Genomic DNA, 72,089 nt, shown 5'->3' on the forward strand with positions numbered 1-72,089 from the left:
ACCATATCCTTATTCTGTCAAACGGTGTCGTTTTGAAGGTAAAAAAATGGGAGGAATTGAATGATGTTGATGTGCAAGGAAGGTGCTTATCACGTTTGATGAAATTGAAAAGGCAAAATATTTTTGTATAGGCTAAATTCATATCGAAAACTCTATACTTTATTGTTTTTAGGCCAAATCTATACTATATACAAAAGCACGGATGGAGGGGGGGACATGCAAATTTACGGAATAATCCTTTTCAGTTTACTATTAAATAAAGGTTTTATAGTTATTAACTAATTAATTATTTAATTAATCACTATTGTAATTAAAGTCCTAATTAGAATAGGTAGCTAAATTATCTCCAATTTAACTTTAATATATAAAAAATAACTAAATTATCTCCAAATTAGTAGGAATACCTATCTTTTAGTTTGATTGAACTACAAAATTAAAATATTGTATTTGATCAATATATTATTATTTAAATTTCTATTTTATTATTTCTAAAGATATTATTAATAAAATTAAGTTAATTATTTAATTATGGTTATTATAAAATTAAAAGAAGAATTTTCAGTATGAAAAAAAAATTAATAGCCGAATATATTATAAGTACTTTTATAAAAATTCTTAACTAATTTAATATTAATTATAAATAAAAATTGATATAATTATAATAAAATTATTAATATGTTCATTGACGAGTTACGTTACGAGCCACGTGCATAGCACGTAATGCGAAACTAGTATCTTTAAAAGGCCAAATCTTTCATAAAAGTTTCACAAAAGTCCTGACATTTCAATTTTGTCGATTTTGGCCAAAAACAAATTATTTGATTTCAATTGTGGCCAACTCTCAATTTAATTTCAATTTGTCTATGTGGAGCCTATGTGACGCCTATGTGGCATGCCAAATATTGAAAGGTAAGGACTTTTGTGAAACCAAATAATCAATTTTTGGCCAAAATCGACAAAATTGAAAGGTCAGGACTTTTGTGAAACCAAATAATCAGTTTTTGGCCAAAATCGACAAAATTAAACGGTCAGGACTTTTGTGAAAGGTTTGGCTTTTTTACAACATTTGGCCTTGTTTTTATTTAGAAAGTCTCTATTCAGAAAAATTTATCTTTTAAATTTTTATATTCGCCAAATTGTGAAACACTCTTGTTGGAGGTAAGTGGACATAGGTGAAAATTCACACCGTACTACTCTAAACGCTTTCCCGGTCTTTCTAAACTCTTTCACATAGCTTACTAATGTTCTTAATCTGTAAATTTGAATTAATAACTATTCTACTCCTTCTAATTGTACCTTGTTTCATACCATTGAGTGGAGTAGACGGGTCGCCAAATTTCACATTTAGAAAGGATTGATTATCGAGTTGTACATTTAAATACCACTTTCAACGCAATTAAAATATATAAATAAAAATTTATTAAGAAATTCAATTCAATTTATTTTATTTTTCTTCCACTTAAAGTTTTCAATTTTGTTTTAGTTTTTTTAACTTTGTTATTTCATTTACTTTTTAAAACTAAATTTAAAAAACAAATTTAAAAGTAAACGCTAATAAATATTTAAATTGAAGTAATTGAGTCATTAAATTTCATAAAAATATAATTTTTGCTTGTACATATTAAAAATATTAGTTTAAAGACTAAATTAAACTTTAATTTTCTTAGTTAGGGCCTTTAACTCAATTGACTAACACCAAAGTTAAATAAAAAGTTTAATATGTTAGCGGAAAAAAACCAGGAGATTATATCGTTTAGTTTTCAAAAAAAGTTGGACGGAAATATAAATTATGACATATGTTCGGTACCTTAAAATAATTAGTTCCTTTTTGAATGCATGTTTTTACTTAATTTTTGATCAAATAATACCTTTTTTCATAATGAATTTATTATTATTATTATTTTAAAAAAATATTGTATAAACTGATAATGAAATTCTCTTTAATTAAAGGGAAAAAAATCAAACAATTTTTTAAATTTTAACCAGGAATGTTAGTAAATTTTATTGCTTTGAGATTGGTGTATGCATTTAATGGAACAAACAAAATATCATTAGTATTAGGATTAATCACTCAAAAACCTCCACTTTTAAACTATTTTTGAATTGCATTCTGACGTTGGAAAACTCTCTCAAAACCCTCCCACCTTTAAATTCCATTCCAATGGCACCCTGACGTAGGAAAATCCTCTTAAAATCCCCCCATTTTTTTTTTCAATTGCACCCTAAATTGGAAATTTTTATGGTTTTGATTTTAAAAAGTTATTGGATATAATTTTAAGAAGAATAATTTTTTACATTATTAATAATATTAGTGTTTAATTAGAATATAGATTAAAAATGAAAGATTATTTTCAAAAAAATTCATGTGAAAAGAGATCAATTTAATACTTTGATATACAATTGAAAAAGAATCTAAAGGTGGGGGGTTTCTGAGAGAATTTTTTTACGTCAGGGTGTAATTGAAAAAAAGTTAAAAAGTGGGAGATTTTTGAGTAATTAAGCCTTAGTATTATTATCACCTATTAGGCTATTAACCAGCAAAAGAATTATACATCAAACTCAAATATTGCACATCATGAAGAACAAACATGAATCAATTACAAACAAATCTATAAAATACAATTGCTCTCCCCTCCCCTCTCTCTATCAGACCATATCTCCTATATGGTCCATTTTCCATTTTTTCTTTTTCATGAGGTAAGATGGCTTGCACAATCCCCGGCAAACCCTCAGCATTACAAACAATCAATATACATTGTTATATACAAACAATATATATATCATACATACATATTAAAAACATATAAATAAAGACGGAGATAAATATAACGCGAGGTAGCATTCGAACTCCTGATCTCCGAATGTATCGCGAGTGCCATGTCCACTAGACTACACTCTAATGAATGTCTAGTGACTAGCAGTAGCAGCAGATTGGTGAAATTAATCTTTTCCTCAAAATTTACCACTTAAATTTTTATTTTCTCAAAAGAAAATAGTCTTCCCAAGCAACCATAGAACAAGAGCCAACTCAACACCAAAAAGTGAGTGTAATGTAGTCCTATCCAGTGTGAATCCATACACTGTAATCCCAGCTTTATTGTTCTCAAAATATGTCACTGCACATTTCAATTTCAATTTCAATTCATTCATATAAAATCAAACAACTCTTATAACAGTTTCACTTTAAATTCTCGGGATTTTTTTTATTATTACTCGTCTATTTAAAACAAATTTAGCGTTATTAAAAAAGTATGTACGAACATGTGTGACGTACCTAGAGCTTGCCTCCTCTGAAATGAAATAGTATTAGATGCAAATGAAGGAATCAATTTAGAGTTATCCAATTCATCTTCTTCGTCGCCCGCATCATCACCTTCATCGTCGTCATCGTTAGTCGTAACAATAGTATGAGCCCTCGGGGTCTCACCTTCCGTTGAGTCAAATGTGTCTAGTGTTGCACAAATATGCCACTTAGCAGCCAGGCTAGTAACAGCTTGAGCCTTGTGTGTTATTTTTGTAGCACTCCGTAATATTATCAGCAGCCCTGTTACGAGTGTTATAGAGCATAGCTGCAATTGAACAAATTAAAATATTTAATTTGGCATCTCAATACGATACCTTCCAAAATCTATATATTGGAAACAAAAATGTTTAAAGAGAAACATGGAAATAAAATAGTTAAACAGAAATTAAATTATGAATTTAATATGTTTTATAATTAAAACAAAAACTTTAAATCTTGATAATATCATACATAAACTATCAATTTTTTGCAATTCAGAAGACTAAGCTATTTCTTGATGAAAAAAATACTCACGTTTTCAGCAGCCACTCAATTACTTTTTATCAAAAAATTGTTGAGTGTTCTGAAATTGATAGTTTGTATTTGAAATTATTAAATTTTAAAATTCATGCTATAATTGCAAAATACGCTAAATTACAGCAATACTGCAATTCTTTTTTAGGAAAACTGGTAATAACATAAAATTTCATTAGTGAAACTGTACTATTAAAAAAGTAGTCAAACTATAAAAAATATTTATGACGAAAACAATCTGTCACAAAATTGTAAAGTATAGGATTCAAAAAGTTTCTATGCAAGCTATCGGAAAATGCATACCGCGAGTTCTCCAGTTTTGAAAATATCAACGACAGCACCGGGCTTTGTAGTACTAAGCAGCGAAGAAAACTGACTTCCAGTGATCAAGACCACTGCCCATGAGACAAAGACCCGATATCGATGGCTAATGATCCTTAAATGGCGTTTGATCCTCAGATGTTCGGACAAGACAGACTGGACATCGGAGTCGCCTTGGAAAACTTGAGCAAAGTCGTGGAGACGGAGGATTTGAAGGTGGCAGATGAGGTGGAAAAGGACACAAACTAGGAAGATTATAGTTGTACGGTAAAGCCATGAACATAGTTCCATGATGCAAGCTACCGTGTCGCTTAAGATAACATTGCCTAGGAAGGGAATTTGAGAGGCGCCTGATGCATACCACCATATTTTGTATGCAGATTCCGCTACGAAGCATGGTAGGACGAAGGTCGATACGAGCTTCAGTGATCTCTGCAACAATTCAATACAATTAGTTCTAAAACATCAATGCTTATATTAGAGCAATTATAAAGAAGTTGCCTTCTCTTTTTCAATTAAGTACCAAACTGAATAATACGACAAAAATTTAGTACCAACTCGGACTTTTAACCGTGTAATTTTAAATCTACATCTGAACAGTTGCATCTCATGTTGTTTATATACTTTATGTTCTTTTTCTTTTTTTCCTAATTTATGCAAAAAGCATAGACTTCACAGGAAGTATGTTGCCTCCATAATTACAAATTTACAATCTTCTAGTAGTGAAGATTGAAGAACATACTTTTAGTAAAGTGGTCACATATTTAATTACAGTACTCATCATTTTGTTTTGGAATGACTCACTCAAAATTGTTGAGGTGTAATTCAATCTTATACTTTTTACAAGTTATTATATATGAAATTTAGTCTTTGATAAAAAATATATTTATAAAATAATTATTATATACCATGTCACTTTATAATTCAAAATATTGTCACTCTTTGACTTTTAAAAGTCAACGATTTTTCTCCAACATTAGATCGATATTATTATTTTTTCCTTTTGTCAATTATGTTTGTTAATTGATTTTGTTAAAAAGTTTGATTATCAAAAATTGAAATAAAATTAAACCCTAAACTTATTTTTTTTTGTAAAATCATTAAAATCTCAAATAATTATAAAAATGCATTACGATTAATTATTAAACTATAAAATGTTTAAAAACTTTATATTTCTATAATAAGTTTAAAAATACATTTTTTTCAAAATAAAATAAAACATATTAAAAAAAATAATATATTTAATACATTTTGATTCATTAAAAGATTATATTTCAATATGTTCCTATTTGGTTTTAAAGATTGATTTTTTTTCTAATTAAAAATCAAATCCGACAACATTCATATTAAATTTTTGAATTTAAAATTGAACCAAAATAAAATATATAAATATAATTTTTGTTATTTGACTAATATTGAAAATTTTAATATAATTCAAGAGAAAAATTATATATTTAGAAATACATTATTATCTAATAAATAATTCTAATTTTAAAAATTATTTAAATTTTCATTCATATTATAGACTTTTATAAAAGAGTGTACAAATTAGATTAAACTTAATTTTTGAAATTCTCAAGCTCATTTTCTTATAAAATTCTATAAAATCAATGAAAATTCGGGATATTAAACTCCCTGGGTCACTCAAGTCTCAGAAAATTTCAAAAAGGTCACTAAAGTCAATTTTCTTACAAAGTGGTCACTGAACTATAACTTTTATTACAAAAATATTTCTATTGTTACGAAAAGAACACTAAACATTTTGTGAACTATCAAAAAATCATTGGGTTATTTCTTTTATTACAAAAAGGTCACTGAACTATGTTCCTTTTTGTAATTATTGCTTGCCACGTAAGCAAAAATTTTAGGTTTTTACGTCGTTTTATATGGGTGAACTCTTTTGTAATAAAAGGTATAGTTCAGTGACCATTTTATAAGAAAATTGACTTTAGTGACCTTTTTGAATTTTCCTGAGACTTGAGTGACCCAGGGAGTTTAATATCCGAAAATTCGTTAATTTTATAGACTTTTATAAGAAAATGAGTTTACGAATTTAATTAAACTTAATTTTTAGAAAATTCATAAAAAAAAACTTAATTTTTTGAAATTGGGTCAGTATAAAGTAACATTTCATGAAAAAAAAATATAGTTAACTAGCAAAAGAATAAGTAATAAATTTCATCAAACGTTGAGAAAAAAACAATTGATCTATTATAAGTTATGGGAAGTGGGAACAGTATTATTCGACTAGTTTAGTAATTATACATAAAAATAAGGCCAAATGTTGTAAAAAGGCCAAACCTTTCACAAAAGTTTCACAAAAGTCCCGACCTTTTAATTTTGTCGATTTTGGCCAAAAACTGATTATTTGGTTTCACAAAAGTCCTGACCTTTCAATTTTGTCGATTTTGGCCAAAAATGGATTATTTGGTTTCACAAAATTCCTGACCTTTCAATATTTGGCATGCCACATAGGCGCCACATAGGCGTCACATAGGCAAATTGAAATCAAATTGAGAGTTGGCCACAATTGAAACCAAATAATTTGTTTTTAGCCAAAATCGACAAAATTGAAAGGTCAGGACTTTTGTGAAACTTTTATAAAAGGTTTGGCCTTTTTACAACATTTGGCCTAAAAATAAGTAAAATAAGTGTCCTATTCCTATATTCTAAAGGTTCAGAAGAACAATGTAGAACCTCTTTCTTCCCCTAAACTACAATTTTTTATGTTCCATTTTAGTACAAGTGTTGGGATTCTAGAGTTTCAACAACCATTTCCACATATTAAAGCAAAGTATAAATGCCCCTTAAAATTTCCATTTCTTTATTTATTTGTGATGGAGAACTAATACAATAATATTGCATATTTTAATATATTTCCATCAAATGTATGTTAGTCAGCTAAAAAAACACAACATAAACAGAAAAAAAGTCTAGATTTGCTCTTCCTAAAGTCAAATATAACCAGAAAAAACACCAAATTCGATACAATTTTTGAAAATTCAGAATCAAAACACAATCAGAATCAAGAACACAAGCAAAATAAAATCAAAAATGAATCAGAAAACTTACATTAAGTTGATGAGTGTATCCTTGTCTGACGGTCTCACTCTCATCACAAAGCTTATCAAAGAACAGAAACCTTCGCAAACCATAAACCCTAATAAACTTCGACAAACAAAAGAACGACAAGCTCGCAACGCCGCTCAACGACAATTGAACGACGGAATCATACGGTCGTTTATGGTTCCCGTCGCAGGTAGAACAGGCCAACACAAAATGAGAAATCAACGGAACAACGATCGTGAAAACAAAGAACACAAACCATGAAAGAACAAGAACCCAATTATTGGATTGATCGACGCACATCCACCGTAGATATGATCTGAAGCTTTGTAATTCATCGTACGCGTGTGAGACACTTCTCGTAAACTTGTTACTGCCTTTTCTTGGTAATAATAATGGCTCTGTAGTGATGATTATGTTGGGTTGTTCTTCCATGGTTTTTGAGGTTTGGTTTCTTTGAGGAGAGAATTGAGGAACTGTGTAATAATATTTATAGAATTTGGAGGTGCTGATGATTTTGAGTTTGGTTTTGTGTTTTTAGATTCACGCGTTGGTTTATGTCCGTGGGGAGTACTGTCTAATTGACGGGTGATAATTGGCAATTATTGATTGATTTGCTTGCTACCAAAATTACCAAATTTCACCTGACTGATAACAGCACACACACAGTTCTTTCATTTTAACAAAATTATTTGAAAATTCAGTTCAACGTATTATTTTTCTTTGAAATCGGTTTTTCTTTTGAAAAAAAGATCAATTCGGTCTATAAATTTATTACTCCGAAATATATTTATTACTTTCAACTATTTTGATCAATTAAGAATAATAATTAAAATAATATTCTTAAGTTTTATGTCAATTAAGAATAAAATTGGACATTCTGGAGTCTAAATTTGTTTATATTGTGTAGTTTTGTTCTTAATTAACTTACAAATAGAGAGTATTGATTTTAATTAATTAAAATGGATAGAACTGAGTTATTTGATCTAAAATTTTAAATTTAGGGACTGCATCTACCCTTTACTAAAAAAACCACCTTCCATTATATATACCAGCCTGTTGTGTATTGTTTTTTTGACTTGTTCAGTTGTGTATGGTATGTTGTTGTTATTAACTGACTTTTTTTATTTATATTAGGGCCTTTTTTGGTTCGTTTTATGGTAATTTTTGAAAAATAATTTTCCGAAAAGTGTAGTTTCTGAGAAGTTAATTTTCCAGAAAGTTTGATAAATATTACTTGTTTCAATTTTTACTTTCTAGGAAGTACAAAATTAATTTTAATATAATATACTATATTTTTAACTAAAAGACATAAATGTCCTTTGATAATTTTTATATTGTTAAACAAATAATTTTAATTTAAAAATCGAGCAATAAATAATTTAATTTTTGCTTATTATCTCTTATTTTACGATTCAAGTACTATTTAGGAGAGTTTTTAAATATTAAAAATTAAAAATTATATTTTTTTATCTGAATTTTACATAATATAAAATATTTAATAAAAATATTTACTTATTATAAATAACAATTATAAAATAATATAAGTATATTTTTTGAAATAAATAAAAATATTTTTATATGAATTTTAAAAGAAAAAAAAAGAAAAGAATTAAGGTTAAATTAAGAAAAACCAACAAAAGTACTAGGGAAGTTCTACTTCTTTGGGTTTTGTTAGGGAAGTTACTTCCCTAATTAAAGGGAAGTCAAACATCCAATTTTCCGAGAAGTAAAATATAAAAGTTGAACCAAGTAAAAAAAGTTGCTACTTTCCGGAAAGTACAATTTTCCTATTCTATTTACCTCTCCAAGCAAGGCCTAAGCGTGTATCTATTATTATTTGATAATTTATGTAAATTAAAATATTTTTTCATTAAATTTATAAAAATTTAATATATGTATTTATTTATTCAATTTATCATCCTTAAAATTTAATTTGCATTCATTATTTAAATCAATTTAATGGTCATGATAATCAGATAAAAAATTTCCGAATATAATAAGCGGTCACAACAAAATTTTGACTTATTATTTCATTATCATTCAATTTTACTAAGACTTCTTTTTAAAGTGAAATCACATATTAGCATATCCATATAATTTTCTTATAATAATTATTGAATTGAAAAATGAACTAATTCATGAGTGGATGGACTAATTTACACTCCTATACATTAATCGAAATTGCAGAAAATATTTATCAATGAAATATAGCTGAAATAATATAAACGTTAGACAGTATTCTGCTTAGTCGTACGTTTAATTTTTTTCACAAACTTTAATTTGTTTAATATAATGTTTATTTATTAAACAAATTAAAGGAGAATTTGCACCCACAGCCTAATAGTTTAATGTCCAGCGCTTATACTATTTGAAATATAAGTCATTGATTACATTCAATAAGCTTTTTCTTTTACATAATTTACATTCAATAAGTTAAATTCATATATATGCATAATTATTGTAATTGGAAATTATTTAATTTTCATAATAAATCATTTACAGTTCAATTAAGACCAAATATTCGCAAGTTTTGTTTGTTATAATTAAATCTTTCAAAATCGGCTAGTTTAGCCAATTTTGAGATATTTGAAATTTTTTCTAGCCATTCGTTAGCTAAATTGAAATATTTGTCATTTATTAATGGGATAGAATAACCGATTTTAATTGATTTGACTAGAAAAGATTTCAAATATCTCAAATCATTCAAATTCGGTTAGTTTAATCCATTCGCGAATGACAAATTTTTGGTTTGATTCACGAATGGCTAGAAAATATTTCAAATATTTTAAAATGGGTTAAACTAGTTGATTTTGAAAGGTTTGGTTACAAACTGACAAAACTCGTAAATATTTGGTATTGTATTGTGATTAACCCTTCAATTAAACAATATAAACTAACAATTATTGTTAGTAGGGGTATTGACAACACAAATCCTAACGTTTCACATTTTTAGCGATTTAACCTTATTAAAATTGTAAGGTCAGAAATCCTAATCTTTCCAATTTTGCATTTTGCAGTCTAATTTTAAATTCCGGTCATTTTGTCACCTTTTTAGTCTACATAATGCAAAAATATAAAAAAATGGGATTTTATGTGTAAGTTTTAAAATGTTGGGTATGCTAATAATAATATAGCTGCCACATATGCGAATAATTGCCGGAAAACGGTTTGGGATATAAAATACAAAAATTGGAAAGGTTAATATTTATTTCGTAACGTTTAAATATTAGGTTTAAATTGTTTAAAAAATAAAACGTTAAAATTTATTTTACTAATACCTCTTTAAATTATATCTTCCATGAGACACTACTATATTATTAAGATTAATTAGTCGTGCATTAGAAAGATTGATAGTGAACAATCAAATGATATATTAAATATATTTGGTTAAAGATAAATTATATTAGAATAAATATCATAAATTAATTCATATAAAATATTAAAAAAACTCCTTAAAATGAACAATTGATTTAGTAGAAAAAAATGAAACAAACAAAAGAAGTTTTAAAATAAAATTTCAATAGTGATGGTAAATATAAAAAATTCAAATGTTAAGGAATTTTTTTGATTTCATTTACGCCTTCAAAATTTCCATCTTTAGTATATGATTCATTTTAAATATACTTCAAAAATTTAGTTAGAATATTGACTTGTCAAAAATTTAAATTTAATTAGAATATTTACTTCATAAAAAAACACACATAAATTTCTACAACGAAGCAATTTATTAAAAATAAAATTGATAAAAAACTAACGAGGCTAAACATTACTGCTCGCGCCGAAAATTTGAAGAAATTGAAGGTTTTTCTCTACTGGCAACTCGGGCAGTTGTAAGATGCCAAACTTTAAGTATAAATTTTTTATGAATAAACAAATACTCTTTCTCTCTCAAATTGATAGGCAATTTAGAACAAATACGGGTATATTAAAAATTTATGATCTCTAAATAAAATGAGGTGGTTTTTGGCATTTTTGTCTGAGCCCCCGTCCCCCCCCCCCCCCCCCTCCAACACACACACCTCGTTCACTCTTTACATATACATATATACATAATTTTAGTTAGTTTTTTTTAAAATAAAAATTCTAAAGATGAAAGTTCTTTTTTTATTTGGTCTGGTTTTTTGATTTACATGTAAATGATTTTTGGTCCTATTAAATAATTTTGAAGCCTTAGTTTATTATTTTTATTTAATTAAACTCCTATAATTTCAGGAAAGTTGAACAAAATAAATAAATAATTTTGATGGTTGTTTTAATATTTGATTTTGATGGTTGTTTTGAATTTAGGTCTATTTTTCGGATTCCGATTGAAGATGATAATCAAAAAATATAAAATTTTAATGGATATATCAGTTTAACGGTCTAATTGAAGGGGATTAAAATTAAAACTTTTATGCCAACAGAATTATATATTCATCCTTGTGAGTCAATATGACATTTTTAGCGAGATTTTTGGCTCTATTCTTCTCAGTTCGATTAAGTTTTGCTTGGATTTTTTGTGGTTTGTAATTATTTATTATAGTAGAATTTAAAAGATCATATATTTAATTTTTGTTATATAACTTTCATGGTTGTACTTTAATTGTTTTGTGAATTCTATTTTTGATAAAAAGTAAGGGTATTGGCAAATAAATATTAACGTTTCAATTGTATATTGATTTAGTTTCAATGTTTTAACTATTACAAATAAATTTCACTCTTTCCTTTTCTTTTGCAATTTATAGTCCATTTTTGATTTTTGACGATTAGTAACAGTACACGTAGCCGTAGGCCGCCGGAGAGCTACCTGGCAGCCAGAATTTTCCTACCTCACATATTGAGTGTCACATCACTCTAAAAAAGATTTGATTTACTCCTTCAACTTTGTACATAATTTTAAAAATAAAAAAATTATCATTTTCTTTTCATTTTAATCCTCTCTACCACCACAAAATAGTAATACATATGAGGTGTGCAAAATAGAAAAAAAGAACTACTATGAGGAGTAATATGTTGTGTAACGATCTTAATCAATTGTTCATTTTAATACTTTTGAGTCTTTTTCTATACTTATTGATTAAATTACATTTCTAATTTTTATTACCGAGATCTAATATTTACTAATATATAAAAGGAATAAAGTTGAAAATATAGCTGGAGGCTCAGATAGTCAGATGGGTGATACAATACATACAATTAAAGCGTCATATACGGAAATGGCCAACATGACAATGCCACATGGGGTACACTAGTCTTTGATTTTTTCTTTGTTTGTTCTACTTACCATATCTCATAATCAAACTATATATTATACACTTATTTTGAATATAAAAACTATATATTATACACTTGTCATAAACCTATACATTATCATCCAGAAAAACTCCTAATTTAATTAGGTTTGGATGGTCAAATTGAGACGGTGTAAGATGGGCCTATTCTGGGCGTCTCTGATTGGTAGCCATAGGCATCAAAATATTTACTTACATTTTTTTTATTTTTATTATATTGCTTATTATGAGCCTGATTTTGATCGACAATCTGTCACACTTTCTTAAAGTTTTGTTCTCTTCCTGTTGAGAAAGTTTTCAGTTTTCATTTTGTATAGAAATTGGAAAAATATAATAGATAATTGAAGATATTAATGATGTAGCAGACAAATAATTAAACATTAATAAATTTATTAGATGTTGATTTTGAAAAGAATATTAGATGATGATGTCTAATAATTTACTAATTTTAAGAATAACTAATTTATTAAGTGTCTCATAATTTATTAATAATTTTAAAATTAAAAAAAATCACTATGTATTTTAATTAAAAAAAATGAACAAAGGATCGATGTCCTCCCTAAACTTGTAACACGGAGTTATCTAATCTAATTTATATTTTTTTTAGCAACTAACCTCAAAACTCCTTATTTTTTGGTCAAATAACTCCATAATTTATATTTTTATTTTAAAAGATAGATTTAGGATAATTATATCGCAACAATTAGAAAAAGTATCTAATTATTTTTTTGCATCCCTCACCTTTAATTTGTATTTTACGCGTTGTAAAAATACAATTATGGAGTTATTTGACCAAAAAATGAAGAGTTTTGGGGTTAGTTGATCAAATTAATCTCATTCGATTATGACGTGAAACCGTTTATTTTTTAAACTTCATCCGCATTTTTAATATGAATTCAAAAGATTAGATCTAATAAAACACTAGTAAGCACCGACAAAAACTCTAAAAACAAAGTAACTATAAAATTCGAAGTTTTCTAATTTATAAGTTGGAGATCTTAAATCCGATCAAAGGACTCAACCTTAATCGGGTTAAAGGTTCTTTCCAACCGATTTAAGAGGACAAAAGACCTCCAATTACATATTTTTGAAAAAAATCATAGTTAAAACTAGAAGGTAGTTTTCAAACCTAAAAAACTACCTCTTCTAAGAATTAGTTTCTTCAAAACTGTAACATGGGAGAGACGTTCAAATATGAAATCTTATTATATATATTAAAAAAGTGAAATGCTCCCTACGTTTCAAATTGATAGGCAGTTTAGAACAAATAAAAATATTAAAAAATTTAATAAATCTATGCAAAATGAGTAATTATATAAAAACATACCACACTTGTCTTTATTTAGTGTAGTGTTGATTTAATTTTTTAATAAATTTTACTCTCTTTTTAATATAATATATTATAATTAATAATAATATATATGCCATTTAAGCATTAAAGCAATAAATTACCGTTTATAATTTGGGATAAAAAAAATTCAAAATAGTGTCTATTAATTTAAAACAGAGTGAGTAAACATTGTTAAAAGTAGAGAAATAAAGAAAACCAAAAAAATGATGGAGGTGGTCTTTCTATCAAAAGATCAAAACCACCTACTCAAAATAATAATGATTTTAATTTGTATTTTTAGAGATTAGAGAGGACTTTGTATATAAATATTTTTTTCTATTGCAATTTATGTTATCACTTTAAATTCATCTAATCAAAACTCAACTCTTTCCACCAACATATATTAGTTTATCGGACAATTAATATATTTTAAATAATATGAACATTTCATACTCATAACAGTATTAATGTATAGAGGTTATATATATATACTTTCTTTATTCCGTTTAAAAAGTCTTATATTATATTTTGAGGTGTCGTATTTTAAAAGTCTCATTTATATTTGAAAAAAGAGGCAAATATTTCCCTATTATTTAGGGTATGGAGCAAGTATGCACACTTTGAATTTTGAATCTCAATTAAACGTCTAACGTTTTAAAACCAGACCATATAAGCCTCTATTTTTTACAATGTTAATGAAATGTTAAGTTTCGCCTAAATGGAACGTCCATGTCATATTCCGCGTGTCCAAAAGAGGGCAAGTATGCCCTTATGGTTTAATGCGGGAGTAAATATGCCTCTATGGTTTAAGGTGGGAGCAAATAGGCCCTTTATGAATTTTAATTTTGATTAAACCCTTGAAATTTCAAAATCAGCACATGCAAACACCTTTGTCTAGCATCGTTAAACGAAACGCTCTATACTATTGCTTCATGTCTACGTGAAATGTCTATAACATTTAATATCTCAGATAAAAAATTTCACGTGTCCAATCCATTTTTAAGTTTAAAAAATATTTTATTTTTAAATAAAAATTTAGAGATCTTTTCACACTTTTTCATGCGGAGACTTCCGACCAATGGTGTACATATATAGTTATTTTTCATAAACAACATGTCTGTTTGGACCTAGCTGGATTCAAACAGACATACATATGATGTGTTTGTTAGTTCGAAGCGACGAACATAGGTGGAACGATGTAAAATGATCTGACATGGGTAAAAAGACGTGGTAAATACGGTGGACAACCAACAAAAAAAAAATATAATATGAAAAGAGTTTGAAAAGATTCCTAAAATTTATTTAAAATATAAAATGTTTTTCAATTTAAAAATGAGTAGGATACGTGGAAAAGTTTATCTGAGATATTAAATGATATGCACATTTCATGTAGGCATGAAGTAACAACATAGAGCGTTTTGTTTGTAACGATATTAGACAACAGACTTAATCGAGATCAAAAAAAATCATAAAAGGTCTATTTGATCCCACCCTAAACCATAAGGGTATATTTGCTCCCGCTTTAAACCATAAGCGCATATTTGCGCACTTTTCGCCACGTGGAATATGACATGGACATTCCACGTAGGCGTAAACTGATGTTTCATTAACATTGTAAAACGGAGGGGCTTATATGTTCTGTTTTTAAACTATTCGGGGTTTAATTGAGATTCAAAATTCAAAAAAGGCATATTTACTTCACACCCTAAATGATAGTGGCATATTTGTCTCTTTTTCCTTTATATGTATTTTTTATATTGAACTTTTCTTTTTTACTCTTCATTTAGTCATCTCAAATAAACTCTATGAAAAATATCACTATTATTAATAGAGATAAACATAAAAAAAATCTGAAAAGATAAAAATAATAATTTTTTTTTAATTTGTGAGAATCAAATGAGACTTCTAAATTAAAACGGAGAAGTATATATATATATATATATATATATATATATATATATATATAAAGAAAATTATAACGAAATTAAATTTTAAAACAATTAAACATATTGAATATAATAAATGTCAAATGACTACAAAAAAGTCAAACTTTTCATGAAAGTTTCATAAAATTTAAAATTTTCAATTTTATTCAATTTGTCCCGAAACGCAGTATTTCGTTTCAATTATGTACAATTACGCAATTTTACTAATGTGGCGCTATGCCACATAAGCGCCACATAGGTGCCACATCAGCAAAATTGTGTAGGTGGACATTATTAAAATGAAACCTGCATTTCAGGACGATATTGATAAAATTAAAATTTTGGATTTTTATAAAACTTTCATGAAGGATTTGATGTATTTTATTGATTTAGCTTATAATAAATACAGCAAAGTTGATGTATTTTGACCATTGGTTGTTCCATCAAAGTGAACTATGAAAAATACAAAATTTGTATACTTTAAAAGTTGGACAAAATTACAACAATACGGTTCAGTCAAAATATTAAATTGACATCATGGTTGAAACTTGGAAGTGAGAAAATACAATTGCAAACTGCTCTTTTTACATTATTGTATGCATGAATTAGTAATGATGTTAATTTATTTAATAAAATAGACGAAGAAATTATTAGAGATTTATACTTAAATTATCATAACGAATATTAATTTGAGGCAAGTTATTCAAAAGAAATGATTAAAAAAGAAAAATAAATGCGGTGAACGTGGATCGAACACGTGACCTTCAGATCTTCAGTCTGACGCTCTCCCAACTGAGCTATCCCCGCAAATGAAAAGTCCTGCCTTGATTAAGGTATATAGATAGCATATAATTTCTGTAGGTCAATCAATATTTTCCAAGACATCATGAGCGGCAAACACATAATTTTATGAGGAAACTACTAAAGGGCCCTCATATATGTCGTAATTAATATTTTGATTTTTTTTTATTTAACGTTCATTCTCTTTCAATTTCGTTAACTATTGTGCTCTTTTATTGATTTAAGGTATCAAATCGCTAATGGTATTAAAAGAGATACCAAATCGCTGAAAGTGAAATATCAAATCGTTTAATAAAATTAAAAATGAGTGACCAAATCCTTAACACAATTAAAAGTGGGGTATTAAAATCGTTTAAAAACAAGTGCCGAAATTAACGGAGTGACCTAATAATTAATGGAATTAAAAGTGAAAAACAATTAAGTAGAATTTTGAAATAAGAGATATCAAACAGTTATTTATGATATGAATAGAGGATTTTAGAGTAATGTTCTCTAATTTTAAAGAAATTATTTTATCTGGTACGAATTCATATTTGTGATTAATCGTGCCCATAAATAAATAAGAACTAATAACGTATGCATATTTAGACTTGAATCAATCATTAAACTCCTCCTGAACTATTCCATGCTCGACTCAAAACAAATTTGTTTGAGTTTGTTTATTAAATTAAAGGCCTAATGGTAAAAAAAACCCAAACCTTTACGACTTGTTGCAATTATATCCAAATCTTTTAATTTTTGCAATAATATCCAAATTGCATTTTTTATAGCAATGATAGTCAAATTGATGGCTAAATTTGTTGTTTTCAATTAAGATATTAGGATATTATTATGTTTTGATGTATAATAATATAGTAAAAGTCCCCAAAAATGGCAAAAAACTCAAAAAAAATTCACATAAAAAGTGCAATTTGGATATTATTACAACAAAATAATACAATTTGGATATTATTGCAAAAATTAAAAGGTTTGGATATAATTGCAACAAGTTGTAAAGGTTTGGATTTTTTTTGCCATTAAGCCTAAATTAAAACCTCTTTTCGCAAAATCAAGCAAATTTTTTGGATAGTCATACTAGAATAGTCTAGAATACATCGATAAATCAACTTATGTATTGTAACAATAATATAAATCGAACAATTGATCCAACTAAAAGGAGAACAAAATAAAAAAAAACATAATCCAATAATAAACTTATGACGGTTAATATTCAAAGATTTTAAATGTTGAATTTTTTTTAGCACCAGTTACACCCTTATTAATTCCAGTTTTAACTTGTTCATTTCTAAATATATTGCTTCTTCTAATAGTTTTTTTTTTTATTATCAAAGATAGTAATCCGACTCTTTAGAATCTCAAATGTTAGTTACGGAGACGTAGTTCGAATCCAACACCTCTTCATACACTTAAATATGTCTTAGCCATTAAAGCTAGGCCTACATTGGCTTCGTTTTCTAATAATTCATTTAAGCAAATGTGCAGTTTTTCCTATTTATTTTCAGGTTAATTGTAAAATAAATTACAAATTTTAGTGTATTTTAAAATCCTTAAAGATAAATTAATAAGACAAAATTTTATATAGATATGAAATAACTTATCATAAAAATAATTAAAAAAACTAAATTATATCTTATTCTTACTTTTGTTAATTAAAACTCTTTATTTTTTATGAACTTTTTGAATACAATTTACTAAAAAGTTAAAAACATAGAATGACGTGACCATATGTATTTTTTTTATAAATTTTAGAGTATATATTATAAAAATTTATCAATTTTACCCGTTTTGTCATTTTAATCACGCCGTTTAAAAAATTATCATTTTCATACACACTATTATTTTTTTCAAATCGATACACCGAGTGAAAATCCGGCAAAAATCGCTAAGTTAGCAAGCGGATAGTGATATGTCAGAACCAACCAGATAATGACACATAAGCGATTTTCACCGGATTTTCACTCTGTGCATCAATTTGAAAAAAATTAATAGTTGTATGAAAATATCAATTTTTAAACGATATGATTAAAATGATATTTGAATTAAAGTACCTTATTAAAAGGTTAATGAGTAATTTTGAAAAATCTCAGAACAGCAACATTCATGAACCTGTAACTATAAGCAAATCAATTACCTAAGAAATTCAAAAAAATCCTAGTCATCTTCTTGAAGCATCTAAGAAACCCTAGAAACTTTAAAATAAAAGTGAAAGTGATGGGTCAGCTACAAATCCTCTGCAATCTTGTGACCCTAAAACCACACCATCACATTTATTTTCTAGGAAAATGCAAAAGAACAAACAAACAAGCAAAACCACCAAGTTTTCTTCTTTATGAATCACATTTATACCAAAGCTTTAAGCCCAGAATTTGTTGATCTATCCAGAGCTGAGCTACCAACAGGCTGCAGAGAACCCTAACCCTATTCACCACAACTCTTAACACAAATAGAATGACAATTATAAATAAAGTGATTCAATCTATACAATACGATTAACAACAATATCTAAATCGAAAGCGGTATTCTTTTAGTTGTTAATAAACTGAATCAGATTCGATCCATAAACAAAATCAAGTTCAATTTGTACGGACAAGTTCAAGACTACGGAAAGATATAAATAAAATCGCACCCTTCATAGACAAACTTGGAAGTTACAATCACAAACAAGATCCCTTCAAAACTATATTGCACAGAAAAGGATATGAAAGGTGTTGAATTGAAACGGAAAACAGTGAAACGGCAGTATTTGTCAAAGTAGGTTATGAGTATAATGAAACACCAAAAACATAGAATTCGACAAGTTTGAGTGCACCATATCTTCAAGATCATGCATGATCGCTAACACATTTTCCATCATACTCGACGGCTTTCTTGCACAAAATACGTTTTTAAGAAATTAGTCTCGTAGATCCTATTTCTATCTAAATCAGGTAACCAAGAGAATTCTAATCAAGCATAGCATGGAAAAGAGAACGAAAAATGCCAAAATGAAAAACAGAAAAACAACAAGTATTGCCAAATTAGGTTATAAACATAAATGAAATAATGAAACATAAGACTCGATAAGTTTATGTGCAACGTATAGTAAGGATTAGAATTTTGTTTTCATCGTACGGAAGTAACCGACTTGTAGATCCTAAATCTATCTAAATCAGGTAATCAAGTGAATTCCTAGTTGTAAATCTATAGTTGCTCTCTCAAACATTTGATTAAATCTATACAGATATAAACTTATTGCACTAAAGCAACCAAATATAAATCAAGATAGCTAATTTCAAAACTTATTGCCACAAAATGAAAGAAATCAAAAAAGTATTCCAATTATCATCCTAAATCTATACAAACACAAACCAAATGATCATGTAAAATTAAGGCACTAACACAAATTATGAGAAGTTTTTATCTTTGTCTAATCTGCTATTTTTTAATAATGATTAAGAAAAAATAGATGATGTTTAATAATTAATAATCATATCATAAAATCACAGTCATCAATTATCATCATCAGAGACGCAAAGCAGTACAACAAAGAAGATCTACATCATGATCACCACCACAACAAAAGTCAACCTGATCCAACGGTGGAAAATTCAGATCAAAAGGTAAAGCATTTTTACAAAACGACGACGAAGAACACACAACGACATCTCCATCATCAACCACCACCGATGACGACGAATCACAATCACTCCGACAATCTTCCACCGCCGCCAACGCACCACCAGATCTTTTCGATACCCTTGGCGGCGGAGGAGGTTGCGGCGGCCTTGGACCGCTAAACGACTCTACAGTACTACTCTGAGTACTGGACGCCGGCCGCTGCGGATTCACAAGAATCTCATCGTCAAACCCGGTTCGGGTATATAACCGGTCATCCATGAACGGGTCTTGACACGTAAACGGGGGTAAAAACGGGAAATTTGTTTTAGCCTTGGGACCGCGGAGGGATCGGGCAGCTGTATCGTAGGCACGGGCAGCTTCGTCGGCGGAATCGAAAGTGCCGAGCCAGACTCGGGTTTTTTTATACGGGTCGCGGATCTCAGCTGCGAATCTTCCCCATGGTCTTTTCCGAACGCCTCTGTATCTGGGTTCTGTTATTTGGTTGTTGTTATTATTATTACCTTGAGGTGTAGATCCGTTGGATTCCACCAATTTCTCTTGCGGAACGGCGGCGGGGACGGCGGCGGTGGCTCCTCTTCCTCTCCTCATGGGGTTTTAATGGGCAAATTGTAGCGGAAATGAAGAGATGGAGAGGGAAGCCGGGGATGAAATGAAATTGGGTGGATTAATCGGAGGAAATGGAGAGGAAAAGGAGTGGGTTTGGTATGGAGGAAATGGATAGGTGGGTGTGGGTCAGGAACCGGATGGCATAACACGAACAACACAGCACAACAACAATAACATCAACATCTTCTCTTCTACTATTCACGAACCAATTTTTGATTTTTGTTTTGCTTCTTTTGAGTTTGGTTTACTTACATGGGTGATGCTTTAATTATTTGGATTTATCAATTTAGTCCTTGAACTTTTATTTTTACCAAATATGTATTTTTATTTTAAACATTCTAAAAGTTTTTCAGGATATTTATAACTTTTAAAAAATGCATATTATTTATATATTAGTTAACCGCGGTTTTGGAAATTCGGAATCCTAAATCTAATTCATTGGCCATGAAAATTAAAAATTAAAACTTATATCTAAATTGTTCGACCGATTAACTAATTTTTTTTGATTTAATTGTCAGGTAATCAATTTAGTCAGCTTTTTTGTTTGTCTCTAATACTATGATGCGTCTAAAACGTTTAACCTCACATAAATATTGATAATGCGATATAATACCCTTTAACAACGAGGCTAAATTTCGAACTATACAAAATAAAATTTAATTTTGTACTATTAATATATCATTTTTGTGAGATATTTTAAAATTTTGTTTTGTATAGTGGACAATCAACTAACTCAATTTTGTACAATTGTTTCTTATGAGGTTATTGGTTAGAATCACCACATTGTTATATTAAGTTTAGTAACTTAATTTAAAAAAAATAATAGTTTAGATAGTAATATAATTATATTTTTAAAAGTTTGGTAACTTAATTTTAAAAATAAAATAGTTTAGATAGTAAATTCATAAATTCATAAAAATCAAACACTAAAATTGCAATTATTCCATTTAGTCACAGGGATACATATTTTAGAGCGGAAATGCAATTTTTTTTTTGTTACAAGGGAAAGAGGCAAAACCTAAACAAAACTAGAAACTAATGTTCCTATCATACGAGGTACCATAACGATCATGTCTAAGCCAAGGTAAAAGACTCGTAGGCGGGTTCTCATGATAAGAGCAACCGATAATATAATCATCACTCATTGAAGCCAAATGGTCAGCCGCGAAATTTGCTTCCCTATAAATGTGGTGCAATTTTATATCCCATCTCCTGTTCATCAGCTCACGAATGGCCCCTACAATGTTGGAAAAATACCCTGCCTCCGCCTTTCTTAGAATCATATCCACCGCAGCTTTACTGTCCACTTCCAGCTCAACTTTCTTCAGGTCCAGCCTCCACGCAAGCTGCAGCCCGACAAAAACACCACGCAGCTCTGCTTCCAGAACTGAACCCTCACCTATCGTAGCAGAGAAACTAGCAATCCAGCCTCCCAAATCATTTCTGATGAGCCCACCTGCCTTCGCTATACCAGTAACCGGGTTGTATGCCCCATCAGTATTGACTTTAAACCACAACGTAGGAGGATTGACCCAACCAACCTGGATGTCCCTTCGCTCTCGGACCACACCCTGATGGATATTGCAGTTAGCTTGAGCCTGACGAATATAACTAACCCTTCGATAAATATCATCCACCACCATGCAAATAGCCTCCTTCTTGTTTCCTATAACAGCGTTGTTCCTCCAATTCCATATACGCCATAGAGAAACTCCAAAGATGCACCTCCAGTCTCCATCTTTTTTGAAATTTTCCTTACCTGAAAGATTGCGAAGAATCCAGTCTTTAAAGTTTAAAGCAAAAAACTTATCCTTCAGGTGAGGATCAATAATTTTCATCCATATTTGCCTAGTGTAAATACAGTTCCGAAGAATATGCTCCAAATCCTCCTCCAACGCATAGCATCTAGAACAAGATTTATCAAAAGAGATATGTCTTCGAACCCTCTCAACATTGCTTAAAAGCTTGCCATGAAAGGTAAGCCAAAGCATATGACGAATCCGTTCAGGACCGGGCCATTTCCAGATCGCGTTCCAGCAGGTATCTTCTTCGTCCCATCTGTTGGCTTCCAAAAAATCATACGCTGAGCGAGTAGTGAACAAACCTGACGAAGAGAGACCCCAGAAGACAAAATCTTCTCCATAACCTTGCTTGGGCGGGATGAACTTAGTAATCTTAATCAGACACGAGTTTGGGAGTAAATGAGAAAACCTATCCCACTACCATGCCCCATTTCCATCGACAAAATTGTTAACAGTTAACTCTAAATCAGGAAGTGGGACTGTACCAACAGCCTCATTCAGCAGAATCACCTCATCCCCAATCCACGGATCTAACCAAAACCGAATTTTGGTACCATCACCAAGCGCCCACCGAATGCCTTTACAAATCTTCGGCCACAACTTATTAAGAGCTTTCCATATGTGAGAAGCTCCCATAACTCGATTTAGATTATTAAGATTGTTGTCATCAAAGTTGTATTTAGCCCTCATCACCTTCACCCAAAACTTTTCCGGGTTCGCTATAACTTGCCAACCAAGCTTCATAAGAAGCGCTTTGTTCATAGATGCCATGTTTTTAAACCCCAATCCACCGTGAATTTTAGGTTGACAGATTGTAGACCATTTCACCAAACTCAACTTCTTAACATCATCCGACGCTCCCCATAAAAACTTCCTACACATCATTTCAATATCACTACAGTCACCATTCGGGATATTAAGGGTTTGCATAGAGTAGAGGGGAATGGCAGCTAAAACAGACTTGGCCAGTGTAGCTCTACCCGCCAAAGCCAAAGAGTTAGCTTTCCAATTCGTAAACCTTGATCTGACCCGCTTCATAATGTTGGCTGTATGCCTTCTCGTTAAACGCCCATGCAAGAGAGGAATACCCAGATACGTGCCCAAATCTGAAGTAATCTCAAAACCCAACTTTGCCGCAATAGAGTTACGAAGATTGGTGATAATATTACGAGAGAAAAGTACCTTCGTTTTATCAATGTTGATTTTTTCCCCTGACGAGTTGCAAAAGGAAGTCAGGACTTTATTAATCACCTCTGCTTGCTCAATAGACGCCTCACCGAACAGCAGAAGGTCATCGGCGAAGAAAAGATACGACAGAATTGGACAGGATCGGCTCATTTTCAGCGGTTTCCAGCGACTACTGGCACACTCCAAATTGATAAGGTGGCCAAGGCGCTCAATGCAAAGCACAAAAAGGTAAGGGGAAAGAGGATCCCCTTGCCTCAAACCACAAGTAGGAGAAAACGACTTCGACGGGCACCCATTCCAAAGAATGCTCATAGTCGGGGTAGAGACGCATTTCATGATGACCTTGGCGATGAATTCAGGAATACCAACCTCGGCAAGTGTATCTTCAAGGAATTCCCAAGAGATCTTATCGTATGCTTTCTCTAGGTCTATTTTAATAGCCATCGAACCTTTTCTACCTTTTTTAGTCCGCATGGAGTGAAGTGCCTCTTGAGCCAAAATAATATTATCGGTAATATGTCGACCCTCTACAAAGCTCGTTTGGGCCGGATTGATGATGTGAGGCATAATAGCTTTGAGTCTATTAGTTATGAGCTTAGTAATGATCTTGTAACTCACATTACATAAGCTAATAGGTCTAAAAGACTTAAGCGAGATCGGATTAGCACACTTCGGAATGAGAGTGATTAGAGTATGATTAATCATCTCCGGAATCGGGTCCCCATCAAAAATACCTTTCACAAACTTACACACACTGTCCCCTACAACATCCCATTGGCTTTGGTAGAACATAGCATGCAGACCGTCAACTCCCGGCGCTTTAAGAGGCTTCATATCCCATAAAGCTTCTTTAATCTCCTCAACTCGAATGGGCTTCTCAAGATCTTCCATAAGCTGATAATTAATATGTGGAAAACACCCCCTAGCAGGAAAAGGACTAACAGGGGCGTTATTCCTCGTATACAGCTTGGCGAAAAAATCAGTAGCCATCCGTCTCAACATATTTTGGTCCTCGACAATTTCACCCTCCGAATTCTGGAGCACACGAATACTGTTAAATCTTCTTCTTTCCTTCACCCTATTATGAAAATATTTCGTGTTTCGGTCTCCATCAATAACCCAATCCTTTCTAGATTTTTGAAACCATAAAAGCTCCTCCTGATAGAGGGTATCATCCAGTTCGTTTTTTAGTTCAACCTCCAGCTTATTCAATTTCTCAGAATTATAGTATTCTCTAGCTTTTTGAATTCCATAAAGTCTGGACAGCAGCTTATCCTTCCTTTTGAAAATATTACCAAAGACGGTAGTATTCCATTCCTTCGCCTGGATCGCAAAATTAGAAATGGACTCCACAATAGCTCTATCTTCATTCCAGCTTTGTCTAACGATTTCTTTAAACCCATTGTTACCAACCCACGCCGCCTGAAATCTGAAGGGTTTCGACCCATGCCCGGTATGCCGTTGGTTATTAAATTGGATGAAAATGGGGTTATGATCCGAATGGATTCTCGGAAGGTGAAGGACGTAGAAGTAGTTGAACTTAGTGATCCACCTCTCATTACATAAAAACCTGTCAAGCCTTTTATAAAGATTACCCCGTTTCCACGTGAATTGCGTTCCACAGTACCCAACATCAATCAAGCTGTGCTTCTCAAAAAAACCTCTGAACATCTTACACCCACCACCAATGCCAGAAGCTCCTCCCTTTCGCTCTTTGTCATGTAAGGCTGCGTTAAAATCTCCCCCTAAAATCCAAGGTTCATCCAACGATGAAGCCAAAAAAGACAGGTCAGCCCATAAGTGCTGCCTGAGAGTCTTGTTAGGACTGGCATAAACAATAGTGAGGAGAAACGTATCGAGACCATCAAAGACTCTCAAGTGAATGAAGAACTTGTTATTTTCTAACACAACAATATCATAATTCTGCTTCCATAGAATCCAGATACCACCAGAGAAACCCACCGCCTCGACTCTATGGGAGTAGTTGTTACCGCTACTTTTAATAAAAGAATCAGCCTTGATACCACTGATTCTCGGTTCTAAAATACCCACAATATCAAACGAGTATTTACGACAGAAGTTTTTAAAGACTCTCAGGAAACTTTTAGACCCCGCACCTTGCACATTCCACACCATAATTTTTTTGTTTGCAGACATAAAAAATAATAGAGAGGTTGACCAAAAGCATAATTATAACGGGCTATGCGAAATCCCATCCATATCTTCAGTTCCGAAGGCATCTTCATTATCATTTTCTGTAATGTTGTCCCCAATCATCATGCTGGAATCAGCATACTGTCCAGTCTTCATCATACTATAAGTAGACTCAGGATTGTTAGCGAGACCACTGTCGTAATCCAAAGGTCCGGGGTCAATGTTCATCACTTCCAAGCTCCCCGTGCATCCTTTGTCTGGTAAGGATGCTTCAGCAGGAATATTAGGGTTCCTGTTCTCAGAGTTGTAATTCACTGTCACCACTGAGTGTTTCATGTTGTCCAGGGATGTATTCGCACTTTTTACCACGAATCGGGCTTTAGGTTTTGTGATTGGGCTTTCTGAGATGTTCACATTAGTTTCCTTGGTATTTGCGACTTGAAGGCTAGGGACATTCTGGTCATTCAAAGCATGGGACCTGTTGGCATTATCTGTTTTGGCTTTTAGTTTCAAATGAATATTCGGGCGAGTAACTTCCTCTATTTCCTGCGACAATCTCTCCACCTCCATATCCTTCTCCGCTTCTTCCATATTCAGAACATCAAACCTGTTATTCGAAATATTATTTCCCCGAATCGTGGAAGATCCTTGACCCGTATTAGGGAATCCAATATTTCCTACTGGCTTTCCTTTTCTGGCCACCATCATCCATGGCCCAAAACTAGGGTTACCATTTTTGTTTCCTCTTCCACTGTTCTCCCCTTCTGTTCCGGCACCGGCGGTTTGCTCAACCTCCGTAGCGGAAGCCTTTTTAATTGTGTGAGGGCATGATTCTCTAACATGTCCAAAGCGACCACATTCAAAACAAATGCGAGGAAGGCATTCGTATTCCACAAATTGGACGTTACCATCTAAACGAAACTGAGAAACCAAAGGCTTTTTAAGATCAAGCTCTACTGCTATTCTAGCAAATTTTCCCCTTTCAGCGGCTTCAGTACAATAATCAATCTTTATTACTCTTCCAATCACCGAGCCAATGTATTTCAAGACTTTTTTGTTGTAATAGTGTATCGGCATACGAGGCAACCTTATCCATGCGTTAATGAATCTGATTTCATCATTCGAACAATCAAAACTAGGGATCCATTCCTGGACTGATAGGTAATGCCCAAGGATAACCCAAGGTCCACCAGTAATAACCGCTTTTAAATCATCGCCATTCTTGAATTTGACTAGGAAATAGTTGTTCTCAAGATCAATAACATCAAAAGTATCAACGAAATTCCACATCGATTCTAGTCTGTTGTAGAGATTCCGGTAGCCAATCGTCCTCCCCAACAATTTGATGACCACCGTGGTTCGCCATTGCTTTGCTAACTCCTCTCGAACTCTCTCAGAGAAAGAGATTTCAGGCATTCCCTCTTTTCTGAGGACCGAGACATCCTCATCTTCCACCGCAAAATCTTCAGTAAACCCCGCTAGGGTTTCCTCCCTTTCCCTATCAGACTGGGTTAACTTATCACGAAAAGACATGACTGCTGGAGGAGCAGATTTGCATTCACCCTCTCTAAACTTGGCTTTCTTCGTAGACCTGTCATCCTCCGCCGGCTCCCAGACTTCTTTCATCAGAGACTCTCCGTCCATGTTTTTCAAGGAGACCCTGTTCTTAGATCCAAAACCAAAAAGTATTTTGTTAGCGGAAATGCAATTTGATTCCTGGAATATGAGAGGGGATTTCTTTGGTTTTATTTTTGAACCACACTTTTTATGGTTTAATAATGAGATAATCACTATGTGTCAAAAACAACGATTTGTTAACAATTTGATGAAGTTTACTATACCTTCATTTGGATTTTCATTTAATAGTTTATATGATGACAAAAATTAATAAATTTAAAGCAAAAAAATAAAATCAATATATTGAGGTGAAAAGTTAAAAAAATTAAATTGATTTACAAAATGGCTAAAATTGCAACAAAATGTTAAAATTGAGATATTATTACAAAAATAATTTTTTTAGATAAAATTATAACAATTTACAAAGGTTTGGAGTTGTTTTACTATTAGCCAAATACTAAAAGTGTCAATTTAGACCTAAATAAAAATAATTAGGAATATAATATTTAAAAAAAATAATAAATATGATGCATCAAAAACAAATTAATAAAGTAAAAAATGATTTTTTTTTATTTAATTTGCACTAACTCCGTGTAAAATACATATACTTCATTTTTGGGATAAATAGACTTAGTTTTGACAAATAAAAATATAGAGACTCAACATGAACAAATAAAAATTTAGAAATTCATTATTAAAAGAATAAATAAACATAGGGATATAAATATTATTATGCCTATTTTCGACGAGGCATATTCAATATCTGCATATAGACATGTTTAACATTTTTGTTAATCTGAGTTTGAATGAGAAAATTTTAAAATTTTATTTTCACTGCTCAATATGTTAAATAAAATTTTATTAATTTAATATTATCTTCTTAAATTTTTCAATAAAATGATCATCTATCTAAAAGATTAGATTCTAAAATAAATTATGTGTAATTGTTTGTAACATGTTTTACTTTCTTACAGACCCAACACAAAAATGAATTTGCATATCACAGCTTATGGCGTTTAATGTGCATGCTTATGCTTCAGCAGAACAGCTCGAGCAATGCTCGAGTAATATTCTGATAACATTAATTAAAAAAGATTACAAATAATATTGATTGGTAATGAAAGAAATATAAGAAAATGAAGGCTAATAATAGCATGAAAATCTTAAATTTTAAAATAATGTAAAAAGAGTTTATATAGGCTAGATTAAACTAGAAAAGAAAAAGATTATATATACAGTCGACCCTCTGATAATTAATATACATGGTGGATTAAAAATTTATTAATTATTAGAATTATTAATTTATAGAATCTGTATAAAAAAAATTATAAAAGATATTTTAAAGCATCTACATTAATAGACCTAATATTGATATTATATTATAAAAAAACTAACTAAATACACTTTACAATCACTCAATTTAAAAGAAACAATTTTATATTCAATTTAAAAAATATCAATTGATATCAAATCAAAAAATAATTGTTAAGAAGTTGTATTTATAAAGTAAAATAATTTTTAATACTTTTTATACTAGAGATACTTTACTTACTTTAATTTGTTTATCTAATAACTTCTTTTAAAATTTCTCAAAAAAATAAGAAATTCATAATTTGATGGTATTTTAACTTCCACTTTATGAATTAAGGTTAGTATTGCCTCAAATAAATGATCAATTGTTATATATTTCTTTAAAAAAATCTCTCTAATAATTAATATTCATGTAGAATATATTTTAAATTTTATTAATTATTAAATAATAGAATTATTAATTATCCGACGTGGAACGAAGCTGGTTCTCTCAATTTTCTATTAATTATTAGAATTATTAATTTATAGAATATTAACTATTAGAGGGTCGACTGTAATACCCTTATAAAGCATAATAACTATTTTAACATCCCTCCTCAAACTCATGATGCAATAACAATAAGCATCGAGAGTTTGTCGATTAAAAAATAAAAACGCGTAGACGACAATGATTAGGTAGACAAATTTACAAGTTTTTAGGAAGAAGCGATAAAGGGCAATATCAATGTGCTATTCTGAAGATGATGTCGAGTAATATGACAGTTAATCTAAATATGTTTGGTCCTCTCGTGAAAAAAGAGTTATGAGCAATCTGAATAGCACTTTTATTATCATAGTGCAAATGAGTTGGTCGCCGCAAAGAAACGCCCATATCAGCAAGCAACCATCGCAACCAGACTATTTCACAAGTAGAAAAAGTCATAACATGATATTCGATCTCTGTTGAGGATCGAAATATAACATCTTATTTTTTCAAGAGATAAGAGAGTCACCTAGAAAAAATACAAAAAACAATAGTTAATTTGCGGTCAGTAGGATCACCAGCTCAATCAGCATCAGAGTAAGCACATAACTCTAAAGACGAAGTAGTTGAAAGCAAAATAGTCTGAAACTGAGTGCCAGATACCTCAAGATACGAATAACAACAACCTAAGGAACTGTAATAGGAGATGTAACAAACTGACTGACTATGTGAACAACATATGCAATATCAGACTGAGTAATAGTGAGATAAACCAAACTTCCAACAACCGTTCTATAAAATCTGACATAGAAGACCCATAAAAAAACGGAGTACCATGCATTGAGCTCAATCGGAGTATCAACAATCTTATTATCCGAAGACGAGCACGTTCAAAAATATCATAAATATACTTAAACTGAGAAACAAAATATCCTTTTGGAGCGCAACTTCAATACCCAAGAAGTAACGAAGGGGACCCAAATTTTTCATAGCAAAATTTCGAGTCAATTCAGACTACAACAAGCTAATCAAAACAACATCATCACCTGCAATAATTATATCATCAACATAAAGACAAAGCAAGATTCGGCCAAGCGGAGTACATTTGACAAACATAGCAGAATCATGGTTGTTCGGACGAAAATCAAGAGAAGTAATAATAGTAGAAAATTTCTCAAATCAGGCATGGGGAGCCTGTTTGAGACAATAAAGAGCTTTCCTAAATTTGCAGACTTCATCAAATTGATGATCAAGACCAAAAGAAAGAACCATATAAACTTCTTCGCGAAGGTTGTCATTCAGAAAGAAACATTTACATCCATTTGAGTTATATCCCGACAATAAACGGAAGCAACAACAATAAGGGTTCGAACTGTATCATTTTTATAACAAGAGCAAAAGTCTCATCACCAAAGTCTACAAGCTTCAGAATTCACTTTATGGTTTTAAACATGCTATTATAGGTAACATAATGCCAAATAAACTGGAGCATTACTTGCATAAGGATCACGCTGGCTAATGAAAATACTTTTATGTCTGGTTAGTATATTTCAGATTTCTTCATAGCTTTATTGATCTATATAGATGGTGTCATTAGTAGCTCTTCATCTGCTATATATATCAAACATCGAAACGTTTTTTCATAATGCTTTTAGCGTTAAAGATCTTGGCAGACTTAAGTATTTTATGAGACTTGATGATGTTATATTTTAATTTGGTATTAGCTTATCTCATAGAAAATAGGATCTTAGCTCATCTACAAGCAGTCCATAAAATTTTGAAGTTTTTTGAAAGTGCCCCAGGCAGATGAATTTTTTTCTCTTCTTCTTCCTCTGTAAATATTAAGGCATACTAATTTTGATCGAACATCTTGCATTGATACAACGAAATTAATTTATGGTTCATTGTTCATCATATGACCTATATTAAATTAAAAATAAATAAATTTCGAGGTCCTTGTTTTTATCATTTTCATTCTAAAAGCCCCTATCTCGAAATATAGGTCATATGACAAAGAGGATGCATACCATGTGCACATCATGTGAGAGATGGTGTATTCGGTTTGGATAATGTGGCATGTGCAAATTCTTGATGAACAATGAACCAAATTTTTTTTAAAAAAATTCATTTCTAAGTCATTAAATTATACCTGTTTTATTTATCTCGTCATTAAATTATTTTTATGTTTATTTGGTTCTTAAATTATTTTTTGTTTTTATTTGATTCTTAAATTATTTTTTGTTTTTATATGATCTTTCAACTTAGTGAAAAACCATTTTTCAGTCTCTAAATGCCAAAAGCGACGCCGTTTAAAGTATCAATTTGCATTTTTAAAAATAACTAGTTTCGCATACGTGCTATGCACGTGACTCGTAACGTAACATGTCAATGAATATATTAGTAAATTTATTATAATTATATCAATTTTTTATTTATAATTAATATTAAATTAGATAAGAATTTTTGTAAAAGTAAATATAATATATTCGGTTATTAAATTTGTTCCATACTGAATTTATTCTTCTTTTGGTTTTATAATAACCATAATTAAATAATTAATTTAATTTTATTAATAATATTTTTAAAAATAATAATAAGATAGAAATTTAAATAATATTATATTGACCAAATACAGTATTTTAATTTTGTAGTTTAATTAAACTAAAAGATAGGTATTCCTACTAATTTGGAGACAATTTAGTTATTTTTTACATATTAAAACTAAATTGGAGATAAGTTAGCTACCTATTCTAATTGATAGGTATTCCTACTAATTTGGAGACAATTTAGTTATTTTTTACATATTAAAACTAAATTGGAGATAAGTTAGCTACCTATTCTAATTAGGACTTTAATTAAAATAGTGATTAATTAAATAACTAATTAGATAATGACTATAAAACCTTTATTTAATACTAAACTGAAAAGGATTATTCGGTAAATTTGTCTGTCCCCCCCATCCGTGCTTTTATATATAGACTAGTGTCGCTTTACGTGTTTCACACGTGGCTCGTAGTGTAACTCGGCAAATAGTGAAAATTATATTTATTATAAATTAGGATAATTGTATTTATATTTAATTAATAATTATTATTATAATTATAATTATAAATTGTATCCACCGTATAGAGTTTGAAGTTATTTAATTTAATGCTGTCAATTGCATGTAGAAGCATTAATTTTGTCGTGCTAATATTTAGGGAATTTGTTGCCTATCTAGCTAAATTATACATTTATTATTAATTATATACTGTGAGAAGATATTGATATATTAGGTGAGTATTTTAATGAGTATTTAATTTGTACTAAAAATAGTTTAAGTTAGCTAATTTTTAGATGGAAAAATTCTATAAAATAGGTGAGTATTTTAATTGTAAAAGTAATTTAAGGTAGCTAATATTTAGATAAAAGAATTATTGTTTAATCATAATTAAAACAGCATTAAGGACATTAACGTAAAAGTGTCTGTCCCCCCCCCCCATCCGTGCTTTTATATATAGTATAGATATAGATATAGATGAAACAACGTCGTTTTCAATATTCAGAGATTTGAAAATGCGTTTTCGCTTAGTTGAAGGACCATATAAGGATAAAAAATCGCTTAAGAACCAGATAAATAAAACATATATAATTTTAGGGATTTGAAAATGAATTATTCCATTTTTCTTTTATTATTTCTTTCATTGAACCTGTGCTCATTACTACCGGTTCATGCCCTTTACTTATTCTTTTTTGGCCAATTCTATATGGAGGTCCATGTATTTTATACTTTTTTCTGTAGGTTTTTATACTTTATTTTTGTATTATCTGATCCCTCTACTTATCTATTTTTAATTTTTAGGTCTTTTGTGAGTTTTTTCCAGTCCCTCTACTTATAATTTTTGTTTCCTCCAATCTCTCTACTTACAATTTTTATTTCCTTCAGCCACACAAAAAGACCAGACTCATAAAGGACCTGAAAATCAAAAATAGGTAAGCAGAGGGATCAAATAATACAAAAATAAAATATAAGGACCTACAAAAAAAAAATATGTAAAATACAGAGACCTCTATATGAATTAAGCATTCTTTTTTCGATTAAAACTCTTTACTTGATTTGTTTAAAAGCTTATAGTGGAATAAGAATAGTAAATGAAGTCACAAGTCTCTCTTGAGCATAACATTTCATGCATTAATTTTTGGCCAGATAAAGCATGACTACAAAAACACTTACAAGTGTAAGTTTTGAAAAAAAATTTGATAATCTGATGTAAAAAAGAATACCTATGCATACAAATTTTTTAATTACAGATTGCCATACAAAATTAAAAAACGCAAATCATACAACTGCACTAGATTTTAATTTTTCAAATTTGTTTGAGTCTAATACATCGCTAAAACTTTTGAATCAGCAAAACTCTACAATGTGCAAATTCAAACCATTACAAAAAAAACTTGAATGAATCATCAAACACACTAAGGCACCGTTTGGATTGAGGGTTTTTAAAATCCATGGATTTTAGCAAAATCGATGGATTTTAAATCAATGGAATTTAAATCCATAGATTTTAAAATTCCATCGTTTGGATTGAATATAAAATCAATGGATTTTTAATATTATTTATGGAAAATAATAAATAGTATAACAATCCTTCATCTATAAAAAATGGTGGATTTGGACTTTCCCACTTAGCAGGTGGGAAATCAAAACCCTCAAAAATGATGGATTGTAGAAAATGAGGGAATTTATAAATCCATGGATTCGATTAATTTTTTTTCTAGGCAAACGATAGATTTTGTCCAAATCCATGGATTGTTTAGAATCCATCGTTTAAAATCCATCAATCCAAACGGTGCCTAAAATAATTGATTTCTTCAAAAATAGTGTGAATTTTACACTAAAACTTCACTGTAACAGTTGATTCTATTTTTTACACTAAAAAAATGGTCTCAGTAGATTCATATCAAATAAATTATATAAACGTTTTACACTTACACTCATAAATTATTAGGCTTAATTACTTAAAAACCACCCACCTTAAACTTTTTTTTCGTTTATACCCTGACCTAGGAAAAAATTCATTTATACCCTGACGTATGTATTTATGTTTCATCTCTACCCCGAGGAACTAAATTAACCTCTTTTCATTACAAAAAAAGTTTAAAATAGTTCTTCATTTTTAACCTAAACTAATTAGAGATTAATTAGAAATGGATTTTTCTCTAAATGAAGGACTATTTTAAACTTTTTTCTAAATAAAAAGAGGTTAATTTAGTGCCTCGGGGTAGAGGTGAAACATAAACATATACGTCAGGGTATAAATGAACTTTTTCCTAGGTCAAGGTATAAACGAAAAAAAAAATTCAAGGTGGATGGTTTTTAAGTAATTAAGCCTAAATTATTATATACTTACAAATTACATCAATATATTTATTCATAATAGAATATATTATTAATTTTGATAATATATTTTCTAAATATATGTTCATATATTTTTAAATATGTAAAATAGCTATATTTATTAAATTATATATATATCTATTTATGTTTCAGGTATTTTAATTTCTTTTGTCGTTGTTGTGTGTTTTTTAATTGTTGAATTAATTAATTCAAGTCTATTTTATATTAATATGTATAATATAAATATGTCCATATATTTTTAATCTACAAAATGACTGTTTTAATTTTAAAAAATAAAATAAAAATTTGTCAAATAAAAAAAATTAAAATATATTATATTTGTAAACTGTTGAATCAATTAATATACATCTATTTTATTTAATGTTACATATTTAAATTTTTGACAAAATTGAACATGTTTATTTGAATTATATTATAACAAAAATTAGCAAATATTTAATAATAAAATTTATAATAAAATAAAGAATCAAAAGTAAAATAGAATGACAATGTTCTCTTTTTTTTAGAATAACAATGTTCTATTTAACACAAATAAAATGGATTCATGAATAGAGTAATAAGATTAGATACACTATAACTATAAGAGAGTTAGATATCGAATTGCCGATGATTTTCACACTAAAATGACAAAATAATAAACTACTGGAGATAGCCTTAAAACTATAAAAACGATGTAGATCAATCCTTCAAATTAAGTTTGTTTATATTTTCATTAGAAAAATTGTTTATTTGCAATGATAATATAAATTACAGGTTCTGATCACACATATCGGGAAACATCTACCTGCACAAGTTCGATTAGGAGATAGAGAGGATTCGACAGAAATCCAAATCAGAATTTAGATGCATAAATTTTCTTTCATGCAAAATTAATGTTGAATATGCATCACCTTTCAAAATGGATTACACCGAGATCAAATTTGAAAACTATACCTTCCGTCTAAGAATTTTTAGCAAAAGAAACCCATATAAACCCATATAAACGATGAACAAACAAAAATCAATAACAATTTTTCTTTTAATTTAATCACTCGGCAACCAATCGTTTATAGAGATGCGAATGCAACCATATCATGTAGCATAAGTTTAGCTTTTTTTTTTGTCAAAGGCTAAAATTTCCACTAATAAAAGGAAAAAGGGTCATTTGTGCCCCTAAGATTTGTTTACAAGTGAGCCCCTAACATCCATAAAGGTTCAAATATGCCCCTAACGTCTTAAAAAATGAACGATCAAGCCCCTAATTTGACTTACAAATGAGACATTAAGGGCATGATTGTCAAAATCGGAGGGCCTATTTGATCAATTTTTAAGACGTTAGGGGCATATTTGAACCTTTTCGGACGTTGAGGGCTTACTTGATCCTCGAGTCAAACCTTAAGGGCATAAATGACCCTTTTCCCCTAATAAAATGAAAATTACATAAATGAATAGTTCTTCAACAACTTGAAAGAAACTATTCTAAAATAATGATGAGAGTTGTTTTAAACAGTCATCGAATAAGTTTAGCTAATTAGCTTGATGCATATTTGAAAATATAACTCCAATGAACAATTAACAAGAAGAAAACACCTCTAATGTTAACAATATCAATTCCAACATTTTGAAAGTCTATTACATAGAGAAGTATTCTACATTTTGTAATTTGTAGTCACAACAAACAATCTACTTGTAATGCACCAATATTGGTGCATACTACGAATAGAATTAAATTACTTCTAAATTTTACAAAGGGTGATCTATAACTATAACAACTAGTTCAATAATCCATCAAATTAACAAAGATCATCAACAACTTAACGGAAACAAATTATAGAAATTAATTTCTCATCATCATCAAACCAAATAAAGTGTAACATACTCATACAACAGGATTAAGATCATTTTTATCTTAATCTAATCTATTTTTCTTTATAATCCGCATAATTAAGAAAAAAATGTAATTTTTTTAAAGACATAAAGCAGTGCAGTGAAGATCTTCACCGGAAAAGTCAACCTGAGGTGGAAAATTCAGATCAAACGGCAAAACCTTCCGGCAACTTAAAGAAGAAGAAGCCGAAGCAATATCTCCGTCGTCAACAACCGATGACGATGAATCACAATCACTATGACAATCTTCCGGCACCACCGGCGGAGTCCGAGGATGATGTCTCTGTTTCTTTCTACTTTCAACCGCCGCAGACGCGGCGGTCTGCGGCGGCGGTCTGGGTCCGCTGAATGACTCTACAGTACTACTCAAGTTACTCGACGCGGGTCTCTGCGGATTTACATCAGGATGATGAATATGATGTCCGTCGTACCCATGACTCGCCTGAAAAGCATGCGACGGCGGAGGGTTTTGGTATGCGAAAGGAGGTAGCTCTATATTATTTAACGGAAAATTAGTTTTCGCCTTCGGCCCACGGAGGTTGAGAGCGGCGGTGTCGTAGGCACGAGCTGCATCTTCGGCGGAGTCAAAAGTGCCGAGCCAGACTCGGGTTTTCTTCCACGGATCTCTGATTTCTGCGGCGAATCTGCCCCATGGACGTTTACGAACTCCTCTATATCTGGGTTCCTTTCCATTTATGTTGTTTTGTTGAGTAACAGGCACAGATCCGTTCGGTTCCACCATCGCCGATGCGCCGGCGGCGGAACCTCTTCCTCTCCTCATGTAAAAAGAAAGATTAGGAAGAAAAAAGAAAACCCAGCAACTTAATTAGCTGAGATAAAATCAAAATGAAAATCAAATATTTTGTTTCATGAAATATAAAGAAAGAAAAGAATGAATCTTTGAAGAAAAGGAAGAATTGATGATAAGAAGTGGAAGGCAGAAATGAAAAAAGAAAAGAGTAAAATTTCTTTGGTTTTGGGTTTGGGTATTCTCTGGTTGTAATGCTTTTTCTTTTCTCGATTTCTCTACCTTCTCTCTCCCCCCACAAACCGACTTCGATCATTGCTTCTTCCTCTTTTTTATCCTTTTTTTTTTAAAAAAAAATTTGCTTAATTTCTTTTTCTTGATTTATTATCGGTCTTCTTAATGTGTAAATTATGTTTTAGTTTTAAATGACTTACGGCCAGTTTGGTTCAGCTGATTCTTATAACCAGTAAATGTCATCTGTTATTAATAATCATTGGAGTGTCCAGTAGAGAGCTGAAACGCATTTTTGAGAAGACAATGAACAACACGAGCAAGGATTGGTCTCTAATGCCAGATGATGCGTTGTAGGCATATCAAACGACATTCAAAACGCCCATTGATAATGCTCCATATAGATTGGTGTTTGGTAAAGCTTGTTACTTGTCTGTGGAGTCAAAGCATCGTGCATACTGGGCAATAAAAAATCTCTATTTTCTTTTCAAAAATTTGTTGGTAAAAATACGCAAGCATATATATGCCAATTAGTAATATAAACTGTGAAGTTCAAAATGAGTTTTTGCTTAAAGAATTCCTATTTTAATAAAAAAAATCTAACAAAGTCCCATTTGGAAAAGTATTTCCTAAATGGTGTCAGGGCCTACTGAATCCGCAATTATGAATTATGAATTGCTTTAATCACCTGTTTTTGTTAATCAGGTGACCAAAGCACCAATCCGCAATTGTAAATTGCTGATTAGTGCTCCCCAACGATCTGGGAGTACTTTTATCTCTCCAATCATTGGGATATAAATAGGCCAATAATTGAACAATAGTTATCCAATCATTGACCTGAAATAAAAATAAAATAAAATATATTGTTTTACTTTTAAAATATATTTTTATTCGTCTGTTTGGAAAGATTTGTTATTTGTTAATGGAATATGCTTTATAATTTGAAACTAAATAATATATTGAAATTTAAATACAAATTATAAAGTGTTGTAATAAACCAAAAAATAATAGTACATAAAAATTGTAAAAATTTGTATTAATAAAAAGTTTTACAACAATATAATATGAAAAACAATAAAACTAATATAAAAACCGGCTAGGCCACCGTCGTGTGGTCCTCATCTCGTAACCCGATTGAGTCTGCCAGTGGCGCGAGCTATCATTCACTGTTAGAATAGTCTCCGGCATCGCCCTCATCACTGTCATCAGAATTGTCACTATCATCGCCATCTTTTTAATCCGGCTGGTCAACAAGTAAAGCTGGTGCAATATCGCGCAAATCCTACGAGGAGATTTCCGGGAGGAGCCTAAATGATGGAGGCGTGAAACGTTGCGAATGATGTATAGTAAACGGCTCACCTGCCAGGTCTGGATTGGTCAACCACGACTCTGTAAACAAGAAATACATCTGTAATGGATCCTGAGCCTGGGGCGACCTCGAAGGAGGCGGGTCATGTGATGTCGACTATTGAGAAAAACCAAGCGGGTCGGGAAAAAAGTACTGATTGGAGGGCGTTGGAGATGCCGGTGTCGGCGTACTCCATGAAAGATCTGGATGTGTAGGCGGTGGAGGCCATAACTGATTCCACTTTGGCTGAGAGGGCTGTGCAGGTTGGCTGAAGTGAGGCGGCGTGCCTGGAGGAGTATGTGTTATCTGTACCAAAAATGACTCGAATGATGGGATCGGCACAGGCGGGACCTGAAACGATGTAATTTATTAGATTATAGACTAAAATACGAGGTTACAAATTAAATAATATACTAAAGTAACTCGAACCTGGGACTATTGTCACGACCCAAAATATTGAGCCGCGACCGGCGCTAGGGAATAGGAGTGGTAGCTCCGGAACCCGTAACAAGCCTCAAACCAGTATTAATTTTTCGCAAATAATAAACAAATAACGCAACGAAAGCAGATATACATATAATCACATATTTACACTAACTGTTTAAAACCTCGCGGGCTCTAGTTACCGTACCCAGTACGAACTGGCCTCGCGGTACTATGTACAAAAGTGAGTGTAACAGAACATGCCACCGGCATCTGGGGCCGTGGATAAAATATAATACATATAGCCTATCAAAAACATATAAGACAACAGATAATATATACAATCAAAATGAACTGATGTCTAGGCTACTACTCTGTCGACACAGGATCACTACTGCAGCATTCACAGAAGTCAGAAACTATACATACACAGCTGACTTCTGGACTTCAAAATTGGCCTCTAACTAGGTCCACATACTAAGTACCTGAAAGCATCAAAGGTGAGGGGTCAGTATTTGGGAAAATACTGAGTGAGTTTGTATTTACTAACGGTATTATTATAAAAACATAGCATCGCATTTCAAATCAACACCAATATAAAAATACATATGAACAAGTACTCGATCCTTTCGAAACTAAAATCCTGAAAGATAACATAATTCACTATTATTCAAATCATACTGATTCCAATAGTCTGACCCGGGAGTGTTCACATTCAACCACGTCAATCATAACATATCTCTTAATCCCAAAGTGGTGGGTCCAACCCACTGGTAGGTCCAACCTACTAGATACGGGGCTCAGGTTACACTGTAACCGAGTTCACTCTCGTATCACATTCATATCTCAGCTCTCATAATCATATCAAACCATACCTCATAGTCAGACACACTAGACTAACACATTTACTGGTGATCACGCAACCTATTGACGCCAAGTAGGTAGCTAGTTTTGTTGGATCGTATACTAGGTTCTCATACATAAAACTTAATCAAAACATATAGCATATTAGCAATTCGTATGTATAGTGCGATGCGTATAAACAACATATATATAATATGTTATCAAAATAATATTAATCGATAATACACGAAAGTAAAGTGCAACTCACAGTGACCGCTATCCACTCTATAATGAAATCGATGTGGTGGTATGCTCATACTAGTCCACCTCTAGTGCCCTCACTGCTCGGTCGTACGTCTGATACATATTGATTAACGTTTGATAGTCAGACGTAAATCATGTGTTTATACGTATAATACTTTCATAATTTAGGTTTTGGTTTCATTCTTAGTATTATTCACGTATTCAGTAACTATTATTCGTACTCACGACTTATCGAATATCATTCCTTGTATTCGAGAATTATATAATTTCCTTAACGTTTTTAATTATCGTTACTCGCGTAAAACGTCGAGCTAAATCTTACTTTTTAAGTTATCGGGGTCTTTAATTGAATTTTAAGGTTGAATGTTCAAAATTATCGAAATTTAGGTCAAAATAGGTCAAAAGTCCACTTCGCTCCCCCGGACCCACTGTGCGGACGCAACTATGCGCCCGCATAGCCTGAGCTATGCGGGCGCATAGCTGACCGCTATGCACAGCCCCGGGAACGTCGTTTTCCGGCTGTTTCGCCGCACCCCGACCTACTTCACACATCAACAACCTCACTTCTCACCAAATCCGTCATTTAGTTTTTATCAAAACGCTCAAATCGAGCCAAAAACGTAAATTTCCAACTCTAAACTAAAACAGCACACATAATTCGAATTTGGCACCAATTCTCGAAATCTTACCTTGGAACGAAGCTTTAGATTGATAAATGTTTCGATTTCGAAGAGATCGACGCGAAAATCGCTTGAATCGGACGTCGAACGGAAAAACGGCGGCGAAACATAATCGATCGACGAAATGAAGCTTCTGGACTATCTCTTTCTTTCTCAATCTGATTCTTCTTCTTTCATAATTCCTTAATTATATATATGATTTGGCTAAAAGCTCATTTGGGTATTTGTTCTTTTTGATTATTATACTTTATCCTTTAAACTTTTCTTTTGTACGATTTAGTCCATAGCTAAATCGACAAATTCTTTTATTACGACTTATACGTATTATTTATACCCAATAAATAATACGAAACCCAATATTAATATTTTCCCGTTAAAACCTAAAAATTTCCATTCTCGATACAAAATGGCTAAATTACCACTTTGGTCCATGTACCCTATTTTGGGCTTTTCTTGACATTTTTCCTTTTAATTCTAATTCTAACTTTAGAATTGAAATATAACCTTAATTTTCACATAATTAGTTTCCCGAAACCGACCTACTTGAAATTTATTTACTTTATCTTTTCGGAAATTCTTCTCACATTGCCACTCTGACGAGTCAAAATTGGACACCTAGTCCAATTAGGTAATCAAATATTTTGGGGTATTACAACTATGATGCCTGAGGTGAATCCCGAGTGGTCGTAAATGTTGTTTGTCCAAAAAACGAGTCAATTGACGACATCGACGCATGGGGGACCTGAAATAAGAAAGTCGGGGGCCACTGACATAAAAAGAGCATAAAATCAAGATTTATTAGATAATATACTAGAATACGAATTTACAAATTAAATAATATATTAAAGTAACTCAAACATGTGACTAAGATGCCTGGGGTGGTACTTGGGAGGTCCTACCGTAGTATTGTGTGGGCCTGTAGTACGATTGGCGTATGTCCGAGGTATCCCCCTCCTCCACGTGAAAGTACGAGGATAGGGTCCCCATGCTGCGGACAAGGCTGCTAGGGCACTCTAGAGGCCTCTCTACGCCATCCTCTTATGCTTCCTAAATCGACCATGCAAGGAGGGAGTTCCTGAATGGTGGGTCTGATGGCTCGGAAGGTGGCAGTGTGACGTCACTCCGCTCCTCCCTGCTAGCAAGCTGAAATTGCTCCCAGGTGTTCTAATCCTGGAACTCGAACCGCCTTCGTCGTCAAGCGGATCATCTCCATCGTATCGCGGTGTGTAAAGATACAATAAACCGTTAGTGATAATATTATTATGAACCAGATCCGGACTATGCACCCCGAAGTGTAATCCGTCTCCGGCTGCGTATTCTATACCACTCCATGTATTGTGAATGGTAGTGGGGTGAATGTTGAAGTTGGCGGCCTTAAACCACAAAAGCATTCCCGTTGTTCTAAATTTGGACCCAATAATCGAGAAAGTTTACGAAGCTGGTGCTCCCCCAATAGCGGATTTTATGTAGGTCGTCATCCTGCATGGCGGGCAACAGAATAAGGTGAACTAGCCTGAACGGCTAAAGTACCTTGTCCGGCTGGTGCCATTCGACAAAATTGTAGTAAATCAATGGCACCCGCGCACGCCATAGATGTGACCTCGCCATGTACTCTTGAGGGATGGATCTGCGAATAGCATCTGAGTATGGTCGCACCCGATCTGCGCACGAAAATTAATTAGATAGTTATAATTTGCTTTATTATGTAAACTTGAAGTGAAATTACTAGAAAACTTACTTCCTCGTATTGCAGCCCATTCAGAAGTAATCTGACTCCCTGGATGTTGTGTTTTGGGATTGCCCGATGATCTTTGGAGCCGCCCCACCACCTGTAAAGGCGAAACATTATAAACACATTGACTACTGAATTGTATTACAAGTAAATGAAACTAACTAAAGATGATAATTTAATTGTAAATATGTACCTGTCGCCCAAAGGTAGATCCACTCTAATATCAAGGTCGATAAATCGGGGACGTAATGTCCTTAGTCGTTCGAACGCCCACTACTAGAAAACAGTCTAATATAATTCTATAAAAATTCATCCCGCCACTTTTAGCGACGGAATTTTCGTCGTTAAAAGTGGCAGGTTCCGTCGCTAAAAGTGGCGGACTTCATCCCACCAATTTGTTTTTCACTTTTAGTGACGGATTTAGTAATCCGTTGCTAAAAGTAATACATTTAGTTATTGTGGAGCTGAAAGTCTTAATTAAATTCTTCTTTGCATTTCAAAGAAAATATATTTCATTATATGAGTTTGTTGCCTAACATTTAAATTGTCGTTTATTACATGCCTAACTATTATTTAAATTCAAATTTTTATTTTTTTATCAATTTTGACCAAATTTTTTAATTTTTATAATTATGTTCAATTTGATTTTTTTTATAATAATGAATATAATTTTAAATTTCATTTTTTAAATCAAAACTTTGCGGTTTTTTTTATTAATTGTGACTAAACGTTCATATTAACTCTTTTTAAAAGTTAGACAAAAATTTGAAATTTGATCGTAATTTATAAAAGATGTCATTGTCGAATTTAATGGGGAGTCAAGTAACTTTATGGTGTTACGAATGTGGAGAATGCTGAAACTCAAGCTATCCTTCTTGGGCTCCAAATTTCAGCGGATATTCATTGCGACCTTCTGATATGTGAATCAGACGCAGTTAATGTAATCAACAGGGTTCGAAATCCAGCTAGCGCTATCGATCCTATTCAGTTGATTGTTGATGACTGCCTGGCCGTAGTGGGTAACCGTAACGTTGATTTTCAGCACGTCCGAAGATACTGCAATCAAGTTGCACATGCGCTTGCCAAATGGGACATTTTTATCGGTAAAGATTGTATTTCTGACGGGAATGTTCCCTTCCCGGTCAATGAACTTGTTATCTTTTTCTCTTGATTAATAAAGATCAATCTTTCCTCTCAAAAAAAAAAAATTCAAAATTTTGGTAACAATTGCAAAAAAAAAAACTCTCAAATAAAAAATAATTCTAAAAATTAAAAAATTTCATTATAATTGATAAAATAAGTAAATGTTTGAATTTTAAAAATAGTTTAATTCTTTTTGTATAATGAAGTTTTATCTTGATTGCCAACTATTTATCAAAAATATATTTTTTTTACTTTTTTTTATATCAAGAACGTCTCATTAACAAAAATTTCATATCAAGAACTTAATAATTTTTTTCCACATTTAATTTTAATTTTACTATGGTTTAATTATTGACTTACTATTTCAATTTTACACATAATTTGTTAATGATCATTAATTTTAAATGATTTTAATGTAATTATTTTAACTAGTTTTCTAGATCTATCATCTGAACATGTTATTAAAAGCAGTTTACCTTAGTTATTATTTTCAATTAATTATTTTGATAATTTTTTAATTAATTATTTGATTTTATAAAGTAAACAAAATATACTGTAAATACGTTTGTACTCTCCGTATCCATATTTTCAGATGGTATAAATATATGCAATTTTTCTCTGTATTTTTTCAAAAATATTTGACCGGTCAACCATTCTCTAATCACTTGTGGTTGTGTTTGATAATCTTTAATTCTTCAAATATTTTTGTTTGATTTTCTCTCTTTGGCTCTATTTTATGTAACTTTTTCAATCAGCAACTATTTCTATTGTTTAATATCACACACTAGACTTGTAAAAGAATTTTTCAATTTATGTGTGGAAAAAGAGAGAGCTTCTAATCACATTCCATTAGAACTCATAACTCACAATTCATTTTGATGAGAATATAAAGGATAACGTTTCAATTAAAAATAAAATATAATACAGTGGATGACATTAGTATATAACATTTTGTATTTTTGTCAAAAGTTCAATGGCCCATTTAAACTAGGTCTAATACCTAAAAAAAAAATTGACCTTTTAATTCCTTTTTTCAATCCTACCCCGACGTTGAAAACTGGTCTATTTTACTCTATTTTGCATTTTTGTGTTTCAATTGTATCCTGAAATATTAATTTGACCTTTTTTTTCGTTTGGAAAAAATTAGAAAACGTTCTCCATGTCTAGCATATATTAATTGTATATGTTAAAAATTTATTTAGATTTAGTTAAATTAATCAAGAATTTAAGTTAGTTTTAATTTAATTATGGTTTTTAGTTAGTTTTTAAAAATAAAAGACTTATTTGTACTTTTTTGAATGAAAATAAATTTAATTTTATTATTAAACTTAGTTAATTAAATGATTTATTATGCGAAATAGAGTAAATGCTTCAATGTCAATATAGAATTGAAAAGGGGCTAAAAGGTCGGAAGATTTTGAGATATTAGGCCTTTAAACGAAAGGTTCTGATATTTTGTCAATTGTACCAACAGTTCAATTTAAGCAAAAAGATGGGGAGAGCTGAATATGGATTTATCTCCTAAAACCATTTTTCGAGAAATAGATAATATTTTTTGAAATAATTTTTTGGCTTTTTTTGTCATTAACAGCATCCTAATCATGGCTTATGTGGATTATGTCAAAAATTAAGGCCAAAGATAATCAAGTTTTACCTTACTTTCAAGTACATGACAAAAATAAAAAAATTAATCATCCAAAAACATAATTATGTGTGTTACAACCACTTAAATGATTGGATATTAGGGTGGAATTAAAATTGTATAATTTTAGGTAAGTCTGCTACTTCGACAATCCAACACCAAGCTGTTCAAAATTAGAGGACCTTTTTTTAGTTTAACTCTAAGGTGTCCTGATGGATTTTAATAGTAAAACGTCATTTAGAATCTCGCACATATAAATTAATTTATTTGAGCTGAGTAGGTATTTTACGAAGGTAAATTTTAAATTTTAAACAACTATGTACATATATGAGTACGGTTTAAACTCGCAACTTTATTTAAAGCCTGCTTTATTCAGCTGTTTCTTATAGCTGGTAGTTGATACACTATACGTGTTTGGTGAGATTGATTTGTTGTTATTGTTTATATATAAACTTATAGTAAAGGGTATAATTTTATATTTTTATTTATTAAACTATAAATATATTATATTATATAAAATTTAATAAAAATATTAATAATTATTTTTTTATAAAAAATAATATTTAGTTTAAACTTATTTATATATTTTTTTAATATATTTATGATTTATTTTTAAAATATTATTAAATTATAGCCCTTTTTAACATAAATAAAACAATATTATATAATTTATAAATAATTAGAGTATTTAAAAATAATTTAAATAATTTTATATATATTAAAAAAAATGATACTTCCTCCGTCCTAATGGAGCTGTTCACTTTACCTTTATCATACAGTTTAAGAAAAACAATTACTGTTATAGGTTTTGTAAAAATTTCCTTACTTTTCTTGTTATATCCTTATTTAATATAGGGTTCACTTGCAATTTACTTTCAATTTACTCATTAGTGAATTTTAAATAAGAATAATATAGGCAATTGAGTGTAAAAGTTAGTTACTTTTTGAAAGTGGAAACGAATCTTGAAATAAAAAAATTTCCCAAAGTGGACAACTCTATTGGAATGGAGGGAGTATATTCTAATAATGGTAATTTTGTTTAAATAATTAAAAATATTGAAACAGCTATCACCTGTTGATAAAAAAAATTGAGCTTCAAACAATAGCCATTGGAGGTCTAAAAAGCTCCAAAAAAATTCTTAAACAATTCTCACCAAACACTTTGGTGGAGAATTTTGAAAAGTAAAAGTTAAAAACTCCACCGAAAAGTTGAATCAAAGACCCCCTTAAAATAGGAGAGCACCTTACTAATTCATTGCGTTTGATATATTAATTTCACGCTCAAATCTAAATAAAATAAATTACTATCAACACATTTGAATTAATTTTTATCTAATAATGTAATAAAATTCAATCGTCTTTATTTACATAACAAACAAATTTTAAATCGGAATTATTCTAATAATTTAATTTTCATTTATAAGACTAGGGTTTAAAATGTGATTAAAAATGCCAAATTATTTTGAAAATCTAAATATTCATATATTTTATTTATTGAGATTAAAATCTTTAAATTTTTATAACTATTTCACAATTTGAAAAAGCAGTTGCAATTTTGTCCAATTTTTTTATTATCTTTTTAAATTTAAAATTTACGTCCTTCATCAATTGCGACCAAATTATAAAAATGATCATATATTTTAATATATTTTAATATATATATATATATATATATATATATATATATATATATATATATATTACTTAAATTACGTATATATATTACTTGAAGATATTAAAATATAAAAAATCTTAAATTACGTATATTACTTGAAGATATTAAAATATATCTTCGAAGTTGGATCATATTTTAAAAATTTGCATTGATAAAGAAACCAAATGTTTGATTCAAAAAATGGGACACAAATGTTTGGGCACAAACTTTTTGAATTGCAACACAATCAAGAAAATTATTGTCGCAATTGATAAAAAGACATAAAAATTTAAATTTTAAAATAATTATAATTTACAACATTAAATTAATTACAACTTGAATCAATTCAAATTCCTTAATTTTATGTAAATATGTGAAAAATTTCAAATTCAATCTGTACCAAGTTGTCATAATAGAGCACAAATGTGTCAAAGTGAAGTTGTAAAGTGTCAAAGTGAAGTTGTGTAATTGTTCTTTTAGGTTTATTTTCAATTCATTCATTTAAAGCATAGCATAGGATACTCCAAAGGTTGTTGACAAGAAGCATTTCGTAGTTGTCAAGATTACTATAATTTTCATATATTTTGGTATGTTAAGCAAACTCAAATAAACACAAAAATTACCTAAAAATGGCGAGAATTACACCACTTTTACCTTTTGGATTTTTCTTCTTTGTTTGTGACTAATACTAATATTGCAACCAACAAACTGTAGTTCAAATGATACAAGTGTTGGATAGTAAAATTGTTAAGGTTGTGGATTCGATTCTTTCCACAAGCGCTCTCCTCTCCAATTATCAAATACTGATACTGCAAAAATTTTGGGCAACACAATTTCATTGCTTATATCTGAAATTCTAACTGATAATTTAATGCAAATTTATAGTCCATAAAATTAATAAGGAAAAATTAAGTGTTCCTTACGAATAACTGCTAAGAGTATTTTACTCCTATAATTAGGGTCGTTTATACTCAGTTTTTATCACGTTTATTATGAATTATATTTATTATTTGGTGTTTTATGTGCTTGATAGTGTTTGTTAGTGTTTAAGTGAAAATTAGGTGATTATCGAGTATTTGGAGCTATATCAACTAAGGATTACGTGTTGAAGTTAAAGTGTTAGCTTGCGGACGAAGAAATCGAATTTCAAGAGAAGAAACGCATAGGTCTCGAATGAGACATGTGTGTCTTGAACGAGACCCATGTAGAATTGGCAAGGGTTCGAACGAGATAAGGCGTGAAGAAACGAGAATTTCTCTCGGAAAGTAATGATTCGAGCGGGACTTAAAGGTTCGAACGAAACAAGGCAAATTTGGTCTTGGTCTCGAATGAGACATGCTTGTCTCGAACGAGACCTAGTGTTAAATTCCTTATCAGTTTATGATTTGGATTTAATTTCCTACTCCGACTCCTACCGAAACTCTAATTACAAATTCGACTTGTAATACGACTTATAAGACTACAGGGCTTCCTCCACTATATAAAGACCTTGTAATAGTATAGATTAACACATTAGATAATTTAGTTTATTTCTACTTCATCAATTAAATAGCTTTTTAGTTTCTTGTTCCAGCAGTTTATAATTAGTTTCTGCAAAGAATGATTGCGAAGATTTCAAATTTAATCAAGATGATTCTTCCGAAATTGACAACTACAGTGTTTATTGTTTTAATTATGTTCAATTCTTCCTCATCTTCTTTGTTTAATTTTAGTTTAAGCATGAGTAACTGAACCCCTTGTTCGGGGATTGATATGAACACTTAGATTAGTTCCGAATTGGATTAGGATTTCTTAAGTGAGTAAATCGTATTTTAATTACTACAACTAATGCTTGAATTGAATTGATCAATTAGTTCATGATTTTGTGTTTAATTAACTAACTGAGAGATTGTTAATTAAATAGACGTAGGCGATTAAGAATTTAGAGGAAAATACCGTGAGAGCGGGTTGGAATTTAGGTAGTCGTTGAGTTTGCTTCATAATTATAATTTGATTATTTAATTCAGTTTTAATATTGTAAGAGCAAGTTAATAATTGGTTAGTTAATTATGTTGTGATTTTATTCGGATCTTTGAGACTTGAGAGGGCGGGATTCGGTGCACTAGAATAGCTCGATTCACGATAAAATCATTAATAAGTCTTATCCATTGTTTTACTAGTTTATTTGGAATTATCAATCTGTAATATCCCGTATTTTTTTATGGTTCTAATGAACTTTCCGATGTTGTTTTGATTTCTCAAAGTGTTTTGACTAGTTTCGATATGTCGTTTTGAATTTGTTTTGTATACCTTGGGACTAAGTGATCAATCTTGGACCTTGAAATTTAATCAGTAATGCGTCAAAGGGGTTTTGAGACTTGGCCAGAAATAATTCTAATTCTAATAATGTGTATTCAAAGAAAATTAGTTTTATTTTTATTAAGAATACAAATATTATTATTAATAAAATATTTATAAAGGGTAAATTTGTAGTTGTATTTAAAAAAAATTAGCTTGATTTTTTTATGATTAAAACTAACATTATTGATAAAATATTTTAAAGGGTAAATTTGTATTTGTGTCTTTTAAATAAATCCTATTTATTAAAGATTATAAATACATAAACCCTAACTTCCTTAGAAAAATGAAATTAAATGTCGGAGATACTTTTTATTAAAGGCAGCCTTATTTTCGTTTCTTCTTCTCAGTTGTCCTTTACCACTTATTCTCTTCAAGGTACTATCATGCTTTATCTTATTAAATTCGAAGTTATTATTGACTTAGAGAATTGTCATTTTCTTTTACCAAATATTAAGGTTTTACACTTTATAATTTTTGTACATAAACCAACATTTGGTTACATGTTGTACGATGAACCTATTATTCTTATTATATTAATATTCCTTACATTAATTGGTAGAATTTTGTTGTCTTTGAATGAACAATATAGGCAAAAGAAATACTAAGATAAATAGTTTTGGCAATTAAATTTAACATGCCATTTTTTTTTATCAAAACGGGTATGATATTAAGGAAATAACCAGACACAAACAACCCAGAAAATATCCCTCAAAACTTACCTAAACAGCTGCACATAATACCGTTTACAAGCCTGAGCCAAATTATGTGCAGATGAATTTAAACGACGAGGGATATACTGGAAAAGTGATTTCTGAAACAAAGAACAAAGATGCATAATATCCCTACAAATTCCCCAAGAAGAAGCTGAGCAAGATTTCTGAAAATTGAGTGTTTGAGGAATTTGAATGGCATCTCCTTCAAAAATCACCTGATTCCAGCCATTAGCAGAAGCCCAAATCATGGATTGACGAAGAGCAAGAAACTCCAGTAGTCCTGGATCCCAAATAAATCTGAAAAAAGCAGTATACCTGGCTTTAATAACACCTAAATGATCAGTTGCTACCACTCCCATAGTACCAAATTTCCCACTCTGATGAGTAGCTGCATCATAGTTCAGCTTAAGAAACCCCACAGGAGGAGGATGCCATTGATGCTGATGATTAATCTGAACAGATTGAGCTAAAAGTGAAGAAGGAACTGAACTATGACTCATAAGAAACTCCTGACAAGCTTGAACACCCTTAGCAATAATCTCAACAGGATTATCTATCACATTATTAAAAATCCTGTCATTCCTTGACTTCCAAATTTCCCATAAAAGAAAGCAGAATAAAACAATATGGTGATTGGATGAGTCAAGCTGTTGTAGTTGATGAATAATATGCAGCCATAACTGAGAAAATTGCACATCAGGCAAATTGGACACACGAAGAGATAAAGAACTGATAAACCAGATTTGTGATGCTTTAGAGCAAAAAAATAAAAGATGCTCTATTGTCTCTAAATTACCACAAACCAAACAAGGAAGATTTGAATCAAACCTCTGCTGCAAAGCTGCTCCTGAAGGTAAACCTTTTCTAATAGCTCTCCATATGAAAATTTTAAGCTTATTAGGGATATTCAGATTCCACAGAAATTGCCATTGTGTAGAAGTTAGCTGAATCAAATCTGGTTTTTCTAATTATTGATATTGGTGAGGATTACAAGTTTATTCGTAACACAATTAATACAACTATGATTCTCAAAATTTTAAAGTTAAATGTTTTCCATTGATAAAATTTTAATCTCTAAACTTTAAATTGTGACAGTTTAGTCCATAGGAATATAGTTATATTAATCGCGAATTGGATTGTTTAAGTGTTGTTGGTATTATTTTAAATCTGAGTTATTTTAATATAGTGTATATATGTTTGATATACTACTGATTTAGACAAATTTTAGAATTGGAATCTTATTCGTTTTGGTTCGTGTTGACTATTTTCGCAAACTAGCAAATTTACACTTACGTGAGTTTTAAGCTAAATTTGAATTCTCTTATTTTATAAATTGAACATTGGTTTATTTAAGTATATTGAATATTATTTTGTCAATTGGCTAATTTATAATTTATTAAAGTTTCTAAAAATTTATTCAAGTTAAGTTTTATTTATTGGTTTTGTTTCTAGGATAATTTTTGGATTTTGTTTGATTTATAAATTAGTAAATTGAGAACGAATAATTAATTTGACTTCGAATATCAAAATGGCTAAATTACAATTTAGCCTCTAAATATTTTTAAACTTAATTTGGCTAAGTTTTGGTTGTAACTTAGGTTACTTTAATTGGAAGACATTGAATTCTATTTTAAAATAGATAATTATTTTATCAAATATTTTAATTTATAAATTCGGATTTATAATTTAATAAACTTTTGGGTTAGACTTTGGTCGCCCAACAAGTGGAAAAAAACTTGGTAGTTTTAAATAACTCGGCTGACTCACTGATATGGATTTTAACTTGGGTTAAATTAAATTGTTTAATAATTACTCGAATTGTAATTTAATATATAACTTATATGGTTTGTTTTCTATAACTTGGGTTATAGTTTTAATACGTATTAATCTTATGTGTTCGATTAAACGTTGGCTTGCTGTTATGTGTGCTAGTCCTATATGGTGTCTAGTACTCTCTAGAGTTGGGGTCTGTTTTTAATTATGATTTTAATATCTTATTTAGACTCGTCGATTGTTCGTACTTCAGAGGCGAACCAGAGTTAGATTGCTTGTCAGGTTTCACGTGGAATAGCAAGCTGTGAGTTTATATCTCTATTTATCTCTTTATTAAGTAATTATTATATTTTGTATATATATATGCATAAGCCGTTTTTGAACTGGTTTTTGGCATAATGGATTTGATTTGTAATGTGCTACTCGATGGGCGTCATCGGGACTGCGTGCGCACCGGTAATGATTATGGTATTGAGATAGGTTTGAGATACATCTCACCTTAGTGAGGGCACCGGTGGAAGATACGTCTCATGGGCTCACTATTTATTAAGTGATAGTCGGGGATTGGTTATTGAGATACGTCTCACCGACACGACAATGGATTTAGAATTGTGATTTAGGGTTTCATTGATAATCCATAATGAAAATGTTTTATTAAACGTTTTAAAGATTTTCAACTTAATAAATATAAATGGTTATATAAACTTTACTCAGTAAATCTGACCCCGTTGTTTTCCTAAATTTTCCAGGTTTATGATTTCAGCATTGGTCGATTTCTGTTTCTTCATTTTCAGAGGTTTTTTATTCTATTTCATAATAAAATAGTCGAACTGTTTTAAACTCTTACACCGCAGTAGTAGTATCAGTATTTATGTTTTAGTCTTATACTTTATATTTTAAACTATTTTTTGTTGGAATGGTCCAACTGTTTGTCAACTTTGGCATGATTACAGTGTTTATGGTATTTTTATATATTGCCATGCTGTTGAAATTATAATTTGAGATTAAGCATACTTTGAATATGAACAAAGGATCAACGCACCCCCTAAACTTGTGTCACGGGGTCATCTAACCCAATTTATCATTTTTTGAGCAACTAACCTCAAAACTCTTCATTTTCGGGTCAAGTAACCCATAATTATATTTTTAAAACACGTAAAATACAAATCGGAGGTGAGAGATGCAAAAAAATAATTAAATACTTCCCTAATTGTTGCGATATAATTATCCTAAATCTGTTTTTTAAAATAAAAATATAAATAATTGGGTAATTTGACCTAAAAATGAAGAGTTTTGGGGTTAGTTGCTCAAAAAAGTATAAATTGGGTTAGATGACCCCGTGTCACAAGTTCAGGGGGTGCGTTGACCCTTTGTTCCTTCGAATATATGTTACTTATATGTACTGCTAGACTAGGCTGAAGTCTCAGTTGCCCTAAGCATGTGGTTTTATCCATGTACATTGTTTTAATTGTGTTAAGTTGGTTATCTGCAAGGTTAGCTACGGATTTTGTTACAGCCATACTCATACCCTAGCGCCGGTCACGATTCATGAAAATGGACCGTGACACAATCCTTGAGCACTTTATCATTATTGTTTAAACCTTAATCTATTTATTCGTTTTCAGTTTATATAAGTCTAATTATTTGAGTTAGTTTATTTTAGTTTTTATTACAGTTATATTTCCTCTCCTCTTCAGGATCTATATGCACGTGGCAACTGGACATTGGATCATTTGTAGAAGGCACAGATAGCTGAGCTGTTAGGCTAATAATCACCCATGGCCCCTCAACTTTAGGGGTACGGGCGCTAAACCCCCTGAAGTTTAAAAACGGGCGCTAAACCCCCTAAACTTTGTGTCGGCGCTCACTAAACCCCTTTTGGACGAAATATGACCAAAATACCCCCGGCGCCGTTTTTTCAGTCAACTGACATTTTAAAAAAAAAATTCTGACACTGTCATATCATCTGACACGTCAGAATTATACCTTAAAAATTTCAAACACCTAAAATACCCTCAATTTAATTTAGAAAAAGACAAAATAAATAAATCAACCCAATCTAAATTAAAAGATGAACCCAACACCCGATCGGACCATTCCAACCCGACCGGACCACACCCACCCGACCACCCGACCACCCCCGGAAAATTTTCCGGTCATCTTCTCTATTGAAGATGACCGGAAAATTTTTCCGGCCATCTTCCGAATCTGTTCCTCAAGAACAGATCCGTCGCGGATCTGTTCTTGAGGAACAGATCGCCGGATCTGTTCTTGAGGAACAGATCGGCGGATCTGTTCCTCAAGAACAGATCCGGCGCGGATCTGTTCTTGAGGAACAGACCCGCCGATCTGTTCCTCAAGAACAGACCCGCGTCGGGTCTGTTCTTGAGGAACAGATCCGCCGATCTGTTCCTCAAGAACAGATCCGGCGCCGGATCTGTTCTTGAGGAACAGATCCGCCGATCTGTTCCTCTTGAGGAACAGATCTGCAGATCTGTTCCTCAAGAGGAACAGATCTGCAGATCCGTTTATTTTGGTGACCGGAAAATTTTCCGGTCATCATTCACTCGGAGAAGATGACCGGAAAATTTTCCGGTGGTGGTCGGGCGGCGGCGATGGTTAAATCAGTGATGGGTTGGTTTTGAATGGGTGGTTGGGTTTTGAATGAGTGGTTGGGTTTTTTTTTATTTTATCAGATATTATATTTAGGGGTGTTTTGGGCATTTTTATTTTTTTTTGTCTTTTGATGACGTGTCAACTGACACTTGGTGCTGTCAATTTTTTTTTTTCTGTTTTAAAAGACAGCCGCCAAACAAAAGACGGCGCCGGGGGTATTTTCGTCCAAAAGGGGTTTAGTGAGCGCCGACACAAAGTTTAGGGGGTTTAGCGCCCGTTTTTAAACTTCAGGGGGTTTAGCGCCCGTACCCCTAATGTTGAGGTGCCATGGGTGATTATTAGCCGAGCTGTTAGTGAGCTGTTAATGAGCTGTTAGTGAGCTGGCAGTTAGTTAGTTTCTATTACATGCTTATTTCATGTATTTTCTACTTAGCTTGTGTGATAAGCTTCTGATTGTAACTAGTATAAATACTAGCCTTGTAATGTCTTTGCTTCTTAATAAGAATCTGAGATTATAAACTCTAATATGGTATTAAAGCTTTAGCTCTTTTTCTTAGCAGTAACTGCTACTTTTCTTTCATTTTCTTTCTCATTTTCTCAGTAGCCAAACAGCTCGTATCTCTCTTCTCTTTTAATGCTTCCGCAAACAAATTACAGATTCTGATTCCTCTCATCTTCTTCTATCTTGCGACGGTAAAATTTTGGAATTTCATCAAGTTTTGACAGATTAAACTCAACATTTCAATGGCTGCTAATGTAAGCAATGTATGGAGACAGGAAGAGAATCCATCCAGTTCATATTATGTTCATCCAAGTGAGAACACATCAATTTCTCTAGTTTCACATGTTCTTAATGGAACTAACTATCATTCATGGTCAAGAGGCATGAAGATGGCATTGATTGCGAAGAATAAGAAGTGCTTTGTTGATGGAACAGTACCTATACCCAGCAAGGACAATCCTCTGTTCAATGTTTGGGAAAGGTGCAATAATTTGGTGTTATCATGGATTTACAACTCAGTGAGTCCTCCAATTCACAAAAGTATAGAATGGATTGATAGTGCTTTGGAAGCATGGATTGATTTGCAATCTCGTTTTTCACAAGGGGATGCTTATAGAATTTCTGATATTCAGGAAGAGTTATATGCTTTCAAACAGAACACATTATCTGTTGTGGAATACTATACTCACCTGAAAGAATTATGGAATGAATTGACAAATTTGAGGCCAGTTCCTCATTGCAGCTGCAATCCACAATGTCAATGTGGTGCACTGGCAACAATAAAAGATTATATGGAGAGTGATTATGCCATCAGATTTTTGAAAGGACTGAATGACAATTTTATTACAATCAAATCTCAGATTTTACTGATGGAACCCTTACCCAAAATCAACAGAGTTTTCTCAATGGCAGTACAACATGAAAGACAATTTGGTATGCCTATTTCTGCTATCACTGAGCCAAATGTGTTTTATGCCAAAACACAAATGGGAAATGGATTATTGCCAAAGCCTCAGTTTCCTGCAGGGAATAGCAATGTGAACTTTGAAGCTGGGAATCAAAAGAAGACATACAACACTGGACAGAAGAAATTTTATGTTCCAGGAACTCAAGGGCTTAAATGCACTTTTTGTGGGATGACAAATCACACTGTGGACTTTTGCTACAAGAAGCATGGTTATCCACCAGGCTTTAAGAGCAAAGGGAGGAGCTATGCTAATCAAGTTGAATCAGATCAATCAACTGATAATACTATGATGAACACAGCAACTCAGAATATGCAAACTTTGAATATTGCAGACAATGAACATGAACAAAGGCAGGATAACATGATTCATATGACTTCAGAAGAATATGCAGCATTGATGCATAAGGTTAACTCTTTTGGAATAAACAACAGTCAATCTCACATCAACACTATCTCTACTTCTTTCAATCCTATTCAAAATGACCAAGGTAAAATTTCTTACTCATGCTCAGTATATTCTCAATTGCATCAAAATACTTGGATTGTGGACTCTGGAGCCACTGATCACATAATTTGTTCTTTAAAAAGTTTTTTGAATTATAAAAGAGTTTTTAATGTTTTTGTGCATTTGCCAAATGGTCAAAAATTCCCAGTTGAACACATTGGAACAGTACATCTTTCACCTTCCTTCATCCTTACTAAAGCCTTACACATACCTCAATTTTCTTTCAACCTCATTTCTACAAGTCAGTTAACCAATTCTCAGAGATATTATGTTCTTTTACATTACAATAACTGTTTTATCCAGGATCTTCAAACCTCGAGGATGATTGGTTTAGCTAAGAAAATACAGGGATTATATCACTTAGTGAGACCCTTCAATGATACAACAAAAATGGCTGCATCTTCTTTCACCATCCCAATTGATTCTTCTCAGCTGTGGCACTTCAGACTTGGACATTTGTCTACTCCAAGACTCAAGTTGTTACAAGCTTCTAATCCTAGTATTACATTACCAATTCATAATCATTGTGAGATATGTCACTTAGCTAAACAAAGAAAGTTACCATTTCCAGTTAGTGATACAGTTGTTACAAACATCTTTGATGTAATTAGTGTAGACATATGGGGACCATTTAAAACTGTATCCCACAATGGATATAGATATTTTTTGTCTATTGTTGACAGTAAGAGCAGATTCACTTGGATATCTCTGTTAAAAGCAAAATCAGAAGTTCAATCTTATATACAGAAGTTCATTGCCTTTGTGCAAACTCAGTTTGAAGTCAAAGTAAAATGTTTAAGATCAGATAATGGCTTGGAGTTCAATATGCCTAATTTTTACCAAACACATGGTATAATTCATCAAAAGACTTGTGTTTATACCCCACAACAGAATAGTATAGTAGAAAGGAAACATCAACACATTATGAATGTTGCAAGATCTATGAAATTTCAATCTCATTTACCAATCACTTTCTGGTCTGAATTTGTGACTCATGCAGTTCACCTCATAAACAGAATACCCTCTCCTCTTCTTAATAATAAAACTCCTTTTGAGATCCTATACAAAACTCCACCTAACTTTGACAACCTCAAAACCTTTGGCTGTTTGGCTTATGCATCAACCATTTCTGATTTAAGAACAAAATTTGATTCAAGAGCTGTTCAATGTGTATTCATTGAAATAATTGAAATTAGTTATTTAGTCCATTGCTTCTGTTGGATCGATACTTGGTGTCCCAAATTATATTACTTGCACGATATCGTATACTTGCCATTATTTTCCACTCAGGAAAATAAAACAATCACTCCTAATTACCAGACATGGAACAAGTGTATTGTGTTAATATGTGCGCAGTCTGATCCGCAGATGCCTTGCAAAACAAAAAAAAATTAAAAAATGTTTTCATTAAATCCACGCAGTCTGCAATAAGAAAATATGACTCGCAAACGGCTTGGATTTTTGATATTCAGAATCACCTCCAAAGAATTCGACTTCAAAATGATATCAAAGTAACTTTTCTTTCAACTCAACGCTTTTGGAACACTCATGATTTCAGCTACTCGTAGGTCAAAATTTACAAGTATGTCTGTTGCCCTAGCTTGCAATAGTCTTCTTGAACTATCTCGCACAACACAACACAAGGCATGTCGAACAACCATCATGCATGTAGCTTGCTTCAGCCATAATTTTTATCTAGTTTGAGATTGGCCTAACTCTTTTTTTTTAACAGAGATTACAACATAAGCTATATATATGTATATGTACATATGTATGTACATATTTGACTTTTTTTATTTTGCGAAAAATACTTTTTTTTTAATTTTATAAATACCTTTTTCGATTTTCAATTTTGGTTTTCGGTTTTTTTGTTCGGTCGACCGAACCGACCGATTGCACAGCCCTATTTTTCAGTTTTTAATAATTTATTCTTTTTTTTATAGATTTGTTTCCTGGAATTTTCTTTTATTTTTTATAGTGTATATATAGTGTTTTTATAGTGTAAGATTAGTGTATATATAGTGTATTTATAGCATTTTGTAGTGTTTTTATTATTTATATCATGAAAACTGCAAATACAACATAAACACTTCAAATACACCATAAACATTGCAAATGCACCATATATATATACTAAAAACGGCAGTATTACACCAAAAAAAACATAGATATTCCGAAAACACTAGAAATATATTATAAATACACCAAAAATACACTAAAACATAAATATATTATAAAATTACTAAAAATGCACGATAAATCAATTTGTTCTTTACAAAATCAATAGCAATAAGCAAATCTATAAATAAGAGAAAGACAAAATAAATAATTATATGAATAAATGAAAAAATTTATAAACAAAAAATTATAGATATACAGTAATTTATTTACAAAATCTTTAAATCATTACAAAAAATTTAAAAAATTATAGTATAAATCTAAGCGCAAATGGAAGAGACGAATAGACTAGCGCAAACGGAAAAGACGACCGGAAAAATAACCGGAGAAGACAAACTGTAAAATTTTAATCTAAAATGAGATAAGACTTCTATATATGGTGAAAAATTTTGTAAATAAATTAGAAAAATAGGTAATGTAGGAAAAAACAAAAAAATGGGCCAAAATGCTGTAAATACTTTGCCAAAAACGGGTATTTGGAAAATAATCTCAAATATAATACCGTCATTATATGGAACGATAAATTGATAGAATAACTTTTTTCAAATAAATTAAGTATATTAATAATCATTATGCAAACATACTTTAATTAAATAGTGGTAGTATTTGAATTTAAAATTTTAATGTTAAGTTTTTATAGTAATAAAAAATACCGTACATTTTTATAAAAAAAAAATAGACATATTTTTCCATTCAAAAAATGCATTTTAATCTGATTTTTTTTCAAGTTTCAGCAATTTTAATTTATTTGAAAGAAGTAGGATTTCTACATGTTTAAACATTTCTTTACCATTCTTGTGTATATAAATTACAATTTTATTTCAGAGGCAATACAAATTTACAATCATAATTAATTAAATTGGTATAAAAGAAAAATAAATAATTAAGAAACCCAACGCACCATATTCCAAGATAAGTTAAGTATACCCACAAATCAGCCAGTCTCGTCAACCACCTGCCTACTATACACTACACAACAAAAAACTTGTTAAAATAAGCATTAACGTTTTACCGGCGGCAGCATACAGTTTTCCGGTGAAATGAAACTGGCGGGAAATTCACTGTTTACAGACAAAAACTGCAGGATCTATGACCTAACCGGCTTCTCTCGTAACCCGAGGCTGTCACGCAAACCGACAGGTGTGCTTTTCCTTTTAAGAAGAAAGTCAGTCATATATTCGTTGACTGTTAATGAATTGTTATCATGTGATTGGATGTAATATAGAGGTATTTATGTTTGAATTAACCATCCCTCAACTTTACAAATTTTATTTATCTGTTTTTTAAATTTTTGTTTCAGCCTATCTGATCCTTTATTTTAATATTTTTTATTTATTTGGTCTCTTAATTTTTTTTTAAACTTACATGGTCTTTTAATTTTATATTTTTTTTTTATCTAATTCCTCAATTTTATATTTTTTTTTATTAATTTAATCCTTTAATTTTACATTTTGAGGACCTAAGAAAATGAAAAATCAAAATTCTAAGACTAAATAAACAAAAAAATGTAAAGTTAAAGGATCAAATAACAACAAATGAAAGTTGAGTGATCGGATAAATAAAACTCATAAAGTTAAGTACCTCAAAATGGGTTAATCTTTTAAGAGTTAAAATGAGTTTTTAGTTATTCCACCTTTTGAATATTTATGATTATATATCGCGATTTAAAAATCTCGCAATTTATAGCCAATTTGACGATCAGAAAGCGACATGACACGACAAATCAAATGTTACAAGTAATTGTTCATATTGGTAAGTCGATTACTCAATTTAAAAAATAATTTAAAACCACATATCTTTATTGTAAAAAAAAATGCAAAACTATAAATTATGTTTAAAATAATATTGGAAATTATAATCAACTATTTGTGGCATTTGGTTTGTCGCGCTACGTCATCCTCTGGTCGCCACATCACTTATAAGTCTTTGGATTTTTAAATGGTGATGTAATTAAGAAAAAATAAAAATGATAAATAAAATTGGAAATTAAAAAAAATAGTGATAAAATTACAATTTAATATAATATAGCGATTTTATATATAATTAACTAATTTTTTTTAAGACAATTACCAATGTTCATGATTTATATTAAGAAAATTAGTGATAGAATGAGGACTATATAAGGAAAAAAAGTAGCATCTCTTCTCTCTATTTTCTCTAGAAAAAAAGCTAGTCTTGATAATTTTTTTCTCAATTTTTCTTCAGCTGTCGTCACTATGTACAAAAACATATAAAATCTTAACAAAATTACTGCATGGTTATCAGTATGTACGAAACCTTTTCGTATTTGAAACAATGAATTAGAATATTAGGTTTTCGTTTGACCTTTTTCATGTCTTATTTTTCATATAAATCCGTATGAACGTTAATTCATTTGAATAGAATTGTATTATATGTAATTTGCCTATTTGATTCTTGATTATATGCCCTAATCCATAGAAGTGGAACATTGTTATTTAGGATTAAAGAAAGAGCAATTGATATTAAAAATTCCTAAGAAGTAGCTGATTACTGTTTAAGATAAAAAAAAAAGAATAATTCACTAAACAAAAATATAATTATACTTATCTATTTGATTTTTGAAAATAAAATTCTAATTAGAATTTAATTTGAATAAAAAGGATAATAAAAAAAATAAGAGGCTTGATTATCCAAAGACTAAAATTTTATTTATTCAATTATATAAACTCTAACTGATTTAACATTTATAATTTTAAAATATATTAGTATAATTATAACGAATTTAATTAATATGATATTGTATTTATTAATACTTTAATTTTTAGTGTATTTAGTCAATATAATTAATAATATTAATCCATACTTTCTAATCCAGCAAAAACTCTAACTAATTTAATGTTAGTATACATAAAATATATTTGGATAGTTATAATTTTAAAAGAAAGAAGGTACAAAAAAGCCCTTGAGTTTTTTTCAAAAATATAGATCAGTCCTTTTACTTTATCTGAGCACAATTAAGTCCCTGTATTTTTAAAATTGAACAATTAAACCCTTATTATTTTAAAATCGAACAAATAAATCCTTTTAGTTTATTTTTGGGACACTTACCCCTTAAATTTTTGTAAATATTTTAAATATTAAAATTATTTTTGAACTTTTTTCCTATATGATTATGAGAGACATGTCAGCCATTAACGAGTGTTTCTAATGATGTTGGATGAAAAGGATTTTTTGTTCTATTTGAAAACAAAGAGGGCTTAATTATACCCCAAAAAAATAAAAGGACTGATTTGTATTTTTGTAAAAACTACGAGGTTTTTTTTGTACCTTTTGCCATTTTAAAAATTATTAAATTATTATATTATATTTATTTATAATAAAAATTTATACTAATTTAATATTGATTTTAAATAAAATAAATTAATATAATTTTATTAAATCTAATTGATATACAAATCGACAAATCATATTAAGAGCCACATGTGTAGCACATAATGCGAAACTAGTTAGATTAAATTACAGCACATGCATTCGAAGTTCTTTCATAGAAATTCACCTACTATACTGAATTTGGATTGCTTGTATCAATTGGAACAAGACATGTTGATAGCTTATAAGAAAAACGAAATTTTTTAACATCTTTTCAAAGTTAATTACTAGTACGTAACAAAAGATCTTTCCTTTGATTGTGTCTATCTCACAGAATTGCATCTATTATAGATAAATCTATTTAAAATTATATTGATTGCTCATAAAGTGCTTCATTATTTACAACATCATAAGCAAGGGAATAAAATTGTTTTTTTGCCTTGAAGCTAGATATTAGTAAAGTATATGATCGGTTAGAATGATCTTATTTGTAATTTATTCTGGTTAAGTGGGAATTTAGTTCTGATATGGGTTATGGCTATGGTATCTACTGTTATATATTCTATCCAATTTAATGAAGTTTCTCATGGTTATTTCTCTTCTACAGGAGGACTTTGCCAAGGAGATCCTCTGTCCCATTTATTATTTGTGTTATGTGCTTAAGGATTAGCTTTTCTATAGGTCGAGGCTTAAACTTCTCAACAAAAATTTGGTATTCGTTTGAATGGACAGTGGCTTATGGTGACTCATTTACTATTTCCAGATGATTCTTTGTTATTTCCATTAGTTGATCAAGACTCTGTTTAAAAAATTACTATTTCAATTTTGAAATTAATATGCATTTGTTAGTGGGCAGGTTATTAATCATAAATTGCCCGAATGTATCTGTAGACATCTATTTTTCGGACAAATAAAAATTGATAAAAAAACTGAAGCGTTCCATGATAATTTCTAGAGAAATTTATCCGGATGACGAGTTATCGATTTGCATGCTGGAATCCAAACAAGTGTAATATGTGCATAGCCAAAAACTTTATAGATAGCAATTAGCCGTAAATAGCTCATAAAAATTCAAAAAGATTATAGTCTAAATTAAGAAATTGGACTAATTGCAATGTCTTATAAGTTTATGGGTCAATTGGCAAGTTTTACAGACTGAAATTGACCATAACCAAAACTATAAGGTTTTAATAGCCTTTTTTAACACTTTTAAGCACCAAAATAGATTTTTAGCCCACTTTTAACTAGCTAACAAGACAAAATCCGAATATTAAAAGGAAACATCTAATTAATAAATTAAAAATCTAATCCTAATTTTAGAAGCATGTCACTTAACACTTCTTCAACTCCTAATCAAACTCTAACACGACGAAACTGTAAATGGACTTAACCTAACCCTAGACCTAATTCACCGCTATATATTCAGCCTTAAGTCAGCCTGATTAAAGGTGGCATACAAACTCTAGAAAAATACATAGAAAATTCGATCCCCTTCCCTAGACTAGCCTTAGCCGAATTTTACACACAACAAATCACATCAATTCCGGTCTTAAAAACACTAAAACACGTGTTAATTCTCCAATAACGTAGCACCAACGTCAGATTTCAAGCTGGATTCCGCATTCACTTCGCTAGTAAACGAGGTAAGAATTCAGACCGGTAATTCTGAAAACCATCTATATTATGCCTTTGATTTTTATATGCCATGATTAAATTAGGGTGCATGTTTAGCTTATTTGTTATTTTGCCATCAAAATTGTCATATCAATTAAATTCAAAGTTTTAGAAAAATTGCCAGAAATCGGTGAATAAGCATGTTAATGATTGATTTAATATGTTTAACATACTCAAAACCAGAAATCCAATTAATTAGAACTCTTAAGATGCATGTTTGGCGTGTTTTTAAGCTTGTTTGCCATGAAAAAAAGCTATTTTCGAGTTGCAGTAAATTTATATTTTCAATGTTTAAATCAGCTTTAAACGCTCTTTAATTGTTATATTTGAAATTGAAAAGAAATGAAAGGTGGTGTATGTGTATGTGATTGACACATTTTAAAGGTCATGTTATTTTTAAAACTTGATGCAAAAATCATGATTTTACATGTAATTAACCCTTATTTTAATCGCGGCTTTTAAAAGTTGTCATATAAAATCACTACCTCTCAATTTTTTTTCAAATCTATCACCGTCTTAAAATCCGACTAATTTTTGCTAAGTAGGCTAATGGAAAATGACATGACATAAAATTGTTGTAAGAATTAATTATAAATTAAATCACTGCTTTTATGTTCCTTTTTAATTTTATCACGACCTTTTAAAAAAATATTCAAATCTATTTCAGATTTTCATTTGTATTCGCCAGATTTAAAATTGTGATAGATTTGAATTTTTTTGAACGCCTAATTACTTAAAAACCACTCACCTTGTAACTTTTTTTCATTTATACCATAATCTAGGAAAATTTTCAATTGTACCCTATTTTCGATTTTTATGTTTTGTTTGTACTCCAAAAGTAATTTTTTTCATAATTTAATTAATTTAAAGATGAAAATATTAAAAACAAGATACATAAATGATTAACATTAACGTTTAATTAGAATATAGGTTAAAAATAAATGATTAATTTAAACTCTTTTTTAAAAGAAAATAGGTCATTTCAACTCATTATGGTAGAGATGAAACATAAAAATCAAAAATAGGGTACAATTGAAAATTTTCCTAGGTCATGGTATAAATGAAAAAAAATTACAAGGTGGGTGATTTTTAAGTAATTAGGCCTTTTTTGAAAGGTGGTGGTTTATATGACAACTTTTAAAAATCGTGATAAAAATGATAAAGGGTGTAAAGATGGTGATTTAATATAAAATTAACTCTATTAAAAATAAAGATTTCAACATTTAAAATTACCTCATCTTTTTGACTTTTTTGCTTATAATCCTACCTTTTAAAATATTTATTTTCAGCCCATTTTATAAATTTGAGTCTCAATTATAACCATTAATTTAAATTGGAGTAGGAAAAAATTTAAATATATTCTTTATATTTTTTCATGTTTTATTTAATTTTGAATAAAATATAAATTAGATTAATATAAAGCAATATTACATATTTAGATTTTTATTTTAATTTGATCGAATGGTCATAATTAATTGAAATTAAAAATAAATTAAATTGAAAATTTTAAAAAATAAATACATAAACAAAAAAAAGTCATAAAAGGGTCGTACTTTCAGATGAATAAGCCAAAAATAAAAAATGGTTGAACTATCATAAAATCGGGTTTGGACCGGATAATTTGGATTAAAAATATTTAAAGTAAATAAATTTGCGTGTAGAAGAGCGGATTGAACGGGTGGAATGGGGACACGGCATTGATGAGGGTGTGGGTAGTGTCCGGGTGAGGTCATGGTAGGCTTCTTTGGTTGACCACCCACTCATTCTTTGCCATGTCAACATCATTTGCTTCTGACGTTTTTACTATTTACTGCTCAATAATAGTCGGAGGAGAAATTAATGAACAAAAGATCAATTTTCACCCCTTCAACTTAGAATAAAATATCCAAATGAGTTTTTTTTTGAGGTTTTTAGGTCAAATTAGTACACAATTTGCATTTCCGTATCAAAAAAAACTCGCATATTTTGTATTAAAAAGACCCTTTTGACACAAAAATAATAGCGGACAGAAAAACTCGCATATTTCATATCGATGAAGAGAAGCGTACCCAAATGGGTCTCATCTTCCTCACATATGGGTCTGCCCTCATCTTCTTCATAGACATCGATTTTGTTTTCGACGGCAGTGTTCGATAGCGGCAGGTCGGTGGTATCCGATAGATGGGAGATAAAAAGGTATAGTAAAATCCCTAAATTTGAATTTGTAAGATTTTTTTTTATTTAAATTTTTAAGTACTAATTTAAAGAGTTGAAAAAACATTGAAATACTTTAAATATTTTACCATTTCATTATGGAGAGAGTGTTTCAAACGCGGGTTGAGAGTGGGCGAGGGTGAGGGAGGGGTGAAACCGATCCGGTTTTGCCAAATTGTGGATTTGTTTAATCTGATTTTATAAATTTGAATCTTTTTGATATTTCGTGTCAAGTTCAAGGGGTAAGATGATCCTTCGTTCAATTTGATATTCCAATAAATTTTTCGTTTTATTTAGTGGTTTTCATATGGCCGGAAGTTGTGAACATAGTCATCCAAACTTCGTTAAATAATTATATTTATTGATTATGTCATATTTAACATCATTAAAATTTCCACATAAAAATAATAAAAAACCCTAACACTTTCAAATTATTATTTATATGGTTTATTATTCAAAGTTTTTGATCAAAAAGTCTTTATATTCACGTGCATTTCATACTAAATGTAGTGCCTACTCTTTTTTGTTTTTAAAAAATCAAAATGAATTATAAATGTATTGATTGATCCGAGCTTTCCGACAGTTACATGCAATACAGAGGTTATATTAGAATGCTAATTGGATGTTGGTTGTCCAATGAGCACTTCGATTAGTCTAAATTTTACAAATAGTTTAAGAGTTTGTAGAGTAATTGAAATATTTTTCGTGCATAGGTATATATCAAATCCTTTTATAATGAGTATGAAGGAGTACCTTATAAAATCTAATTAGGAAGGGGAGTCGTATTTAGAATATGAGTTCCATTTAGAAATAAAATTATGGTTAGGAGAATATCTCTTGTTTTTTTAGAAGATCTAAGTCTTCTAGACTGTCTTTTATTATCAGTATTATAATTTAAATTATATTCAGATTTTAGATTTTTGAATATCTGCATCAGATCTGATTACCGAACCTTGTGGAACGGTTTTTTGTTGTTTGGGTGAATCTATATGGATTCTATTGTAAGTGGACAAGTCTTATAGGACTCGGTCTTCCTTAACTCGAATTTAGTTCTCTTCGCTTTATCATTTTTCAGCGAGTTATGAGGTCTGCCTCGGTGGGCGAATTTCGTAGGACTGAGTTCATAATGCTACAATGTGAAATTAAGTTTTCATCATGTACGAACTAGATAAAAAATAAAAATTTAAAAAAAAAAATTATATAAAAATATATGAATGTTAAGCTGAATTTATCTGAAATATAAATACTAAAACTACAAGTAAGGTTGAGAAGAAACCAAACCATGCTAAAAATCAAACCGGACCGAATTAATTTTGTTGTTGTTTGGTTCAGTTATTAAATGGAAACAGTTTGGTCTGATTGCTATTTAAGTAAAATTTGGTGTTCGGCTTTTGTTCCTATTTGGGCAATAAACTGAACAAACCAAAAACCAATTAAATGAAATTAAAATATAAAAGATGTATTTTTTTTAAAAAAAATATATGAATATATATTTTTGGTGTTAATTCCTTAATTCTAGTTGACATATAAGTTAATAAATGTTACGAGATACAAATATGTTAATCAACATGCATGGAAATTTATTAGATAGTAATTATTTAATACTTGAATTAATGTTAATATAAAAATAAAAAAGTAAAAAATTTATTTTAACCGAACTAAACAGTACCATATCAAACTTTCTGCTTGTTAGGCTCGATTGTTATACTGCAAATTAAAGGTTTGGTCTATTTGGTTTAAAAATGATTCAAACTCCGGTTAGCCGATTTTACTCGATTTCCAACTGAATTGAATCAAATCGACCGAGGCTCACCCCTAACTACAAGTGGTAAAGTCCTAGCATGAAATAGTGGATAGTTGACTTACTTTTTTAATGTATGATATTAATTAGTTCAAACCACACACATTAAATTTATTTTTAATATATTTATTCTTTTCATCTCATAAAATATATTTCTAATTTGAGTCAGTCTAAAATATTGAAAAAACAATCATTTTTAGTTGTACTTCAAATGCTTTATCTATAAAAATTATTATTATAAATATTATGGATTTATATTAGAAATTTTAAATATTTTTTAATTCTAACCAATTAAAATTTATTAATTAAAATATTTTTAGAGTTATTTTATAAATATTATTAGAAAAATATTTTTATAACATTCTTTGCTTCATATATAAATTAAAAAGTTTAATTATTTTATATTTATTGGACAGAAAAAAAAGAGTATATATTGTTTTATTTAAATTAAAATTATCATAAGTAACTCTCTTCTAATATAGTATTAGTTTTGTCCTTGGAAATTAAAAATATTTGAAATGATAATTTTTCATAGAAATCGTGTGGAAAAACTCATTTCCAGATCCTTAAACTATATATGTTTTGTTTTTCTGATCCTTAAACTATTTTTTATTCTTATCTGATCTTTCAACTTAGCGAAAAACCATTTTTCACTCCCTAACTGTTAAAGATAATCCCACATTACTTAGGAGAACAAATATAAATGAGTTTATAAGTGTAAAGGTTCAACCACCTATTAACTAGTTCTAATTATTAGGTCATGGTTGAACCTAAACACTCTCATAAGTATGTGGGGTTGTCACATTCTCACCAATTTATAATTAATTACTCCACCAATATATGGTTGAACCTAAACACTCTCATAAGTATGCGGGGTTGTCACATTCTCACCAATTTATAACTAATTACTCCCACTAATATTTCTCATATGGTATCAAAGCGGGTCTGGCCCGGGTTCTTAATTTGCCGGTTGTCCGTCTGGATGTCCAGTCCCAGCGGCCCAGTCCGGTATTACCGCTGTGTATTAAATCAAAAATTTCAGTGGGTCTGGCCCGAATTCTTAATTTGCCGGTTGTCCGTCTGGATGTTCATTCTCAGCGGTCCGGTGTTGCCGCTGCTTGTTAAATCAAAAAGTTTCGGTTTCAGGGGGAGTCAATTTCAAGTGACAACCGGATGTCCAGTCCCAGTTGTATTTGAGGGGGAGTATTAAAGATTATCCCACATTGCTTAGGAAAACAAATATAAATGAGTTTATAAGTGTAAAAGTTCAACCACCTATTAACTAGTTCTTATTAGGTCATGGTTGAATCTAAATACTCTCATAAGTATGTGGGGTTGTCACATTTTCACCAATTTATAATTAATTACTCCCGCCCATATTTTTAATACTAACTGCAAAAAACGACGCCGTTTAGAGTATCAATTTGCATTTTCGAAAATAACGAAACAACGTTGTTTTTATCATTCAGGGACTTAAAAATACGTTTTCACTTAGTTGAAGGACCAAATAAAAATAAAAAATAATTTAAGGATCAAATAAACAAAACAAATACTCCAAATTATATTGGTATAAATTTTAAAATTAGAAGTTTAAAAATGATGTTGAAAATAAAAATGAAGCGCGCACGCTAGCATATGTAAAAGCAAAAGCAGCATGCAGATTGGTTGGTTGCGGCACGCATTAGCTTTTTTGATGCTGTTGTTTTCCTTTTGTTTAGTGCGCGGGAATGTGTATATTCCTCTCCCTTCTTAATTAATAACCCTTGCTTTTACGTGTTTACGCCACTTTTATAATACTAGTAATATTTAATGCATCTTTTTGACTCTTATTAATCTTGTATTATATCCAATAATTCATGTTACTTGTTATTTTTAGTTAATTCTTCCGTTAAAAAAAAATCTATAGGATATTCTAACTTGTAGTATTTTTTTACTTATTTATCATCTAAAAAAAGAGAGAATGAGATACAAATGCGATAATGTGCAAAACAATGTCTATAGAGCCTCATCCACCTAACTTAACACAATATCAAAAATGAAGGATCAAATGCATTAAACTGGAAGATAAAAAGGTCAGATAGGTGAAAGAGTGCTAGTTCAAGGATAAGATGGATGAAAAAAATACATGTTTAGGAGACAAATGAGTGAAAAAAATACAAGTTTCAGCGGTCAAAAATATACTTTAACCATATAAATATATAATACGTCGGCTAAAAATATATGTACACACGCTTTTCTAGATTTGTAACTAATTAAACGCTTGGTCCAATTAGATAAATAGAGGTCAAGTAGTCATAAAAATAACAATTTTAAAGGTTAAATATGTAAAATTTACAAGTTGAGACGTCATATATATTAAATTAAAAAATAATATATTAGATAGGTTAATGAGTACAAGTTCAGAGGTTAAAAGATCTATTATGACATTAGTATTTATCTATTTTGCGGATGGTTTGTAATGTAATTCGTTAATTTATAAATTTTATTTATTTAGAGGTATTGGCAAAAAAATCTTATTGTTTCACTTTTTAGCGATTTAAGCTTAATGTTATAAAATGTTACGAAATAAATTCTAAACTTTCGAATTTTTGTATTTCGTAACCATATTTCGAATTTCGATCATCTTTTTTAGACTACATAATACAAATATGCGAATGGCTGGAATTTTATTTGTAAAATTTTAAAATATTAGGATTTAATATGTCAATAATATAGCTGCTACATATGCAAATAATTGCCGGCATACAGTTTAAACTACAAAATAAAAAAGTTGGAACAATTATGAGTTCTTTTATAACGTTTTAAACGTTAGGCTGTAATCCCTAAAAATGTGAAACGTTAGACTTTATTTTGCTAATATCTCATTTATTTATTATAAAAGTTAAAAATAAATTGAATAATTTTTAGTTTAATAGTTTATATTATTTTACACATGTGTCATTATGTAACTATCAATTAATATATTATTTATTAAAAATTAGATAACTTCTCATTTTTTATTTTGCTGGTAATTTATATATTAATATATCAACTCAATCTAATTACAATATAATTTATAATTGTATCAAATAATAAATAAATCTAATATTTACTTATAAAATGAAGATGTTCAATACTATAGACTGATCATTGATCAAAAAATGAGCGCAATAAAATTTAAGAGTAAAAACGATCAATGATCTTATAAGAATAAAATATTAGAGGGTTATTGGCAAAATAAATTCTAATATTTTACTCTTTTAGCGATTTAAGTCTAAGCTTAAAACATTATGAAACAAATTCTAACCTTTCCAATTTTTGCAATTTGTAATCTCATCTCAAATTTCAGTCGTTTGGTCATCTTTTTTAAACTACAAAGTGCCAAAATGTAAAGTTGAAGTTTTAATTATAAATTTTTTAAATGTTGGGATTTAATATGCCAGCGTCACATATTCAAAAAATGGCCGAAAAACGATTTGGGCTATGAAATGCAAAAATTGGAAAGGTTAGGATTTGTTCTATAATATTTTAGATGTTAGACTTAAATCGCAAAAAAAAAAAAGTTAGGATTGTTTTGCCAATACCTAAATATTAAAGATTATGTTCATTTTGAAGTTTTTGTATTATTGCTTTTTTAGTTCACTTAGTTTTTGATTGAAGTGATATTTTACCTATTTATTTTGCACATATGAGTTTTTTTGGCATAAAACGGCGTTGTTTTATGCATTTAAAATAACGATCTTTTTAATTTTATTCGCAAGAGGGCTATAATTATATATATATTAAATAGTTAAAAAAAACTATTTAAATATAAAAATCAATTAAAGACTAAGTAGAATTAAAATTAATAACAACAAACTATATGACAGGTTGAGCTAATATTAAAAGTTGTGTCTGCAATGCATTTTTATTTTTGTGTATAAATATTCTTCCTCAGTATGAAAGTCAATTTGAAATTCAATTGAACTAGTAAAATGGTCAATTGCTTTAACTTTTAATATCAATTAAATAATTAGTAATGGATTAATATATTATTTTGAATAAAATAATTTTACTGAGTACTGCAATTTTTTTATTATAGAATATTATTTTAGAAATTATATCATTTCATTAAAATATAATTATATATTTTGATAAGAGTTGCATTTAAAATAAATACCATCAATAAAAATATAATTCAGTTGAAGTAGCATAAATAATAAGATAATTAAGGAATGAGTACAAATTAATTAAAAATTATCATGTATAAAA

At 30.3% G+C, this 72,089-nt stretch overlaps 3 protein-coding genes and 1 non-coding gene across 4 annotated transcripts; all 4 read right to left on the reverse strand.

Moving 5' to 3' along the window:
- Positions 1-2,546: 2,546 nt before the first annotated feature.
- Positions 2,547-7,747, reverse strand: LOC126670198 (uncharacterized). Its single transcript, XM_050363868.2, has 4 exons — positions 7,211-7,747; positions 4,121-4,570; positions 3,275-3,569; positions 2,547-3,116 (listed from the first exon to the last, which is right to left on the reverse strand). Exons 1-4 carry the CDS (start codon positions 7,637-7,639, stop codon positions 2,983-2,985), a joined length of 1,308 nt encoding a protein of 435 aa, XP_050219825.1. The 5' UTR covers positions 7,640-7,747; the 3' UTR covers positions 2,547-2,982.
- Positions 7,748-16,466: 8,719 nt separating this feature from the next.
- TRNAF-GAA (transfer RNA phenylalanine (anticodon GAA)) lies at positions 16,467-16,539 on the reverse strand. Its single transcript has one exon. It is a non-coding gene; the product is annotated as a tRNA-Phe (tRNA).
- Positions 16,540-19,964: 3,425 nt separating this feature from the next.
- Positions 19,965-20,960, reverse strand: LOC126670528 (ethylene-responsive transcription factor 3-like). The gene has a single exon (XM_050364280.2). The coding sequence runs from the start codon at positions 20,737-20,739 to the stop codon at positions 20,035-20,037; it is 705 nt and encodes a 234-aa protein (XP_050220237.1). The 5' UTR covers positions 20,740-20,960; the 3' UTR covers positions 19,965-20,034.
- A 15,284-nt stretch (positions 20,961-36,244) lies between these two features.
- Positions 36,245-37,627, reverse strand: LOC126666639 (ethylene-responsive transcription factor 3-like). The gene has a single exon (XM_050359469.2). It carries the CDS (start codon positions 37,338-37,340, stop codon positions 36,639-36,641), a length of 702 nt encoding a protein of 233 aa, XP_050215426.1. The 5' UTR covers positions 37,341-37,627; the 3' UTR covers positions 36,245-36,638.
- Positions 37,628-72,089: the final 34,462 nt, after the last annotated feature.

This window comes from Mercurialis annua, linkage group LG2 (genome assembly GCF_937616625.2).
Source record: "Mercurialis annua linkage group LG2, ddMerAnnu1.2, whole genome shotgun sequence".
Classification (NCBI taxonomy): Eukaryota; Viridiplantae; Streptophyta; class Magnoliopsida; order Malpighiales; family Euphorbiaceae; genus Mercurialis; species Mercurialis annua.

What these genes read in the sequence shown, in the direction of transcription:
- LOC126670198 (XM_050363868.2), bottom strand. Translation starts at nt 7,639, where the DNA reads ATGGAAGAACAACCCAACATAATCATCACTACAGAGCCATTATTATTA. An exon ending in TCAAAACTGGAGAACTCGCG is followed by an intron (nt 3,570 to 4,120) that starts GTATGCATTTTC and finishes GTTCAATTGCAG; the next exon opens with CTATGCTCTATAACACTCGT. An exon ending in TCAGAGGAGGCAAGCTCTAG is followed by an intron (nt 3,117 to 3,274) that starts GTACGTCACACA and finishes TGAAATGTGCAG; the next exon opens with TGACATATTTTGAGAACAAT.
- LOC126670528 (XM_050364280.2), bottom strand. Translation starts at nt 20,739, where the DNA reads ATGAGGAGAGGAAGAGGAGCCACCGCCGCCGTCCCCGCCGCCGTTCCG.
- LOC126666639 (XM_050359469.2), bottom strand. Translation starts at nt 37,340, where the DNA reads ATGAGGAGAGGAAGAGGTTCCGCCGCCGGCGCATCGGCGATGGTGGAA.